The following is a 72,089-nucleotide window of genomic DNA, read 5'->3' on the forward strand; positions in this document are numbered from 1 at the left end:
TCAACGACATCCAATGTCCATGGTCAGGAAACCGTAACCATCTATTGATCAATGAGCTAGTCATCTAGAGGCTTACTAGGGACTTGGTGTTGTCTATGTACCCATACATGTATATGAGTTTCCTATCAATACAATTATAGCATGGATAATAAACGATTATCATGAACAAGGAAATATAATAATTATAACTAATTTATTATTGCCTCTAGGGCATATTTCCAATAGTCTCCCACTTGCACTAGAGTCAATAATCTAGTTCACATCGCCATGTGATTAACACTGATAGGTCACATCACCATGTGACCAACATCCAAAGAGTTTACTAGTGTCACTAAACTAGTTCACATCACCATGTGATTAAGACTCAATGAGTTCTGGGGTTTGATCATGTTTTGCTTGTGAGAGATGTTTAGTCAACGGGTCTGCAACATTCAGATCCGTATGCTTTTCACAAATCTCTAGGTCATATTGTAAATGCTGCTTCCACCCTCCACTTGGAGCTATTCCAAATGGTTGCTCCACTATACGTATCCGGTTTGCTACTCAGAGTTATTCGGATAGGTGTTAACACTTGCATCGACGTCACCCTTTACGCCGAACTCTTTATCACCTTCATAATCGAGAAACATGTCCTTATTTACTCCAAGGACAATTTTGACAGCTGTCCAATTATCCATTCCTGGATCATTCTTGTACCCCTTGACTGACTCATGGCAAGGCACACTTCCGGTGCGGTACATAGCATAGCATACTATAGAGCCTACGTCTGAAGCATAGGGGACGACCTTCGTCCTTTCTCTCTCTTCTGCCGTGGTCGAGCTTTAACTCTTAACTTCATACCTTACTACTCAGGCAAGAACTCCTTCTTTGACTGATCCATCTCAAACACCTTCAAGATCATGTCAAGGTATGTGCTCATTTGAAAGTACCATTGAGCGGTTTTTGATCTATCCTCATAGATCTTGATGCTCAATGTTCAGGCAGCTTAATCCAGGTTCTCTATTGAAAAACACCTTTCAAACAACCCTATATGCTTTACATCATTTCCGATCAACAATATGTCAACAACATATACTCATCAGAAATGCTATAGTGCTCCCACTCACTTCTTTGGAAATACAAGTTTCTCATAAACTTTGTATAAACCCAAAATCTTTGATCATCTCATCAAAGCGTACATTCCAACTCCGATGCTTAGTCCAGTCCTTAGAAGGATTGCTGGAGCTTTGCATACTTTATTAGCGTCTTTCAGGATTGACAAAACCTTCTGGTTGTATCACATACAACCTTTCCTCAAGGATATCATCGAGGAAACAAACGTTTTTGGCATCCTATCTGCAAGATTTCATAAATCATGCAGTAATTGCTAATATAATTCCAACAGACTCTTAGCATCGCTACGAATGAGAAAGTCTCATCGCAGTCAACTCCTTGAACTTGTCGGAAAACATCTTAACGACAAGTCGAGCTTTCTTAATGGTGACACTTACCATCATTGTCCGTCTTCTTCTAAAATCCATCTGTACCCAACAGCCTTTTACGACCATCAAGTAGTTCTTCCAAAGTCTACACTTTGTTTTCATACATGGATGCTCTCTCGGATTTTATGGCCTCAAGCCATTTGTCGGAATCCGGGCCCACTGAGGGAGTCCTGGATTAGGGGGTGTCTGGATGGCCGGACTATGACCTTTGGCCGGACTCCCGGACTATGAAGATACAAGATTGAAGACTTCGTCCCGTGTCCGGATAGGACTTTCCTTGGCGTGGAAGGCAAGCTTGGCGATATGATATGAAGATCTCCTCCCATTGTAACCGACTCTGTGTAACCCTAGCCCTCTCCGGTGTCTATATAAATCGGAGAGTTTTAGTCCGTAGGACGAACAACAATCATACCATAGGCTAGCTTCTAGGGTTTAGCCTCCCTGATCTCGTGGTAGATCAACTCTTGTACTACCCATATCATCAATATTAATCAAGCAGGAGTAGGGTTTTACCTCCATCGAGAGGGCCCGAACCTGGGTAAAAACATCGTGTCCCTTGTCTCCTGTTACCATCCGCCTAGACGCACAGTTCGGGACCCCCTACCCGAGATCCACCGGTTTTGACACCGACATTGGTGCTTTCATTGAGAGTTCCTCTGTGTCGTCACCCTTAGGCCCGATGGCTTCTTCGATCGTCAACCACAACACGGTCCAGGGTGAGACTTTTCTCCCCGGACAGATCTTCATATTCGGCGGCTTCGCACTGCGGGCCAATTCGCTTGGCCATCTAGAGTAGATCGAAAGCTACGCCCCTGGCCATCAGGTCAGGTTTGGAAGCCTAAACTACACGACCGACATCCGCGGGGACTTGATCTTCGACGGATTCGAGCCGCAGCCGAGCGCGCCGCACTGTCACGATGGGCATGATCTAGCTCTGCTGCCAGACAGCGCCCCGGGCGCCGCTCAGGTGTCCGCTCCGACCATTAGCTCAGAGCCGACTGTGCCAGTCGGGAACGGTCGGTTGGACGCAGCCCCAGGAGCCGCAATCTCTACGGTGATAGAGCCGAATACCAGCCTAGTCCTTTGCAAGGCCCGTGACTCCAAGGTGCCGGGCTCCGTTCCGGACTCCGAATCTTCCGCGCCCCTTCCGATCGAACCCGATTGGGCTCCGATCATGGAGTTCACCGCCGTGGACGTCTTTCAGCACTCGCCCTTTGGCGATATCCTGAATTCACTAAAGTCTCTCTCTTTGTCAGGAGAGCCCCGGCCGGACTATGGTCAGCATGGTTGGGATGCGGACAACGAAGAAATTCGAAACCCACCCACCACCCACTTTGTAGCCACCGTCGACGATCTAACCGACCTGCTCGACTTCGACTCCGAAGACATCGACAGTATGGACGCCGATGAAGGAGACGACCAAGAACCAGCACCTATAGGGCACTGGAAGGCCACCTCGTCATATGACATATACATGGTGGACACCCCCAAAGCAGGGGATGGTGATGAAAAAACGGAGGACGACCCCTCCAAGAAGCAACCCAAGCGCCGACGTCAACGGCGCCGCTCTAAATCCCGCCAAAGCAAGAATGGCGAATCCGGCACTGGAGACATCAACACCCCAGACAGTGCCGAAGACAACCCCCTCCAGCAAGATTCAGCGCAGGAGGACGAAGGAGCCAGCCCTCATGAGAGGGCGGCAGACAGAGAGGTCGAGGACGACAATTATATGCCTCCCTCCGAAGACGAGGCAAGCCTCGATGACGACGACAAATTTGTCGTGCCAGAGGATCCCGTCGAACAAGAGCATTTCAAACGCAGGCTTATGGCCACGGTGAGCAACCTCAAGAAAAAACAGCAGCAGCTTAGAGTTGACCAAGACTTGCTAGCCGACAGATGGACTGAAGTCCTGGCGGACGAAGAGTATAAACTCGAACGCCCCTCCAAGAGTTACCCAAAGCGCAGGCTGCTACCCCAACAAGAGGAGGAAGCAACTAAACCTACATCACCAGTGTACGATGCGCCCTATCGGCCATCCCATGGCCGCGACAGAGAGGCCCTTCGGCCCTCAATCCAAGCCGCACCCCGGCGCCGCTCTAAGAATACGAGCACGGGGAAACGCAACAGACCTGCGAGACATATTGGAGGATAAGGCAAGGCAAACAAGATCGATCTACGGATCGCGTGGGCGCCCCACATCACGTGACGATAACCGTCACGCCGGATATGATAAATACGGCCAGGCCGAATACAACAGACAAAGCTCATCCGAGCTACGTCGCGATATAGCCCAGTATAGGGGCGCCGCACACCCACTATGCTTCACAGACGAAGTAATGGATCATCAAATCCCCGAGGGTTTTAAACCCGTAAACATTGAATCATACAATGGCACAACAGATCCCGCGGTATGGATCGAGGATTATCTCCTTCATATCCACATGGCCCGTGGTGATGATCTACACGCCATCAAATACCTCCCGCTCAAGCTTAAAGGACCAGCTCGGCATTGGCTTAACAGCCTGCCAGCAGAGTCAATCAGTTGCTGGGAGGACCTGGAATACACATTCCTTGACAACTTCCAGGGCACTTATGTGCGACCACCAGACGCCGATGACCTAAGCCACATAATCCAGCAGCCAGAGGAATCGGCCAGACAATTCTGGACACGGTTCCTAACCAAGAAAAATCAAATAGTCGACTGTCCGGACACCGAGGCCCTTGCAGCCTTCAGGCACAACATCCGAGACGAATGGCTTGCCCGGCACCTAGGACAGGAAAAGCCGAAATCTATGGCAGCCCTCACGACACTCATGACCTGCTTTTGCATGGGAGAAGACAGCTAGCTAGCTCGTAGCAATAACATAACCAAGAGCCCTGGCAATTCGGATACCAAGGACAACAATGGCAGGTCACGTCACAACAAGCACAAGCGCCGCATTAACGGCGACAATACTAAGGATACGGCAGTCAATGCCGGATTCAGAGGCTCTAAACCCGGTCAGTGGAAGAAGCCATTCAAAAGAAACCCTCTGGGCCCATCCAGTTTAGACCGGATACTCGATCGCTCGTGTCAGATACACGGCACCCTCGAACAACCAGCCAACCACACCAACAGGGATTGTCGGATGTTCAAGCAGGCAGGCAAGTTAAGTGCCGAAACCAGAGACAAGGGGCTGCATAGCGATGACGAGGAGGAGCCCCGGCCGCCGAACAACAGAGGATAGAAGGGCTTCCCCCCGCAAGTGCGGACGGTGAACATGATATACGCAACCCACATCCCCAAAAGGGAGCGGAAGCGTGCTCTAAAGGACGTCTATGCGTTGGAGCCAGTCACCCCAAAGTTCAACCCATGGTCCTCCTGCCCGATCACTTTTGATCGAAGGGACCACCCCACTAGCATTCGTCACGGTGGATTCGCCGCATTGGTCCTAGACCCAATCATCGACGGATTTCACCTCACTAGAGTCCTAATGGACGGCGGCAACAGCCTGAACCTGCTTTATCAGGATACAGAGCGAAAAATGGGTATAGATCCCTCAAGGATTAAACCCACAAAGACAACCTTTAAAGGCGTCATACCAGGTGTAGAAGCTAGTTGTACAGGCTCGGTTACACTCGAAGTGGTCTTCGGATCCCCGGATAATTTCTGAAGCGAAGAGTTAATCTTTGACATAGTCCCATTCCACAGTGGCTATCACGCCCTGCTCGGACGAACTGCATTTGCAAAATTCAATGCGGTGCCGCACTATGCATATCTCAAGCTTAAGATGCCAGGCCCTCGCGGAGTCATCGCGGTAAATGGAAACACCAAACGCTCTCTCCGAACGGAGGAGCACACGGCGGCCCTGGCGGCGGAAGTACAGAGTAGCCTCTCAAGGCAATTCTCCAATCCAGGTGTTAAACGTCCGGACAACGTCAAGCGAGCCCGAAGTAACCTACAACAAAGCCGGCTGGCACGTTTCGAGCAAGCATAGCAGTGCGGCCCCAACCCCAGCCCTCGCCAGATGGTGATATCGGTACCACGCGTACATAATTACGCTTTGGAAATAACATGGGCATAAGGGGAGGGGCACAACTACGGCACGCCCAGAATGCGGCTCAACCGCACTTAGGGGCTCCCTATTCCGCCATTTCTCTTTTTATATACTTTCAGGACCCAATATTCGGAAGGCCTGTCCGGCAATACACTCACCAAACACACGATGCAACAGCCAGGGAGAGAACAAGCCACGTCAAATGTCCAGGTGGTCTCTATAACGAGCTAAATACTTGTTTTACTTAAAGTCCCGCAGCTTACCCCTGGAGGGCGACATGTCAAATAATACCATCTCTTGTTTATCGCACTATTTGTATCGTTCTGCTTTCATAGTAGCCCCCTTTTAATAAACAATACATAGCTCTTATCTATTATTGTATTCATCTATTTTTATACAAATATGTTCAGTCATGACATTATGCAACCGTACACTTTGGTACGGCCAATACACCAGGGGCTTAAGCACCCCATAACATGGTGTGAGAAGACCGAACACTCTCATGAGTGCGGCACCCCGAACTTATAGCACTATATGCATCGGCTCCGAATCATGTCTTGGGTCAATAGTTGGGTTTTCCCGGCTCCCATGTTTTGGTACCTTACGTTCTGCAATGTTGGCTAAGGTAGCACTGGGAGAACTACTGCGATTGTGCCCCAGTTGAGCTGGGTTAACACCTCAGTAGAGAAAGCTAAAACTGACCGTCATGATAGTGCGAAAGACCGGTCGCTGTTCGCGAGGTTTTTCGAGTCCTTAAAGACTTATGCCGCTTAGAGCGAGGAGCCGGACTTATCCGGCCTAGGCGTGGATAGCGCCACGAACTCGGTCTTCCGAATACTAGGGGCTTCGCTGAAATTTAAAATTATAGAATTCTATGGCTAAGTGAGAGTGATAAAGCATTATAAGTCTGATGGCCTGGTTCGTTGTGCTGAGCGCCTCCCTAGATGGACCCAAGAATGGGAACAAGAGCGCTCAGGTTTATCCCGAACACCCCAGCACTCGTGGCATGGGGGTAGAAGCCGACGACTTACATCTCTCAGATTTGATAAACGGCTGCACAAAAGGTAATATTTTAAATTAACAAGTGTTGCTTAACGCATATGAACAAAGTTTTCAGCGTACAGGATAACAGATGCGAGTCTACTCAAAAATTACATCTTTGGAGCATTCGCCCGCTATAAGGCGGGCACCCTTCAGGACGCCCTTATAATACATCTCGGGCGTGCGATACTCCTTGCCTAGCGGTGGCGCGTCCGTCAAAAGCTTCTCAGCGTCCAGCTTGCCCCAGTGCACTTTAGCACGGGCAAGGGCCCGACGGGCACCTTCGATACAGACGGAGCGCTTGATTCCCTCAATCCACGGACACGCGTCCACCAGCCGCCGCACCAGACCGAAGTAGCTCCCAGGCATGGCTTCTCTAGGCCACAGCCGAACTATGAGGCCCCTCATGACCTGTTCGGCCACCTTGTGGAGCTTGACCAGCTGCTTCAGCTGGTCGCTCAGGGGCACCGGATGTTCCGCCTCAGCATACTGAGACCAGAACACCTTTTTCGTCGAGCTCCCCTCCTCGGCTTGGTAGAATGTGGCAGCATCAGACACACTACGGGGCAGATCGGCGAACGCTCCTGGAGAGCTCCGGATTCGGGTAAGTAACAGATAATTTACTTTTATATTCTTGCTTTGCATAAAGAATGCCTTACCCGCTGCTATCTTCTTCATTGCCTTGATCTCCTGGAGGGCCTTCTGGGCTTCGGCCTTAGCGGTTTTGGCACTCTCAAGAGCCAAGGTGAGCTCGAACTCCCGACTCTTCGAGTCATGCTCCAAACTCTCATGTTTCTCCATGAGAGCCTGGAGCTCTTGTCGCACCTCCGCCACCCGCGCCTCCTGCTTCTCTCGCTCGGTGCGCTCCAAGGCCGCACTGTTTTCAGCCTTGGATGCCGCTTCCTTCAGGGTCGCCACCTCAGCCGTGGCCCCTGCAACATTTACGTTGGTCCTGTCATTATTTGCAACCAAGTATTTCTATATACATTTACATGCGGTATTACATACCCTCCTTGTCCTCGAGCTGCTTCTTGGCACGGCCGAGCTCGTCCTCGGACCGCTCGAGGCTCCCCTTCAATGCATTGACCTCCACAGTCAGTGCGGCAAAGGTCAGCAGCGTAGCCTGCACTCCCATATTGACATATTTATGTTAGACTCCTGCATATATCTTTTTAGATCCTCAGCTCGTCTTTTCTTTCCGAACACCAAACTGAGCATCAGGGGCTACTGTCTATGCGGTAACATTTTTATATGTTTTGAATACTTACCTCAAAGCCTGTTAGAAGGCTCGTACAAGCTTCGGTCAGCCCGCTCTTGGCGGACTGAACCTTTTGGATCACCGCACTCATAACAGTGTGGTGCCCCTCGTCGATGGAGGCGCCGTTAAGCGCCTCCAGCAAATCGTCTGGTGCCTCCAGTTGGACGGAGGCCACCGGCGTAGTAGGCGTGCCCTTCTTGCGAAGGCGCTGCCTACTGGTCTCTGGAACCGTTGATGGTTCTGGAGCAGTGTCCGGCCCAGAGCCGGACTTGGATCCCCCCGGGGCTTTACCCTCTTTGGGCCTGGAGTCTGGGAGGTCGCCTTGCAGCGCCTCCAGGACCACCTCCTCCTGGTTTAGTCCCTTTCGGAACTCCACCTCGGCGTCGTCCGTAGGGAGAGGGGAGGAGGCCATCGGAAGTGAAGCACTATTCACATCCGACGAATCCAAGGAGCCGCTTGTCGAATCGTCGAGCTGAGCCTTGGGCGGACTGCATGATCAAATTCGGCGTCAAAAAATACCAAATAATGGAGGAGCGCCATAAGTTATTCAGATATCCGGATGCTTACGATTTTGCCAGGGGCTTGACCCTGGATGGCCATTCCTCCCCGCCGTCTTCGACATCGGAGGTGTAGTCCGGCAGGAGGGTTCTCCCCTTCTTGGACCCTCCGGCCTCCCAGTTGGGGCGGCCGTCCTTTTCTTTCCTCCCCCCGTTGGAGGGGGAGAGGCTTCTTCTTCTTCCTCCTCCTCGTCCTCAGAGGCGGAGGGTGCTTCGGGGTTGTCAGGCGATGAATTCGATACCACCAGGCGCCGGGAACTCTTTCGAGTCCCCATGGCCTTCTTCTTGGCCTTCTTCTCCGGCACCACGTGAGGTGCCGGAACCAGCAGCCTCGTCAAGCGAGCGTCCACTGGGTCTTCGGGCAAGGGAGCCGGACAGTTGATCTGTTCGGCCTTCTTCTGCAAGTCCTGTTAAAGGGATGGGGGTTTAGATCCCGCATAGAATCGAATCTATGGAAAACAAATACCCCATAAAGGGAAAATTAAGCTCACCGCGCTGGCTTGGCGCTTGGCACAGAATCCGTGATCCTCGGTGATGGGAGGGGAGACCTTGGAGCTCTTGAATAGCACCTTCCAGGCATCCTCGTGCTTTGTGTCAAAGAGCCGGGACAGAGTCTGGTGCTGGGCCGGGTCGAACTCCCACAAGCTGAAAGCCCGTCGTTGACACGAGAGAATCCGGCGGAAGAGCATGACCTGGACTACGGTGACAAGTTTAACCTTCCTGCCGATCAGGTCTTTGATGCAGGTTTGAAGTCCGGTCACTTCTGCCGAATTGCCCCACAACAGGCCCGTCTCTTTCCAAGATGTGAGCCGTCTGGGGATGTCAGATCGGAATTCGGGGGCCGCTGCCCTTTCAGGGTCACGCGGCTCGGTGATATAGAACTACCCCAATTGCCACCCTTTGATGGTCTCTACGAAGGCGCCCTCGAGCCATGTAACGTTGGCTATCTTGCCCACCATGGCGCCTCCGCACTCTTCTTGGCGGCCGCCCACGACCTTCGGCTTGATGCTGAAGATCTTCAGCCATAGGCCAAAGTGAGGCTGGATGCGGAGGAAGGCCTCGCACACGACGATGAACGTCGACATGTTGACGATGAAGTTCGGGGCCAGATCATGGAAATCTAGGCCGTAGTAGAACATGAGCCCCCGGACGAACGGGTGGAGAGGAAAGCCCAGTCCGCGGAGGAAATGGGGGAGAAATACAACCCTCTCATGGGGCCTAGGGGTGGGGATGAGTTCCCCTCATCTGGAAGCCAGTGCGCGATGTCGTCAGACAAGTATCCAGCCTTCCTCAACTTTTTGATTTGTCCCTCCGTGACGGAGGAGGCCATCCATCTACCTCCCGCTCTGGACATGATTGGAGAAGGTTGAGGTAGGAAGTGTGGACTTGGGCGCTGGAGCTCGAGTGCGCAGGGATGGATAAGCAAGGGAGGAAGAAGGCGTAAATGGAAAGGGTAGATCCTTATCCCCTTATATGGGCGACCAAAACTACAAGCCCCCACCATCCTAATAAAACTCGCTTATCTCCCAAGCGCCGTGGTTAATGGCGTGGTTGGGTTACCCACGCCCGTATTGATGAGAATCCCGAAATAAGGGGACACGATCTCTGCTTTGACAAGACGTGCCAAGGAAACCGCCTCGCTAAACGCGCTGAGGTGGAACAGTAAAATGATTCAAATAAGGACTTGGCTGTGGCGTGATATCACATTGTGGGATACGTCAGCAAATTAGATTGGTATAGATATTATTCTCTCTACGGTGGTATGTGGAACTTATTTTGCAGAGCCGGACACTATCCTTGTGTTCAACATCTTCTATGAAGTATTCGGAGGAGGAACCCGCCTTGCAATGCCGAAGACAATTTGCGCGCCGGACTCGTCGTCATTGAAGCCTGGTTCAGGGGCTACTGAGGGAGTCCTGGATTAGGGGGTATCCGGATGGCCGGACTATGACCTTTGGCCGGACTCCCGGACTATGAAGATACAAGATTGAAGACTTCGTCCCGTGTCCGGATAGGACTTTCCTTGGCGTGGAAGGCAAGCTTGGCGATATGATATGAAGATCTCCTCCCATTGTAACCGACTCTGTGTAACCCTAGCCCTCTCCGGTGTCTATATAAACCAGAGAGTTTTAGTCCGTAGGACGAACGGCAATCATACCATAGGCTAGCTTCTAGGGTTTAGCTTCTCTGATCTCGTGGTAGATCAACTCTTGTACTACCCATATCATCAATATTAATCAAGCAGGAGTAGGGTTTTACCTCCATCGAGAGGGCCCGAACCTGGGTAAAAACATCGTGTCCCTTGTCTCCTGTTACCATCCGCCTAGACGCACAGTTCGGGACCCCCTACCCGAGATCCACCGGTTTTGACACTGACACCCACCATCACTTCTCCATAGCTCGTAGGTTCATTGTTGTCTAGCAACATGACCTCCAAGACAGGATTACCGTACCACTCTGAAGCAGTACCTGTCCTTGTCGTCCTACGAGGTTTGGCAGTGACTTGATCCGAAGCATTATGATCACTATCATCAGCTTCTACTTCAATTGGTGTAGGTGCCACATGAACAACTTATTGTGCCCTGCTACACACTGGTTGAAGTGATGGTTCAATAACCTCATCAAGTCTCCACCATCCTCCCACTCAATTCTTTCGAGAGAAACTTTTCCTCGAGAAAGGACCCGTTTCTAGAAACAATCCCTATTGCTTTTGGATCTGAATTAGGAGGAATACCCAACTGTTTTGGGTGTCCTATGAAGATGCATTTTATCTGCTTTGGGTTCGAGCTTATCAACCTGAAACTTTTTCACATAAGCGTCGTAGCCCCAAACTTTTAAGAAACAACAACTTAGGTTTCTCCAAACCATAGTTCAAACAGTGTCGTCTCAACGGAATTACGTGGCGCCCTATAAAGTGAGTGTGGTTGTCTCTAATGCCTAACCCATGAACGATAGTGGTAATTTGATAAGAGACATCATGGTACGCACCATATCCAATAGGGTGCAACTATGATGTTCGGACACACCATCGCACTATGATGTTCCAGGCGGTATTGATTGTGAAACAATTTCCACAATGTCTTAATTGCGTGCCAAAACTCGTAACTCAGATATTCATCTCTATGATCATATCATAGACATTTTATCCTCTTGTCACGAAGATCTTCAACTTCATTCTGAAATTACTTGAACCATTCAATAATTCAGACTTTGTGTTTCATCAAGTAAATATTCTCAGTACCTACTCAAATCATCTGTGAAGTAAGAACATAACAATATCCACTGCGTGCCTCAACACTCATTGGACTGCACACATCAAAATGTATTACTTCCAACAAGTTGCTTTCTTGTTCCATTTAACTGAAACCGAGGCTTTCAGTCATCTTGCCCATATGGTATGATTTGCATGTCTCAAGTGATTCAAAATCAAGTGAGTCTAAACGGTCCATCTGCATGGAGTTTCTTCATGCGTATATACCAATAGACATGGTTCACATGTCTCAATCTTTTCGAAAACGAGTGAGTCCAAAGATCCATCAACATGGAGCTTCTTCATGCGTTTTATACCAATATGACTTACATGGCAGTGCCACAAGTAGGTGGTACTATCATTACTATCTTATATCTTTTGGCATGAACATGTGTATCACTACGATCGAGATTCAATAAACCATTCATTTTGGGTGCAAGACCATTGAAGGTATTATTCAAATAAACAAAGTAACCATTATTCTCCTTAAATGAATAACCGTATTGCGATAGACATAATCCAATCATGTCTATGCTCAACGCAAACACCAAACTCGATGGTATAGGGAGCGTGCGATGCTTGATCACATCAAGATTGGAAAACACTTCCAACACGTATCGTCAGCTCACCTTTAGCTAGTCTCTGTTTATTCCGTAGCCTTTTATTTCGAGTTACTAACACTTAGCAACCGAACCGGTATCTAATACCCTGGTGCTACTAGGAGTACTAGTAAAGTACACATTAACATAATGTATATCCAATATACTTGTAACACCCACGATGCAGCTATATCTCCCACGTGTCGAAGCACGACTTAGAGGCATAACCGCATTGTGGTTTTGTCGCAAGAAGGGTCATTGTAACACCCCCAGTGTCATGCTACAGTAATCTCTGTTAATGGCGCCATGTCATCATTGTTACTGTTGCTAATCTCACATTGATTCAAAACCAATTCAAATTCAATTTTAAAATAAAGTCAAATAAAATATTCCTCCAAACAGTAAAACAAAAATGTTCGCTGGGTTGAAAATATCCACTGACTAAATGTCATGAATGATTCAACATCATTTGAGATAGCTAATTTCCCCTGGGAATTAAAGCAGTTCCAAATCAGCATTTTTAAATGCTTTTCCAATTGTGAAAAATCCAAGTCATTTCAAACTCCTCCCAAACTTTTTGTGGCAAGTGCCAAATATTGTAATGTATTTATTTGGCCAAGTCCCACATTTTTCAGAACTCCTTTTGGAAGCTCAAATATTGCATATCATTTTTTTCTGTAAAAAGAAAAGAGCAAAAGAAAGGAAAAGGGGAGAGAGAGAGAAAAGGCCCCTGACCCCCCCATCCTGGGCCTAACCCTCCGGGCTAAGCCCAACAGGCCATGTGGCCCACTACCCCTCCCCTGTCGTCTCCCACCTCCCACTGTTTGACCGACCGGGCGCCTCGGCGCCACCCGACCACCTCGCCGACCTCGCCGGGAGAGGATAAGGGCGACGCCTCAGGCTCCCCTTCCACTTGCTCTGCCACCCCACTCGCGCCAGTCCTTTCCCCTCGCCCGCTTCGTCTCTCCCTCGCACCCCAGATCCCCTCCCCATCGCATCCGAACGCCACGGCCGCCATGGCTGCCGTCGCCCTCGTGGCCACCGGCCACCACGCGCGTCTTCGCCATGACGTAGCTCCTCGCCATCATCCGCTACGCCCCCTGGTGCCATCCGCAAGAGCTCGGAGGCGCTAGAGCGCCGTCACACCGCCTTCTTCAACCTCCGTCCGCCTCGGGCCGCCGCACGCCGACGCCGTCTCCGGCCACCTCGACTCTTCCTCGGGCCTTCCCAGCAACGGAAGTGAGCGCCGGACCTCCCCCCTTTCCTTCTCTTCCCTGCTTCTGCCGTTACCCGTAGCTGGTTCCCCCGTCATGCCCGAGCTTGTCGCCATCGTGTGGTTCGCCGCCGTAGCCACGGCTCGCGGAGCTCGTAGCCGGCCACCCCGCCATGCTCAGCACGCTCCCAGAGGCGGGGCAAGCCTTCTGGCTCGCCTCGCCGTGCCCCTAGCAATGTCCCCGCTGTGCACCCGAGCGCCGTCGCTGCTCGTACTCGCCGCTGTCGCTGCAGGCGCGCTCCGGCCAAGCCACCACCGCAGTCGGATGCGCGCTAGCCCTGCGGTGTCGTAGGTTCAAACCGCGGCCGAAACGGGCCCCTGAGGTCGTTTTCCGGCGAACTCCGGCGAGGAGCCGCCGTGAGAGGGTCGCCGGAGCGACTCCGGCGTCGCCTGCTGACCTGTCCGCCACGCGGCCCTCCTTGTGTCGCTGCCAATGGGCCCCGCGAGCCCCGTTGACTGGGTTGACCCAGTCAACATGCTGACTGGGCAGCCCAGTGTCATTGACATGCGGGCCCCACAGTTATTCGGTTAATTAAAATGTTTATATAACTAAAGTTAATTAGTTAATCTAATTAGCCACTGACATGTGGGGCCAAACTGCTAATTACCCCCCTGTTCTTTTAAAATAACCCACTGTTAGCACTCTCTCTATGACATATGGGACCCCCCTGGTCAACTTTGACCAGTCAACCGGACTGTTGACTGCTGACGTCACACCTATGTCATGCTGATGTCATATTTCCTTTTCTGCTAATTTAAATAATTCCAGAAATGGCTTTAATCTTTGAAAATTCATAGAAAATAAACCGTAACTCGGATGAAAATGTTTTCTATATGAAAGTTGCTCAGAAAAATCCAATGAATCCGAATACGCTGTCCGTTCATCTGTCACATGCCCCTAGCATGCTGGACATGGAACTTTCCCCCTCCGGTCATCTGTCTGACACAGGTCCGGAACCGGGAACACCTTCCCGGTTGATTTCCCCCTTCACCTATAACGTCTAGGACCGCGTTAGAGCACGCTTAGCGCTACTTATCGTCATGTCATGCTTAGTGTTACCTCTGTTTGCTATGTATTTACTGTTTCTTCCCCCTCTTCTCTCCGGTAGACCCCGAGGCCGCTGATGCCCCGGTGATCGACTACGTCGTCGACAACGACCCCTTCTTGCCAGATCAACCAGGCAAGCCCCCCCCTTTTTGATCATCCCGATATCGCCCATTCCATTCTCTCATGCTTGCATTAGATTTTGCTATTTGTTTGCTCCTATTCTGATGCATAGCCTCCTTTTGTAACCTGCTTATTGTTACCTTACCGGCTTATCCTAGACTGCTTAGTATAGGTTGGTTAGTGATCCATCAGTGACCCCCACCTTGTCCTTGTTGCCCCTGCTTCATCATTGAAGACCCGATCAACGGGATCGAAGACCAGGCCCCGGCACCGCACCTCACTTTCCCCTTAGTTGCTCGACACTACTGGGATACTATCGAGTGCCGAGGGTGAGACCTCTACAACACTTCTGATGTTAACCCTGTAGTGTAGCTATTCGGTCGTGGTCATCGAGGGTGATTTCCTCTTTAACCACTTCCGATACGACTCTGTCGTGCAACCCCTCAAGTGTGAACCTCGAGGGTGATTCCTCTACGTTCACCTTGATGATTACATTGAGTGGAACCCACCGAGGGTGATTCCTTGGGTTTTCCTCTTGATGTTTGGACACACGGATACTTGGACTTTACAACTGTTACTTGGAAAGTGATGTGGAGTCGGGTTGACCTGGAAGGTGCCCGTGAGATAATTAAGAGGCGTGGCCGGGCATTCTTAGCCCTTGCCGCAAGTCCTCGAGACGGGGCAACGGGGTCACATCTTTCGTGAGTCTCTGCTTGTTACCGCGCGTTCCTAATCCACTACGATTTGGATATTTGATCCGAGGGGCCTCTGGCCTGATAGCACTAACCATCACGTGGGCATAGTATGGGCGTTCTGCGTCGTGTACATCAGCCGAAGCTTAATAGACGTCAGCGACGGAGCGGCGCGCGCCGGGTTGGACTGGTAAGCTCCTGCCTTTTTAGGGAGGTAGCTAGGTCTGCTCACCGGCCGCCCACGCAACGTGCAGGAGTTCCCGGGGAGATGGCCCATGACCCCTGGGGGCATAGGTTTAGTCCGGCGTGCTGGCCTCTCTATTAAGCCTAGGTCGGGTTGCGGCGTATTGTTTAGCCGAGGCCGGGCATGACCCTGGAAAGTGTGTCCGGCCGAAGTTAAGCGAGCGTGGTGGGTAAGTTGGTGCACCCCTGCAGGGAAGAAAACATCTATCGATAGCCTGTCCTACGGTAACGGACACTTGGAGTTGTATCCCGATCGATACAACTAGAACTGGATACTTGTGATGAGAACTGGATGGTGATGAGGATTTGACTGTGATGATAACTGGATAGTATGGCTCTGGGATTGCTTTCTCGCAGGGAGTCGAGAAAGGATCTCTGGCCGAGGTTGATAACACTACTACCGCTTTACTTTATGCTACTCTACTCCCTCCTGTTTGCTGCAAGATGGTGGTTTCCAGAAGATGCTAGTCTTCGATAGGACTAGACCTTCTCTCTATTCTGGCATTTCTGCAGCCCAGTCCACATATACAGCCTTTCTTTGATAATGTTGCATATGTAGTGTAGATCCTTGCTTGCGAGTACTTTGGATGAGTACTCACGGTTGCTTTGCTCCCCCCTTTTCCCCTTCTTTCTTCTTTCTGGTTGTTGCAACCAGATGGTGGAGTCCAGGAGCCAGATGCCACCTTCGATGACTACTGCTACCCCGAGGGTGCCTACTTCCACGTGACGGACGCCGACGACCAAGAGTAGTTAGGAGGCTCCCAGGCAGGAGGCCTTGCCTTTTCGATCGTAGATGCTTTTGTGCTAGCCTTCTTAAGGCAAACTTGTCTAACTTATGTCTTTTCTCAGATATTGTTGCTTCCGCTGACTCTTTTGTTTTCGAGCTTATGTATTCGAGCCCTCGAGGCCCCTGGCTTGTAATATAAAGCTTGTATTATTTTAATTTGTGTCTAGAGTTGTGTTGTGATATCTTCCCGTGAGTCCTTGATCTTGATCGTACACATTTGCGTGTATGATTAGTGTACGATTGAATCGAGGGCGTCACAAGTTGGTATCAGAGCCGACTGCCTGTAGGTAGCCCCCTTTCCAACTCCTTGGCCGAAGTTGAGTCTAGTCACTGAAAAACTTTTACTAACTCTGACTCTAGGATCTCGTAACCACTTCCTCCCGGAGAGCCCCTTCACTGCAGATGATCGCTTGCTTCGCCAGAAGATTCTGCAGATACTCCTCGATGTTTTCCCGAAACCCTTGTGCCCTTTGCCATTGCATTTCTCTACCACCGATAAATCCCCATGGATAGCTACGTACACTTGCCGTCCATACAATCATTCCTTGATGCTCTTGTTATTACAAGATGCCCCGAAATTCTCTATTGCTTCAAGAATCCGTTGAGCTTACTGCCTTGCAGTTCTTTGCCCCATGAATACACCCCCCCTTCGGATAATTCCTCGCACTCACCGAGGATCCGTTCATCCTCAGTTGTTCGTGTGATTCACAAAATTCTTCGAAATACTATGTGATCTTCCGAAAATCCTCTGCAGCCTATTGCTCTTGATTCTCCTTGCCTGCTTGCACTACGATTAGTTCCGTATGTCGAGCAATATTCTTTAAAATTCTTTGTGGTTGTACTTCTGTTCCTATGGATTCAACGTGTGAGCGAATACTGGCAATCACCAATTAATCCTTGGAAATTTTCTTTCCGTCTCCGACATCGCTCCGGTTATGAGCTGGTTCTTGCCTAATCAAGTTTTGATCAGGTGCACCTCTAAGTCTATTCAACTTATCATCTTTTGATCAGAGCCTCTGCTTCCGATCCTTCGTCTTGAAATCATAATTCCTTTGTACCCAAGCATCGAATCATTCAGACGTTTCTATAAGCCAATGCCTTTGCATCCCCTTCTTCATCTGATTGATTACCGATAATCACATCAACTCTGTCGTGAATCGCCAGATCCATTGCTGGGTTGTTATCCGACTGTGTCCTTCACATCCAAAGTCTTGTGAGTTTTTCCCTGATACATAACACCTTCGGTAAATTGTATCATCTGCTTTGACTCCGATACTCTTCTTTTGAACTCGTATCTTTGCTTGGTTGATGGTTCTATAGATTCGTAAAAATGCCTCGATGGGTTGAACTTATGCCTTCCATAATCCCAGTGAACCCGAGAGTTCTCACAAGTCTTACTCTTCTGGTACTTCGCTAGATAAATCCCCTGCACTACAATTTCTTCGAAAAACGAGGAGTGAATGAAAGGTTATGCATTGAAGAAGTGGGAGTCGACATTGAACCCTTGTGTTCATGCCCATGGACCGATGTAGAACTTATCGTGGAAGCTGCTCGTAAAAATGATTACCCCTTGTTATAAGTTCATCGTGTATCGGTGGTTTGATCATTCATAACCGTGGTTCCGACCATAGTTTCTCCTTAACTCCATTTCCCGGACAAGTTAAAATACTTGTCTTCTGCAATCATTTCATCTATCTAACCTCTATTTTTGATCTACCTCAAGTATAGCCCCTTGTTATCTCGAGGATATTGTGTCATTGCACTACCACTTGTGAATTCTCATTGGAATGATACTCCATCACATCATTCCTAGCTTGATCGGTTATGTCATTATCATGCTAAATTTTAACTGTGCTACCAGGTCCTTTCCGGAGCACAATTTTTGACGACGAGCTAAGCTTATGTCGATCTTCCTCGTCATACCATTTTGCCATGAGCAACAAGCTTGCTTTCGAGTTTGTGTCGTACTCGTGGTTCCAATAACCTTTCGCTTCATCATTCCATTGACTTGATATCATCGCCGATCAATTACATCTTCCTGAAATCTCTCGAGGAATGTGTCGTTATCATCATCAACTTTTTGAGCTCTCCCAGGATATCAATCGAATTCATGATGAGAAATACAATCCTTGCCCCTTGATGATTTGTGTTATCATGGGCAACATTCTTGCCTTCCCCAACACAAACTTGTTCATATAATTTTGAAAATACATTCTTTTTGACATGTCGATGGGTTGTTGCTAAGCCCGTCGGCCACATCCTCATCTTTCCTTGCTGAAATTGTATGACTTATTTTCTAAGTTGTTTCCGATGGATCCTTTGTGTATCCGAAGTCCGACCTTTCCCTGATGACCATGTCAACACTATCCCGAAGCATGTGTGTGGTACTCCGATCATCAACAAAAACATTGGGAGCGCAACGCTAACTGTTCTTGATCAATTATCCAAACAGCGTTGTATGGGTAAACCTCATAAGTTCCTTGCCCCTTTATCTAAACGGTTTAATACTTGGAGTCCAATCATGCTCTGCCTTTCCTTGGGAAAGTTATACTCTAATACTTGGGTATAAACATCTTTCCTTTCCATTGGTCTGATTATCATAATAATCACATTTTCCTTTCCATTGTTTTGTTTAACCTTTCTGGTAATCAAACTTGTCTGAGGAGCAGAGATAATTCCCTGCTTATGTAAACACCACGGTGTACAAGCTCTGTCAGTAAGACCTTGTCACTAGTGTTGGTGGCATTCCGGTAACCACCGATGGACGAGAACTTTGCCTATTGGTCCGCCTCGTTTCAACGAGCAGGAAAATGGTTCTCTTCGTCCCACGCCCTTGGTACCAAACGTTGTTGCCAACATAACTGACAGGCTATCCTCTGACCTGCCTTGCTATCATGACCGTTCAAGATGTTAGCGCCTTCCTGCTTTTAACCCACATGGTGGGCCCATAACCCACAGGTCCCAGGATCGGAACCTGACTCTCCTATATATCTTTGATTCTGAAATATTCTTGCATTTGGCTTCGTATCATGTCACGAGCCACCTTTCGAGAGATGATCTATTCCCGATGCTCTGAACCCTTTTCTCACACTCTGTTCAGGTATCAATCGTTTATCCTTTCGCTTGAAACTTCCTATTGTACCTTCATATTTGCTCTCGATGTTCTCTTAAGTTTCAACTTGGGAGATATTTCTACCTCATTCCCTAAATTGTTCACCAGACAATCACCCCTATAAGTGTCAGCTCTTCTGAAGTTGCTCTTTACTTCCCCACCTAAATCTCGGGACGAGATTTCTTGTAGTGGAGGAGATTTGTAACACCCCCAGTGTCATGCTACAGTAATCTCTATTAAAGGCGCCATGTCATCATTGTTACTGTTGCTAATCTCACGTTGATTCAAAACCAATTCAAATTCAATTTTAAAATAAAGTCAAATAAAATATTCCTCCAAACAGTAAAACAAAAATGTTCGCTGGGTTGAAAGTATCCACTGACTAAATGTCATGAATGATTCAACATCATTTGAGATAGCTAATTTCCCCTGGGAATTAAAGCAGTTCCAAATCAGCATTTTTAAATGCTTTTCCAATTGTGAAAAATCCAAGTCATTTCAAACTCCTCCCAAACTTTTTGTGGCAAGTGCCAAATATTGTAATGTATTTATTTGGCCAAGTCCCACATTTTTCAGAACTCCTTTTGGAAGCTCAAATATTGCATATCATTTTTTTCTGTAAAAAGAAAAGAGCAAAAGAAAGGAAAAGGGGAGAGAGAGAGAAAAGGCCCCTGACCCCCCCCATCCTGGGCCTAACCCTCCGGGCTAAGCCCAACAGGCCATGTGGCCCACTACCCCTCCCCTGTCGTCTCCCACCTCCCACTGTTTGACCGACCGGGCGCCTCGGCGCCACCCGACCACCTCGCCGACCTCGCCGGGAGAGGATAAGGGCGACGCCTCAGGCTCCCCTTCCACTTGCTCTGCCACCCCACTCGCGCCAGTCCTTTCCCCTCGCCCGCTTCGTCTCTCCCTCGCACCCCAGATCCCCTCCCCATCGCATCCGAACACCACGGCCGCCATGGCCACCGTCGCCCTCGTGGCCACCGGCCACCACGCGCGTCTTCGCCATGACGTAGCTCCTCGCCATCATCCGCTACGCCCCCTGGTGCCATCCGCAAGAGCTCAGAGGCGCTAGAGCGCCGTCACACCGCCTTCTTCAACCTCCGTCCGCCTCGGGCCGCCGCACGCCGACGCCGTCTCCGGCCACCTCGACTCTTCCTCGGGCCTTCCCAGCAACGGAAGTGAGCGCCGGACCTCCCCCCCTTTCCTTCTCTTCCCTGCTTCTGCCGTTACCCGTAGCTGGTTCCCCCGTCATGCCCGAGCTTGTCGCCATCGTGTGGTTCGCCGCCGTAGCCACGGCTCGCGGAGCTCGTAGCCGGCCACCCCGCCATGCTCAGCACGCTCCCAGAGGCGGGGCAAGCCTTCTGGCTCGCCTCGCCGTGCCCCTAGCAATGTCCCCGCTGTGCACCCGAGCACCGTCGCTGCTCGTACTCGCCGCCGTCGCTGCAGGCGCGCTCCGGCCAAGCCACCACCGCAGTCGGATGCGCGCGAGCCCTGCGGTGTCGTAGGTTCAAACCGTGGCCGAAACGGGCCCCTGAGGTCGTTTTCCGACGAACTCCGGCGAGGAGCCGCCGTGAGAGGGTCGCCGGAGCGACTCCGGCGTCGCCTGCTGACCTGTCCGCCACGCGGCCCTCCTTGTGTCGCTGCCAATGGGCCCCGCGAGCCCCGTTGACTGGGTTGACCCAGTCAACGTGCTGACTGGGCAGCCCAGTGTCATTGACATGCGGGCCCCACAGTTATTCGGTTAATTAAAATGTTTATATAACTAAAGTTAATTAGTTAATCTAATTAGCCACTGACATGTGGGGCCAAACTGCTAATTACCCCCCTGTTCTTTTAAAATAACCCACTGTTAGCACTCTCTCTATGACATATGGGACCCCCCTGGTCAACTTTGACCAGTCAACCGGACTGTTGACTGCTGACGTCACACCTATGTCATGCTGATGTCATATTTCCTTTTCTGCTAATTTAAATAATTCCAGAAATGGCTTTAATCTTTGAAAATTCATAGAAAATAAACCATAACTCGGATGAAAATGTTTTCTATATGAAAGTTGCTCAGAAAAATCCAAGGAATCCGAATACGCGGTCCGTTCATCTGTCACATGCCCCTAGCATGCTGGACATGGAACTTTCCCCCTCCGGTCATCTGTCTGACACAGGTCCGGAACCGGGAACACCTTCCCGGTTGATTTCCCCCTTCACCTATAACGTCTAGGACCGCGTTAGAGCACGCTTAGCGCTACGTATCGTCATGTCATGCTTAGTGTTACCTCTGTTTGCTATGTATTTACTGTTTCTTCCCCCTCTTCTCTCCGGTAGACCCCGAGGCCGCTGATGCCCCGGTGATCGACTACGTCGTCGACAACCAGGCAAGCCCCCCCCCCTTTTTGATCATCCCGATATCGCCCATTCCATTCTCTCATGCTTGCATTAGATTTTGCTATTGTTATTGTTTGCTCCTATTCTGATGCATAGCCTCCTTTTGTAACCTGCTTATTGTTACCTTACCGGCTTGTCCTAAACTGCTTAGTATAGGTTGGTTAGTGATCCATCAGTGACCCCCACCTTGTCCTTGTTGCCCCTGCTTCATCATTGAAGACCCGATCAACAGGATCGAAGACCAGGCCCCGGCACCGCACCTCACTTTCCCCTTAGTTGCTCGACACTACTGGGATACTATCGAGTGCCGAGGGTGAGACCTCTACAACACTTCTGATGTTAACCCTGTAGTGTAGCTATTCGGTCGTGGTCATCGAGGGTGATTTCCTCTTTAACCACTTCCGATACGACTCTGTCGTGCAACCCCTCAAGTGTGAACCTCAAGGGTGATTCCTCTATGTTCACCTTGATGATTACATTGAGTGGAACCCACCGAGGGTGATTCCTTGGGTTTTCCTCTTGATGTTTGGACACACGGATACTTGGACTTTACAACTGTTACTTGGAAAGTGATGTGGAGACGGGTTGACCTGGAAGGTGCCCGTGAGATAATTACGAGGCGTGGCCGGGCATTCTTAGCCCTTGCCGCAAGTCCTCGAGACGGGGCAACGGGGTCACATCTTTCGTGAGTCTCTGCTTGTTACCGCGCGTTCCTAATCCACTACGATTTGGATATTTGATCCGAGGGGCCTCTGGCCTGATAGCACTAACCATCACGTGGGCATAGTATGGGCGTTCTGCGTCGTGTACATCAGCCGAAGCTTAATAGACGTCAGCGACGGAGCGGCGCGCGCCGGGTTGGACTGGTAAGCTCCTGCCTTTTTAGGGAGGTAGCTAGGTCTGCTCACCGGCCGCCCACGCAACGTGCAGGAGTTCCCGGGGAGATGGCCCATGACCCCTGGGGGCATAGGTTTAGTCCAGCATGCTGGCCTCTCTATTAAGCCTAGGTCGGGTTGCGGCGTATTGTTTAGCCGAGGCCGGGCATGACCCTGGAAAGTGTGTCCGGCCGGAGTTAAGCGAGCATGGTGGGTAAGTTGGTGCACCCCTGCAGGGAAGAAAACATCTATCGATAGCCTGTCCTACGGTAACGGACACTTGGAGTTGTATCCCGATCGATACAACTAGAACTGGATACTTGTGATGAGAACTGGATGGTGATGAGGATTTGACTGTGATGATAACTGGATAGTATGGCTCTGGGATTGCTTTCTCGCAGGGAGTCGAGAAAGGATCTCTGGCCGAGGTTGATAACACTACTACCGCTTTACTTTATGCTACTCTACTCCCTCCTGTTTGCTGCAAGATGGTGGTTTCCAGAAGATGCTAGTCTTCGATAGGACTAGACCTTCTCTCTATTCTGGCATTTCTGCAGCCCAGTCCACATATACAGCCATTCTTTGATAATGTTGCATATGTAGTGTAGATCCTTGCTTGCGAGTACTTTGGATGAGTACTCACGGTTGCTTTGCTCCCCCCTTTTCCCCTTCTTTCTTCTTTCTGGTTGTTGCAACCAGATGGTGGAGTCCAGGAGCCAGATGCCACCTTCGATGACTACTGCTACCCCGAGGGTGCCTACTTCCACGTGACGGACGCCGACGACCAAGAGTAGTTAGGAGGCTCCCAGGCAGGAGGCCTTGCCTTTTCGATCGTAGATGCTTTTGTGCTAGCCTTCTTAAGGCAAACTTGTCTAACTTATGTCTTTTCTCAGATATTGTTGCTTCCGCTGACTCTTTTGTTTTCGAGCTTATGTATTCGAGCCCTCGAGGCCCCTGGCTTGTAATATAAAGCTTGTATTATTTTAATTTGTGTCTAGAGTTGTGTTGTGATATCTTCCCGTGAGTCCTTGATCTTGATCGTACACATTTGCGTGTATGATTAGTGTACGATTGAATCGAGGGCGTCACAGTCATCTTCACACAATCCCATGTAATGAACAAGAATGGGATAAAGAGTTGGCTTACAATCGCCACTTCACACAATGAACATATAATAAATCATACATCATTTAGACTACACACATATAGTCCGATTACGGACAAAGCCAAAAGAAAAGAAGATAACCCAACTGCTAGGTCCCCGATCGTCCCAACTGGGCTCCACTACTGATCAACATGAAACAAAACATAGCAACGACCAAGATCTTTGTTGAGCTCCCATCTGAGCTCGGTTGCATCACCTGCATTGGTATCATCGCCACCTGCAACTGTTGTGATAGTATCTGGTGAGTCACGAGGACTCAGCAATCTCAAAACCCGCGAGATCAAGACTATTTAAGCTTATGGATAGGAAATGGTAATGAGGTGGAGTTGCAGCAAGCACTAAGCAAATATGGTGGCTAACATATGCAAATAAGAGTGAGAAGAGAGCAAACGGAACGGTCGTGAACTAGCAATGATCAAGAAGTGATCCTGAACTCCTACTTACTTCAAACATAACCCAAAACCGTGTTCACTTCCCGGACTCCGCCGAAAAGAGACCATCACGGCTACACACGCGGTTGATGCGTTTTACTTAATTCAAGTGTCAAGTTATCTACAACCGGACATTAACAAATTCCCATCTGCCACATAACCGCGGGCATGGCTTTCGAAAGTTTAAACCCTACAGGGGTGTCCCAACTTAGCCCATCACAAGCTCTCACGGTCAACGAAGGATATTCCTTCTCCCAGGAAGACCCGATCAGACTCGGAATCCCGGTTTACAAGACATTTCGACAATGGTAAAACAAGACCAGCAAGACCACCCACTATGCCGACAAATCCCGATAGGAGCTGCACATATCTCGTTCTCAGGGCACACCAGATAAGCTAAGCGTACAGGTACCGACGTAATCCAAGTTGCCAAGGAATGGTCCCGCACGGTGCTCTAGTTTGGACCAACACTCGGAGGAGCACTGGCCCCGGGGGGGGGGGGTAAAATAAAGATGACCCTTGAGTCTGCAGAACCCAAGGGAAAAAGGCTTAGGTAGGCAAATGGTAACACCAAGGTTGGGCCTTGCTGGAGGAGTTTTATTCAAAGCGAACTGTCAAGGGGGTCCCATAAATCACCCAACCGCGTAAAGAACGCAAAATCCGGGAACATAACACCGGTATGACGGAAACTAGGGAGGCAAGAGTGGAACAAAACACCAGGCAAAAGGCCGAGTCTTCCACCCTTTACCAAATATATAGATGCATTAATATTAAATAAGAGATATTGTGATATCCCAACATAATCCTGTCCATCATGGAGCAATCTTCAACTTCACCTGCAACTAACAATGCTATAAGAGGGGCTGAGCAAAGCGGTAACATAGCCAAGCAATGGTTTGCTAGGAAGGATGAAAAGGTTAGAGGTTGACATGGCAATATGGGAGGCATGGTAAACAAGTGATAGGTAGTGCAGCATAGCGAAAGAACGAAGCAACTAACAAGCAAAGATAGAAGTGATATCGAGGGTAATGGTCATCTTGCCTGAGATCCCGATAGGAAGAAGAACGAGTCCATGAAGAAGACAAACAGACGTAGTCGAACGAATCCTCTCAACTCCGGAACGAAACCGAAGCTAATGAAAGAAGCAATCCGGAAAGAAGCAAGCAACATGGTAAACACACAAACATAATCATGGCATGATGCACAATCAAGTATGATGCATGTCCGGTTTAAAAGGCATGGCATGGCAAAGTGCAACAAACAATACTACAAGTTAAGTGGAGCTCAATATGCAACGAGTTGCATATTGATGAAACACCACATTCAAGTTATTTAGTTCGCTCTCGTTTAGGCTAATCCACAATATTAAATGTTGTCAAACATGGCAAGAGGTGAAACATAATTGAACTAACTATTTAGGCAAGTTTAAATGAGGCCGGAAACAACAAACAACAATTCCGGAAAATCCCCATATGTCATTTAGCAATTTAATGCAAACACAATTTTAACCATTTAAATGTTGTTAACATGATGCGGATGACATATGCAAGTTTATGCAATTTTATGAAAACGTTAACATGAGCATGATACGAGGCATTTGTCGCCATGGTGGAAGGAAAAAGGTGCCACGGCGATGAAACGGAAATGGTGCCACGGCAACATTCCGGTCCCGATAACTCATGGAGGTACCGGTGCAAAAGGAAGTGAGCGTGAGCGAGTCATGCAAGGATGGTGGGGGGGCTCCCGGATTCTGGGTTCCCACGGGACGGCGGCATGGCAAACGAGGAACGTGCAAAGACCTCTCTCGGACACGGTGCAAACACGGGCATCTCATACAACACACATGCATTCTGTCCACGGTTGATCGTCTCGTCATTATACCTTTGAAGCGTGCATTTCGGGGCGGATCGAGTTCAAAGCGGTGTAGAGGAAGTAGTTGTTCACGGGCCGTAGTGGAGGTAGTCGTTCTCGCGACGGTAGTGGAAGTAGACGTTCACTGGTCGTCGTGGGAAGTAGTCGTACACGGGTCGGTAGTGGTACACCATTGGAGACGTACACGTTCCGTAGATGAACTTGGCGTAACCGTGCGGTAGTCGAACTTGGCGCTCATGGTACACGGGTCTTCGGGCGATGGTAGATGTACACGGCAACCGTAGTCGAACTTGAAGGGCCAGTGATGTCGTGGTACTTGGCATCCATGTGGTCTTCGAGAAACTTGACGGACCAGTTGGTCCGAGTTCTCGGTCCTCATGCTACTTGCCAAAATCCAAGAGGGTAGAAGTGGTAGACGCACGGGGCAAGGGCAGCAAGAGCTTGTTGGCTGGTGCGGGGCTCACGAGAGCATCCAATGCTCGCGGTGGCTGATGCGTGGTGCAGGGGCATGCAGGAGGAGGTTGCAGTAGACAGAGATGGAGAGGAGGTCAGGGTGCAGTTGCTGCTACTATCAACCCTGACGTAGGCGAGATCCGGTGGCGGAGCTGATGGGAGGCGGCCGAGGAGCCTGGCAGGAGAGGAGGAGGGCGCGACGGGGATGGCTGCGGGGTGGCGCTCGGCAAAAGGAGCAGCTCCAGCGATGGCGCTCGCTAGCGCGGCACCGAAGACAGCAGGGACGAGGAGGGAGCGACGTCCTGGGGCAGCGTGGGAGGCGAAGGCCGGCGAAGGCGTTTGGGAGAGGAGCTCCTGGTTCATGGCGGCAGAGGAGCTCCAGCAGGGCCGAGGCGGCGGCAGGGGAGGACCCCGGCGAAGCGCAGCCTGATCCAGCGACGGCGGCGGGCTCTGGTGGCTGGCTGGTGGCGCGGAGGCGACGAGAAGGGGGCCGCGGGTGAGGGAGGAGGTAGCGAGCAAGAGGAGGGAGGAGCGTGGGGATCTCCTCTCCCTGGTGCGATGCGTGCGAGCGTGTGAGTGGCGGCGCGAGGGAACGAGAGGAGGAGATGGGATCGAGCGATGCTCTCCCCTACGGCTAGGGTTAGAGGGGGTAGCTGGGCCTTAGAGGTTAGATGGGCTGGCCTGGGCTGCGGATGGCCTAGATGGCATGTTGGGTCGCACTCTCTCCCTTCTCTTATTTTCCTTAGCAGAAAATTATTAGAGAAGAAAAAGGAGAGAGGGTTCGGGAAAGAATTTGCGCATGGGGATAATTTTCCCAGACTCACAAAAAATGAGTTTGATCCAAGAAAATAGGAACGGCCAAGATTGCAAGATTTAAATTCAAATTCATTTGATTTAAATTCAAATTATTTGAATAGGAAGTGAGGTTTGGGAAGGTCAAAAAATGTTGAGAATTTAGGAGGAGCCTCGATAAAAGAGGTAAGAATTGTTGGCAAAGTTTTGGGACCAAACTTGAAGTAGAAAGGGCATGGGAATTTTGCAAGTGTGTTACGGTTAATTCCAAGCTAATTGAATATTTTATTATAGCTCCCTAATATTGGAAGATATGTTATAAAGAGAAGTCACCCTTCCCTCGATTTAAATGGATCGAAGATCCATACAATTTATTTAGATGAGTTTTAAAATTAATGATATGATGGCATGATGACATGGTGCAATGCAAAAATAAAAGAGCAAGCCCAAAAGAAACACACGGCGAAACTCGGAAAACATGGAAGGCATCTGGAGCGTCGATCTTGGGGCGTCACAACACTCCACCACTACAAGAGGATCTTGTCCCGAGATCTAGAATGGCACCGGAGAGAAAACGGAAGAGGAAGAGAAGAGGTAAAGCTAAGTTGCTTCTTCGACAAATAAGTGAAACCAAAGAACCTCGAGAGGTTGAAAACTTGAAAGAATAACACAATAGATTTGAACGAAATTGAGAGCATTGCGGTAGAGAATAGAAAGAAGGAACACCATGTGAACCTTGGAGGCTGCAAAGCTAAGAATGACGAGTACAATGGACAAGAAGGAATTGAAATCACTCTGGTTGAAACGAGATAAACAAGGAACAAGGAAGATCAAAATCGGACATCACTCCGGTTGAAAAGAAATGCAAGACTTGATAAGATGAAAAGAACTTGAAGAGATGACACAACACTCCGGTTAAATGGATAAGCACGAAAAGAACACGATCCTCACAATTCGAGATGATGAGTGAAGAGAGCAACATCACAATGCCTCCGGAACGAAAGAATAGAAGCTAGATTGTTGGGAAGAAAAGAACGGAGAAGAAAAATGCCAACTTCTACCACAAATGAGCTTGGAAAACACCCTTCCTAGAAGGTTACAACTGAGTTGTTGGAAAACCAACAACAAAATGAATAAGCTTGTAGTCGGCTTATGGAAAACTTCTCAAAATTGAGGTGAAATTCTGCCACTACCAAAAACAAATGCTTGCTTGAGATCAACGAAGAGATGAAAAACCTCTTTCACCGAGAAGGATATGGAGAAAGCTTGGATCATTGATAAGCACCACAAATAGCAACATCCCCAATGGAAGGCTTTAGGTGAAATATAACCCAAGATACTCCAACAAAGAAATTAATTGATTTAAAATACCTCATTCTTGACAACATGTGAATCACGAAACATGAATGGAAATTGTCAAGAATGATATAACACCACCTCAAAAGATAAGGTAGAAAGAATTGCACTTTGGAATGCAAGAAGAAGAATACTTGAACTCCTCAGGAAAAACATGTGTTGGGCACCATGTTTATTTTTGAGTATAGCTTGGCGGATCTTAGCTTCGAGAGAAATCTTGAAGTACAATTGAAGAATGAAAAGAATCCTTGATGAACCACCATGTATAGCCTCCATGAAGAACTCTGTAATAAAAGGATGATAGAAAGAAAGAGAAGTTGAAAACACAAGGTGAAGCCTTGCGATGATTTAGATGGAGCTTCGCAACGAGATAATGCGGAAAACTTGGAACTCCAGAAAAGAAAAGATGAAGCATCTCGAACCGAGAAAAATGACATGATGAACAACTCTGGAAAGAAGAAACTAGATCACTTGGATGAAACAATAATAAGAATTATGTTATGCGCATCCTTCACCAATTTAAATTGATGACAAGCAACGGATTTGGCATACTACTTATTCTCGTAGAAAGGATTAAGAGAGATATAGCGCAAACTTGGGAAAACTTGAACAAACCACCAGTACGATTCGGAAAGAACGAATTAATTGATATGATAACAACGGAAGAGAAATATTAAAAGAACCACCGTAAGAATTGAAAATGAAAGTAGCAAAGGCACAATTCACTGGGAAGAATTGGAAAAATGAATGAAGATGCTTGAGAGAATTTTGATACAAGAGAACGAAGAGATCATGAACTGATTAGAGGATATTTGAATGATGCACTGGTAAGATTTGGAGAACAAGAGCTGAAAGCTGAGAATGAAGAATTATGACTTGATGGCTCTGGAGAATCAAACTGAAAAGACTCCTGAAATGCCCCGGATGGGTGAAAAGAATTCTCATAATCGAAACAATTATGAGGATGGCATGAAGCTAGAACCACAAATCTTTGGAAGAACGGGTAAGGATTTAGAGGAACTCTTCTTCGGTCTTCACATGCTGAGAATGATGACGAGAACCACCAAAATTGTTGAGGCACTTCGGAACAAAGAAGAATAGAAATGATGAACCAACGATGAAAATATTTTGAAAGCGATCTTGGAGAAAGAATATGACTGATGAAAATTCATTCTTACATCAAACTTTGAAATGAATTTGAGAATCGCTCCTGATAATTAGAAGAGTCAGGTAAGATCCTGGGAAAAGACCTGTGGGTTAGGGCCCACTCAAGAGAAACACCGTTGAACGATTGTTTGAAAGGGGGGATTGCGCCTGTTGAATTAAATGGCTTGAATGAGATAATAATCTCCAAATAGCTTGAACGGGTCTTGATAATGGAGACACAAATCTTCTGAGATATCCTCGGCACTTTGGATATGAAGAGAGAGAGGTGAATGATTATGAGATGCACCGGCATGGGATAGCATTTGAACGAGGAAAAAGGATATGATCAACACCGAAAGCTTGAGTTAAATCCACCGGAGAAGAAAAGAGACGAAGAATAATAAACTTGAAGCTCCGTTAGTATCTTCCTGAGAATCACCGGATAAGAACATTGACGGAAAAGAATGGAGAGACTTACCATCAATAAAATGAATACCCGATTAAGAAATCTGAGTCCTTGAAGAAAAAGGGTGGGAGGGCGGGAAAAACAAAGGCAACTTGGGGCAGATGGAATGGATACCGTTGAGAAAACTTAGAATTGATCTTGCGGATGTTGAGATGATCGGATCCACTTGAAGAGAAGCACGCCGGTTGGAAAAGAATTAACATGACAACCTTGATGATCAAGAAGGATTAGTATTCACATAGCAATATGAGTACACCATTTAGGAAAGGTATGGATTCGACATTTGACTTCGAAGCAACTCGATTACCACAACTCAAAACAAAACAAAAGATTTGGCTTGCAGAATAAGCCGGAACAAACATATGATAGATCCCATATCGTATCATGTGTCTGTGGGAAAGATAAAACTAGAGCTAATTGAATTCCCACCTATAAAACTCCCGAAACTTTCTGGTTATGCAATCTGGTGTTGCGGATACAGGGGAAGCAATATATATCTCACCCAAAACTAACAATCCCTACATCCAAGCTGTATCCATTCTTCAACACATAACCGAGAAAACTCCAGAAATCGTGTACCTCAACCTTCAAAAAGCATCCGTTATACGAGTTATGGCAATACTCCCGAACTCCTGCCCCAGTACTGGGTGGCGTCGATGTTATCTCACCAACAACTGCATAAAAGAGATTTTTGATGTCGGCAAAACTCAGGTATTCCAGAACTGCAACGATAAAATTATGACGACAACACCTTGGAGCTCAACTCCCCGGGTCAAAGCCACATAATAGACAGGAGGCACCAAGAACAATGTTCTCGTCACAAAACCATCAGAACGATTCCAAGATAAACGCGTGATCCTAAAAAAATTAGTGAAATTTGAGGAGAGGAAAGTCAAAACATCTACGTCAGGAGACCTCACCAGAGCGACGAAGGGACTGAGGAGTAAAAAGAATCCTACTCTCCGATATATATAATCCTAAGACTCAAAACATTTTTGTTCTAGACTCAACAACGCCAGCAAACAATCAAGTAGGGGGCTCCTAAGTCGGGGATGGCTCTGATTACCAACTTGTAACACCCACGATGCGGCTATATCTCCCACGTGTCGAAGCACGACTTAGAGGCATAACCGCATTGTGGTTTTGTCGCAAGAAGGGTCATCTTCACACAATCCCATGTAATGAACAAGAATGGGATAAAGAGTTGTCTTACAATCGCCACTTCACACAATGAACATATAATAAATCATACATCATTCAGAGTACACACATATAGTCCAACTAGGGACGAAGCCAAAAGAAAAGAAGATAACCCAACTTCTAGATCCCCGATCGTCCCAACTGGGCTCCACTACTGATCAACATGAAACGAAACATAGCAACGACCAAGATCTTCGTTGAGCTCCCATCTGAGCTCGGTTGCATCACCTGCATTGGTATAATCACCATCTGCAACTGTTGTGATAGTATCTGGTGAGTCACGAGGACTCAGCAATCTCAAAACCCGCGAGATCAAGACTATTTAAGCTTATGGATAGGAAATGGTAATGAGGTGGAGTTGCAGCAAGCACTAAGCAAATATGGTGGCTAACATACGCAAATAAGAGCAAGAAGAGAGCAAACGGAACGGTCGTGAACTAGCAATGATCAAGAAGTGATCCTGAACTCCTACTTACGTCAAACATAACCCAAAACCGTGTTCACTTCCCAGACTCCGCCGAAAAGAGACCATCACGGCTACACACGCGGTTGATGCGTTTTACTTAATTCAAGTGTCAAGTTATCTACAACCGGACATTAACAAATTCCCATCTGCCACATAACCGCGGGCACGACTTTCAAAAGTTTAAACCCTGCAGGGGTGTCCCAACTTAGCCCATCACAAGCTCTCACAGTCAATGAAGGATATTCCTTCTCCCAGGAAGACCCGATCAGACTCAGAATCCCGGTTTACAAGACATTTCGACAATGGTAAAACAAGACCAGCAAGACCACCCGTTGTGCCGACAAATCCCAATAGGAGCTGCACATATCTCGTTCTCAGGGCACACTGGATAAGCTAAGCGTACAGGTACCGACGTAATCCAAGTTGCCAAGGAATGGTCCCGCACGGTGCTCTAGTTTGGACCAACACTCGGAGGAGCACTGGCCCGGGGGGGGGGGGTAAAATAAAGATGACCCTTGAGTCTGCAGAACCCAAGGGAAAAAGGCTTAGGTAGGCAAATGGTAAAACCAAGGTTGGGCCTTGCTGGAGGAGTTTTATTCAAAGCGAACTATCAAGGGGGTCCCATAAATCACCCAACCGCGTAAGGAACGCAAAATCCGGGAACATAACACCGGTATGACGGAAACTATGGCGGCAAGAGTGGAACAAAACACCAGGCAAAAGGCCGAGTCTTCCACCCTTTACCAAATATATAGATGCATTAATATTAAATAAGAGATATTGTGATATCCCAACATAATCATGTCCATCATGGAGCAATCTTCAACTTCACCTGAAACTAACAATGCTATAAGAGGGGCTGAGCAAAGCGGTAACATAGCCAAGCAATGGTTTGCTAGGAAGGATGAAAAGGTTAGAGGCTGACATGGCAATATGGGAGGCATGGTAAACAAGTGATAGGTAGCGCAGCATAGCGAAAGAACGAAGCAACTAGCAAGCAAAGATAGAAGCGATATCGAGGGTAATGGTCATCTTGCCTGAGATCCCAATAGGAAGAAGAACGAGTCCATGAAGAAGACAAATAGACTTAGTCGAACGAATCCTCTCAACTCCGGAACGAAACCGAAGCTAACGAAAGAAGCAAACCAGAAAGAAGCAAGCAACATGGCAAACACACAAACATAATCATGGCATGATGCACAATCAAGTATGATGCATGTTCGGTTCAAAAGGCATGGCATGGCAAAGTGCAACAAACAATACTACAAGTTAAGTGGAGCTCAATATGCAACGAGTTGCATATTGACGAAACACCACATTCAAGTTATTTAGTTCGCTCTCGTTTAGGCTAACCCACAATATTAAATGTTGTCAAACATGGCAAGAGGTGAAACATAATTGAACTAACTATTTAGGCAAGTTTAAATGAGGCCGGAAACATCAAAACACCAATTCCGAAAAATCCCCATATGTCATTTAGCAATTTAATGCAAACACAATTTTAACCATTTAAATGTTGTTAACATGATGCGGATGACATATGCAAGTTTATGCAATTTTATGAAAACATTAACATGAGCATGATACGAGGCATTTGTCGCCATGGCGGAAGGAAAAAGGTGCCACGGCGATGAAACGGAAATGGTGCCACGGCAACATTCCGGTCCCGATAACTCATGGAGGTACCTGTGCAAAAGGAAGTGAGCGTGAGCGAGTCTTGCAAGGATGGTGGGGGGGCTCCCGGATTCCGGGTTCCCACGGGACGGCGGCATGGCAAACAAGGAACGTGCAAAGACCTCTCTCGGACACGGTGCAAACACGGGCATCTCATACAACACACATGCATTCGGTCCACGGTTGATCGTCTTGTCATTATACCTTTGAATCGTGCATTTCGGGGCGGATCGAGTTCAAAGCGGTGTAGAGGAAGTAGTTGTTCACGGGCCGTAGTGGAGGTAGTCATTCTCGCGACGGTAGTGGAAGTAGACGTTCACGGGTCGTCATGGGAAGTAGTCGTACATGGCGTTGGTAGTGGTACACCATTGGAGACGTACACGTTCCGTAGATGAACTTGGCGTAACCGTGCGGTAGTCGAACTTGGCGCTCGTGGTACACGGGTCTTCAGGCGACGTTAGATGTACACGGCAACCGTAGTCGAACTTGAAGGGCCAGTGATGTCGTGGTACTTGGCATCCATGTGGTCTTCGAGAAACTTGACGAACCAGTTGCTCCGAGTTCTCGGTCCTCATGCTAATTGCCAAAATCCAAGAGGGTAGAAGTGGTAGACGCACGGGGCAAGGGCAGCAAGAGCTTGTTGGCTGGCGCGGGGCTCACGAGAGCATCCAATGCTCGCGGTGGCTGATGCGTGGTGCAGGGGCGTGCAGGAGGCGCTTGCAGTAGACAGAGATGGAGAGGAGGTCAGGGTGCAGTTGCTGCTGCTGTCAACCCTGACGTAGGCGAGATCCGGTGGCGGAGCTGATGGGAGGCGGCCGAGTAGCCTGGCAGGAGAGGAGGAGGGCGTGACGGGGATGGCTACGGGGTGGCGCTCGGCAAAAGGAGCAGCTCCGGCGATGGCACTCGCCAGCGCGGCACCAAAGACGACAGGGACGAGGAGGGAGCGACGTCCTGGGGCAGCGTGGGAGGTGAAGGCCGGTGAAGGCGTTTGGGAGAGGAGCTCCTGGTTCATGGCGGCAGAGGAGCTCCAGCAGGGCCGAGGCGGCGGCAGGGGAGGACCCCGGCGAAGCGCAGCCTGATCCGGCGGCGGCGGGCTCCGGTGGCTGGCTGGTGGCGCGGAGGCGACGAGGAGGGGGCCGCGGGTGAGGGAGGAGGTAGCGAGCAAGAGGAGGGAGGAGCGTGGGGATCTCCTCTCCCTGGTGCGATGCGTGCGAGTGTGTGAGTGGCGGCGCGAGGGAACGAGAGGAGGAGATGGGATCGAGCGATGCTCTCCCCTGCAGCTAGGGTTAGAGGGGGTAGCTGGGCCTTAGAGGTTAGATGGGCTGGCCTGGGCTGCGGATGGCCTAGATGGCATGTTGGGTCGCACTCTCTCCCTTCTCTTATTTTCCTTAGCAGAAAATTATTAGAGAAGAAAAAGGAGAGAGGGTTCGGGAAAGAATTTGTGCATGGGGATAATTTTCCCAGACTCACAAAAAATGAGTTTGATCCAAGAAAATAGGAATGGCCAAGATTGCAAGATTTAAATTCAAATTCATTTGATTTAAATTCAAATGATTTGAATAGGAAGTGAGGTTTGGGAAGGTCCAAAAATGTTGAGAATTTAGGAGGAGCCTCGATAAAAGAGGTAAGAATTGTTGGCAAAGTTTGGGGACCAAACTTGAAGTAGAAAGGGCATGGGAATTTTGCAAGTGTGTTACGGTTAATTCCAAGCTAATGGAATATTTTATTATAGCTCCCTAATATTGGAAGATATGTTATAAAGAGAAGTCACCCTTCCCTTGATTTAAACGGATCGAAGATCCATACAATTTATTTAGATGAGTTTTAAAATTAATGATATGATGGCATGATGACATGATGCAATGCAAAAATAAAAGAGCAAGCCCAAAAGAAACACACGACGAAACTCGGAAAACATGGAGGCATCTGGAGCGTCGATCTTGGGGCGTCACAATACTTCTATCGACCTTGCCAGCCTTCTCATCTACCAAGTATCTAGGGTAATTCTGCTCCAGTGGCTGTTCCCCTTAGTACAGAAGCACTTAGTCTCGGGTTTGGGTTCAACCTTGGGTTTCTTCACTAGAGCAGCAGCTGATTTGCCGTTTCATGAAGTATACCTTCTTGCCCTTGCCCTTCTTGAAACTAGTGGTTTCACCAACCATCAACAATTGATGCTCCTTCTTGATTTCTACTTTCGCGGTGTCAAACATCGCGAATACCTCAAGGATCATCATATCTATCCCTGATATGTTATAGTTCATCACGAAGCTCTAGCAGCTTGGTGGCAATGACTTTGGAGAAACATCACCATCTCATCTGGAAGATCAACTCCCACTCGATTCAAGTGATTGTTGCACTCAGGCAATCTGAGCACAAGCTCAACGATTTAGCTTTTCTCCCTTAGTTTGCAGGCTAAGAAAATCGTAGGAGGTCTTTATACCTCTTGACGTGGGCATGAGCCTGAAATCCCAATTTCAGCCCTCGAAACAACTCATATGTTCCGCGACGTTTCGAAAACGTCTTTGGTGCCTCAACTCTAAACTGTTCAACTGAACTATCACGTAGTTATCAAAACGTGTATGTCCGATGTTCGCAACATTCACAGACGATGTTTGGGGTTCAGCACACTGAGCGGTGCATTAAGGACGTAAGCTTTCTACTGTCCGCATAATCGCTACTGTCAACTTTCAACTATATTTTCTCTAGGAACATATCTAAACAGTGGAACTAAAGTGCGAGCTTACGACATAATTTGCAAAGATCTTTTGACTATGTTCAGGATAATTAAGTTCATCTCATGAACTCCCACTCAGATAGACATCCCTCTAGTCATCTAAGTGATTACATGATCCGAGTCAACTAGGCCGTGTCCGATCATCACGTGAGACGGACTAGTCATCATCGGTGAACATCTTCATGTTGATCGTATCCTCCATACGACTCATGCTCGACCTTTCGGTCTCTTGTGTTCCGAGGCCATGTCTGTACATGCTAGGCTCATCAAGTTAACCTAACTATTTCACGTGTGTAAATCTGGCTTACACCCGTTGTATGTGAACGTAAGAATCTATCACACCCGATCATCACGTGGTGCTTCGAAACGACGAACTTTTGCAACGGTGCACAGTTAGGGGGAACACTTTCTTGAAATTTTAATGAGGGATCATCTTATTTACTACCATCGTTCTAAGCAAATAAGATGCATAAACATGATAAACATCACATGCAATCAAAAAGTGACATGATATGGCCAATATCATTTTGCTCCTTTTGATCTCCATCTTCGGGGCTCCACGATCATCATCCTCACCAACATGACACCATGATCTCCATCATCATGATCTCCTTCATCGTGTCTTCATGAAGTTGTCTCGCCAACTATTACTTCTACTACTATGGCTACCGGTTAGCAATAAAGTAAAGTAATTACATGGCGTTGTTCAATGACACACAGGTCATACAATAAATTAAGATAACTCCTATGGCTCCTGCCGGTTGTCATACTCATCGACATGAAAGTCGTGATTCCTATTACAAGAACATGATCAATCTCATACATCACATATCATTCATCACATTCTTTTTGGCCATATCACATCACATAGCATACCTTGCAAAAACAAGTTAGACGTCCTCTAATTGTTGTTTGCATGTTTTATGTGGCTGCTATGGGTTTGTAGCAAGAACGTTTCTTACCTACGCAAAAACCACAACGTGATATGTCAATTGCTATTTACCCTTCATAAGGACCCTTTTCATCGAATCCGATCCGACTAAAGTGGGAGAGACTGGCACCCGCTAGCCACCTTATGCAACAAGTGCATGTCAGTCGGTGGAACCTGTCTCACGTAAGTGTACGTGTAAGGTCGGTCCGGGCCGCTTCATCCCACAATACCGTCGAAACAAGATAATAATAGTAGCGGTAAGCATATTGAACAAAATCAACGCCCACAACTACTTTGTGTTCTACTCGTGCAAAGAATCTACGCAATAGACCTAGCTCATGATGCCACTGTTGGGTAACGTAGCAGAAATTCAAAATTTTCCTACGTGTCACCAAGAGCTATCTATGGAGAAACCAGCAACGAGGGGAAGGAGAGTGCATCTACATACCCTTGTAGATCGCTAAGCGGAAGCGTTCAAGAGAACGGGGTTGAAGGAGTCGTACTCGTCGTGATCCAAATCACCGGAGATCCTAGTGCCGAACGGACGGCACCTCCGCATTCAACACACGTACAGCCCGGTGACGTCTCCCATGCCTTGATCCAGCAAGGAGAGAGGGAGAGGTTGAGGAAGACTCCATCCAGCAGCAGCACAATGGCGTGGTGGTGATGGAGGAGTGTGGCAATCCTACAGGGCTTCGCCAAGCACCGCGGGAGAGGAGGAGGGAGAGAGGTAGGGCTGCGCCAGGGAGAGGTCAAACTCATGTGTTGGCAGCCCCAAAGTCCTCAAGTATATATAGGGGGAGAGGGAGGGCTGCGCCCCACCTAGGGTTCCACCCCTAGGGGCGGCGGCCAGCCCAAAACCCATCTAGGGTGCGGCCAAGGGGGGGAGAGGGAAAACTTGCCCCCCAAGTTAGGTGGGTGTGCCCTCTCCCCAAACGCTAGGTGCCTTGGGCCCTTGTGGGGGGGGGGCACACCAGCCCACCTGGGGCTGGCCCCCTCCCACACTTGGCCCATGCTGCCCTCCGGGGATGGTGGTACCACTTGGTGGACCCCCGGGACCCTCCTGGTGGTCCTGGTACGTTACCGATAAAACCCGAAACTTTTCCGGTGACCAAAACAGGACCTCCCATATATAAATCTTTACCTCCGGACCATTCCGGAACTCCTTGTGACGTCCGGGATCTCATCCGGGAGTCCGAACAACATTCGGTAACCACATACAAACTTCCTTTATAACCCTAGCGTCATCGAACCTTAAGTGTGTAGACCCTACGGGTTCGGGAACCATGCAGACATGACGGAGACGTTCTCTGGTCAGTAACCAATAGCGGGATCTGGATACCCATGTTGGCTCCCACATGTTCCACGATGATCTCATCGGATGAACCACGATGTCAAGGACTCAATCAATCCCGTATAGAATTCCCTTTGTCCAGTGGTATTGTACTTGCCCGAGATTCAATCGTCGGTATGCCGATACCTTGTTCAATCTCGTTACTGGCAAGTCTCTTTACTCGTTCTGTAACACATCATCCCGTGATCAACCCCTTGGTCACATTGTGCACATTATGATGATGTCCTACCGAGTGGGCCCAGAGATACCTCTCCGTTTACACGGAGTGACAAATCCCAGTCTCGATTCGTGCCAACCCAACAGACACTTTCGGAGATACCTGTAGTGCACCTTTATAGCCACCCAGTCACGTTGTGATGTTTGGTACACCCAAAGCATTCCTACGGTATCCGGGAGTTGCAAAATCTCATGGTCTAAGGAAATGATACTTGACATTAGAAAAGCTTTAGCATACGAACTACGATCTTTGTGCTAGGCTTAGGATTGGGTCTTGTCCATCACATCATTCTCCTAATGATGTGATCTCGTTATCAACAACATCCAATGTCCATGGTCAGGAAACCGTAACCATCTATTGATCAACGAGCTAGTCATCTAGAGGTTTACTAGGGACTTGCTGTTGTCTATGTACCCACACATGTATCTGAGTTTCCTATCAATACAATTATAGCATGGATAATAAACGATTATCATGAACAAGGAAATATAATAATAATAACTAATTTATTATTGCCTCTAGGGCATATTTCCAACAGTACTATATTTGACAAGCAAAATGTGAATGCATGTCACCAAAAATTGTATCGTTTGGTTCATATCTGAATGTACTTCCAAATTATATTAGTTTTGCAACGTATAACATATATTTTATTTGTGAAAATCATGGTCAATTATGACCCAGAATAAAAGGGAGACTAGTTAATGTGGGGTCGCTTTCTTAATTGAAAGGTAAATTGATTTTGATTTTGATCCAGTCACAACGCGCCGGCCCTCTCGTGCAATCCTAAATCATTGCCGCACACTCCTCTCCTTCTTCTCCATTGCAAAACCACCTCCTCTCCTCTCCATCATCTCCATTCCAAAAACACCGCCTCGCCTCTCCCTCTTCTCCATTGCAAAACCACCTCCTCTCCTCTCCATCATCTCCATTCCAAAAACACCGTATCGCCTCTCCCTCTTCTCCATTGCAAAACCACCTCCTCTCCTCTCCATCATCTCCATTCCAAAACCACCGTCTTGCCTCTCCCTCTTCTCTATTGCAAGACCACCATCTCTCCTCCCATCTTCCAAAGCTAGCACTGGACCACTTAGAAGGACATCTATGGAGAGGATGCAGCAGCGAATTAGGCAGATCGCCGGCGGCGACCAGGCAAAGTTAGCTAGGTTGAAGGAGATCCTTACTTGGTTTTACAATGAGTGTGCGATTTAGAGGACAGTGAGGGCCATGTGGCAATGTATGCGAAAGAGCGAGATGGCGGCTATGAGGGCGGCGATGTACTCCTCGGCGACAGTCACGCCACAGTCCTTCGAGTTCATCGAGTATCTCCTCTAGGCGACGGAGCAGATAGATTCGCCCGAGGCAAAAGTCAGGCAGAGGTGGTGGGCGTACAGGTCAAAGGTCGAGCACCCAGAGGATAACGAATCGATCGAGTATGGTGTGCCGTTCGTGAGGGTGCAGAGCCAGCCGGATCCACAGGAGTATTCGTTCTCCCACTGCAAGAGGAGGTCAGATGGCGCGACGTTGCTTCCCCGCCGTTCTCCATGGTTCCCTCGATGCTCTCCTCATTTCGACAACGGCGGTAGGGTTTAAGGTAAGCTTCACACTAACCTAATCTTCCATCTGCTCATGCTTACAATCAGTGTGATAACTAATGAAAATCATGCTTACAATCAGTCTTCGAGTACTATGCCAATCACCCTAAAATAGCTATGGACCTTTGGGTCAAATTTGTGACACTGTGTGCAAATAAAGAAAAATAGATTGGTGCTTCTTTCAGAAGAGTACTCCCTAGAAAACTGCCAATATAAGCTACTAGTATTTGGTTAGAGGATTTGCTGTTGAGAAAGATCCGTCCACAGAGAGCGCCACACATCCCACTGGTGGTGGTGGATGCCAATGTGTGCATGGAGCATGGTTGGTGTCGGTAATTTTTACTTGGCACACCTCGCACTCTGCATATATGCCGGTTCCATCCGTACATTTGTGCAGTTCCACCAAAGTGCGGCTGAATAACCCTGTTTGCACAGATAATGAAAAAGCATGATTACATTATAGTGGCACTAGTTGGCGAAACATACACTAATAAATAGAAGAAAATATTGCGATAGTATCATAGTATGCCATGTTGCGAGGGCGAGATGGGCCCTGCGACGCCTCATACGGTATGCCTCATACTGGAAATTGACCCAAGTCTCCCTGATACACCTTTTGCCAGTGATGAACATCAGTGTACAGCGGTAGTACAAGGAGGGGCCTTGAGACATTCCAATCTCTATTTTTGTGCAGATCAACTAAAATTAAGCACCCCAGTTTGCAGAAGCGCTTAAACATTAACAATAGGACTAGTTAATGAAACATACACTAACAAAGAGAAGCACTTTCTTTATCTACATTGGAAATGAAATGATAGAGAGGACACTCGCTCTATTTTTACTGTATTATTACTTCATTTTGTCAGTGACACTAGGGTCGAGCAGGTGGCAAATGAGGTGTACCGTGCGTCGCAAGGATGGAGGCCGGGGGTGCTTAGACTGGGATGCTAAAGCTGGCTCTTTTAGTCCCTATCTTTCCCCTTGATGTTTCTGTGGTAGCATTTTGGTTGTAATCCAAACTTGGTCAAGCTGGTGCCGTGTCCCCCTACCTACCTAGCTTATGTGGCGAACTTGTCTCCTGCTAGTACTCAGTCCGTTCTAGTAGTAGTTGCATAACTGCCCGTTTACCCTGAGATGTTGTCGGATAATGGTTCTCTATGGTTGGGTTTCTTTAATGAAATCAGAGGAAACCCCCTCTTTCGATATATTAAAAAAACTCAGAGGCACTAGCGGTGCCAAAACATTGCCTCAAATTAATAGTGCCACGAGATTAAGGTGCAAAATAATAACATTACTGCTTTATCATGGCAGTGCCAAAACAGTAGCACAAGAGCAGACTCAACATGCAAGATCTTTGGCAAACGGTCAGACCAAAAAGGAACATACCTCGTGATGGGAACCATATTTGTAGTCAACGCCATCATAGAAGGGATGACACTAGTCACCAACATGGATGACTCAATTCATGGGACCTTTTGGTGCAATTCACCTAAAATGAAGCAATGTCCCGTGAGCTAGCAGCTTCTTCTTCTTTTTTTAAGAAAAGGGCTCCAGCCCCGGTTCCATTTCCATCAGAAAACGAAACCCACAGAGCTTCTTCTTCATTAGTTGCAATAAAATTGAGCAACATCAAGGTTGGTTGTGAAGCTCCTGGAATGTTCAACTATAATTTGGATATCATTTGTGCAGTTCAACTAAGATCAAGCGTGAAATGTATATCTCTGTTTGCACAAAAAAGGTGGAAAGGAGGGTGACTAAGAAGTGATGAAACACGCATCAAATGAAAAGAAGCATGTTCCTTATCTGAATGGCAATCCTACAAGGACAGTAGCAATTTCTAAAGCAGCAGCATTGCTAGATATTAGTGTGGGCATTAGGATTAACTATGACGACCGTTAAATATGACATTACTTTAATGGTGCCATTGCTTCATTTTACTAGCAACATTACATTAACAACTGCTATAGAGTCGGTATTTGGGCACGGGAGAGTAGGCGGACCAGGACAGTTGCATTTCTAACGAAAAGAAGCAACTTATCTTAATATGAAATTTAGCAGGACATGAAAAAAAGTGCCATTGATTCATATTACTGGAGGCATTATATTGAAAACAACATTGGTTTAACGTGTCCTTACTTTAACAGTCCGACTGCTACATTTTACCAGTGGCATTACATAAGAGTGGCTCGGCGCAACAAACATCAGAACAGGATATCTGGGTTGGTCCCATTTTTGTTTGGTATAGCCACCTTATACTATGTGAGGCTAGCAAATCTAGTGCTGGACTTATTTGACTTGTCCCCTAGTCCCCACTTTATTTCCTTTTTCAACCAATAGATCGGGCTTATATTGAGTTTGTACTGCGTTTCCCTTTATTTCCAAGGGACCTAGAGACCAGTTGGATAGCTAGTCTCTGCTACTTTTTGCCCCCACTATTTCCTCTTTCGACCAAGTCCTAGATTCAGGTAAGAAATCTTCCCCCACCCCACCCCCTTTCTTCCTTGTTTGAACCAAGTAGTACTAGATTCGAGTGCATGAACTAGTTTTACCTCTTAACCGTAAAAATTTAGGTGTCTTTCAAACATTCGATAGATCCTATCTACGAGGGGGCCTGAGAAATAGTAAAAGATACAAATGCAGCGATGTCAGGAGCTCGGGAAGTAGAGCAAGGCCGGTTTCGAAGGAATTTATACCTGAGGGTCGCCGGGATGTCGCTAGGCGGGCGGCGGGAGGCCGAATCTGCCCACACTACGACATAAAGGAAGAAGGGGTCAGAGGCCCTCCCTAGCCAGCGGTGCTTGGGAGAGAACGGCAAGGCACGCTGATCAGGACGCGCCGGCAGTGGGTAAGAGCCATCACCGAGGATGACTGTCGGCGTTCTGGGAACGGGGGTCCCCAGACTTGCCTGCCTGCGGCCTGTGGCGTGGCTCAAAGGGGGGCCCAGCACGGCCCATCTTCATCAGCACAAGCTCAAGACCCTCACGAGGGGCCAAGCCTCGCGGGGCGGACGACAAGGAACTTCCTCAGGCATGGCCTCGTCAGGCTGGCTCACGAGGAGGCGGAGAGTTCAAGGCGGGGTACCTCGCGAGGTGCCCATGACGCAAGCCATGACGACCAAGGGCGCCTGCCGGGCGCCAGCCAGCGCAATGTCCTTCTTTCCTCTTTGGTGCAAGGGGAGCAAGCGTGGGCGAGAGCATCAAGCAAAGGCGTCCATTTCGGTGCAACAAGACCAAGACTAGTCCAACGGCACGATGGAGGTCACCGTGGAGCCCAAGTCGGTGTCACCACCAGAGCCTTTGACAGGCGAGGACCTACTTTAGTCAGGATAAGTGTACTAGATGTTCCCCTTCAAATTGGCCAATTGTTGGCGCCCTTCCCGCTCAATATTTGGGAAGAGGCCCAGGGCCTTCGCCTATAAATAGGACTAGCCACCCACAGGGTAGGGGGGGATCGATCAATCCATCCGGCTGGCAAAGAGAGAGATCCATCCGGCCAAAGAGAGAGACCACAAGAACAGACCCTCAGGAGGCTGTTCTCCCTTGTATTGTTCATCATCAGCCCGAGAGGCAATCCACCATACCACACACTGGAGTAGGGTATTACACCGCAATGGTGGCCTGAACCAGTATAAATCCTGTGTCTCTTGTGTTGTTCTTCTCATAGTTTAGATCCTAGCGATTCGACGAGGAACAGGTAGGTAGAAGGCGAAACCTCCACACGCACCCCAGTGTTCGAACCTCAAGGGTCTGCCGGAACCTGAAATCCGGCATTTGGCGCGCCAGGTAGGGGTGCACCGGAATCCACCTTCTGCCACTTTGTGTCCTGCCACATCGTCATCACCATGTCCGGCGACCAAGCGGGCAACCCTACCCCCTGGGCAGCTTGGCCCGCCGGCATAGAGCCACTCGCCCAGGGCAACCCAGCGCCCTAGGCAGCTCGTGGTCCGCATGGCACTGCGGGCCGTGGGCGACGCAGACAGACCCCGAGAGCTTGCACACCGTGATAGACGCGGTCGGCAGCGAGAGCTTCTAACCATGCCGCGGCCACGGCGCCGTACACTCGTCGGGAGCAGGCGAACTCAAGGGCCGCGCTCACGGTGGCCCGAGAGCTGCTGCAGTGCAGGCTGATGGAAGGCGGTCGCGACGTACTGCTAGAGCGGGTGGCAGAGCTCCTGGGCTTCGCTGTCTCGGGGGCTCACCCCTTCTGCACTCAACTCCCGCCTCAGGCCCAGAGCAGCCCGCGTGGGGGCCCCACGCGCGCCCGCGGGCTCCAAGGCTACCCCGGCACCAATGAAGCCGTCGGCACCGGGCCAGCGGCTGCGCTGACTCCGCTCCCCGCTGGCGAAGAAGGACTCGCCACAACCCACGGCCCCAGTAGGCCGCCGCATTACCACCCCCAGGCTGGCGCATCAAGCAGAGCTGCATGGCACGCGGAGCACTATGACGTGGCCTTCGGGGTGGCGGCCCCCGAAGAGTACGTGCCCCGCATGTTGGACCAAGGGCACCCGCGCGAGGGCGAACAAGGCTCGCTCCTCAGCCCAAGCTGGGGGGACGAGGCACCAGAAGCTGAGCTCTTCTAGGAGTCCCGGGGCGGCCCCACCGGCCACACTGGAAGCAACGATTATCGGGTACCGCTAATTCCTCAGGAGCAGGCATACGCTAATCATGGGTCGCAGGAGATGCAGGTCGCCGCAGCGAGCAGCTGCCCCGCTTCCTCAACCTCCTACCCCTCAGGAGGAGGGCATCGGGGGCTGCAGGGGAGGGGCCGAGATTCGACATCACCACCGTGGCGTTCGGAGCAAGGCGTTCCCAGGAGGTAGGCCTCCACTGGGGAGGCGCCTCAGGGCCTGCCCCTGGCAGAGGACCCGTGGTCGTCGGGGGAACCGCTGGCGACCGCTCTACCCCATCGGCGGTGTCCTGGTTTCCCATCGTCGTCGATGGCACTAGAGTGTGGCGCAAGGCGGGGCCCTCGTCTGGCGATATGAAGCAAGGCTGGTACCTGTGAAGAAGGCCCAGCGCCTGTGAAGCTCGCCGCCCCGTGACACTCTCATGTAATAATGAGTGGGGCTGTACACGCCCCGGAGTCTCAGGGGTGCCGGCCTCAGGCCCTGGGGATCCCTCCCATGCCCAGTGGCAGCACTTAGCTCCGCGCTGGTGAGAAGACGTCCAAGACTAGACTAGGTGCCGGACGCGGCCTTTTTCCGCCTTCATTGCTTTTCCCTTGGTTGTTGCTTTCCCCTGCTGGATTTAAATTGGATTCGGATTTGAGATTTGCGTGTGTTCGGGGAAGGGGTGCTTAGTCTCATTCGAGCAATCTCTCGCATTTCGGTTACGACCTCGCCTCAGCTGCCTCCCCTCGTGAGCCCCTCGCGAGCCGGGTCTGGCCTAGCTTGCGTGCAGCCTAGACTGCCGCCGCTGTATCCCCCGCAGGAGGCTTTTTCACTGCAGATCCTACAGATTCGATCAAGAGGCATTCGAGACACCACAGCCTCCCGCGTATTATCTTAGGGCCCACACGGGACAAAGGTAAACCAGCCATCCGGTTCTTCACCTAGCCAACCACTTGGCATGGGCACGTGGGCCATACAACACCCACTAGTACGCTGAACATAAGCTTTATATGAGGGGCACCCCCTCCCAAAATGCTCTTACAATCGGCAGGTCGAAAAGCCTGAGTTCTATTCATGCAGGGTAAGGAAACAGGAGCAATGCGCGGTCAATCGGATAAATCCCCCAATGCATCCTCGGGAGCACCACCCGAACCGTCGCTGGCGTCGCTGGCCTCGCCATCACCTTCTGCGTTGTCGCCGGCGGCGTCAGGGCCGTTCACCATGCCGCCCTCGTCGGTGGCCACGATCGCGTCGTCATCGTCTGAGGCGAAGGCCCTGACAAGAGCGTCCACATTGTCCTCCACCCAGTCCGCCAGGTCACCCCGGACGGCCTGGGGAACTGGGGCGATGGCGGCGTCAAAGTAGAAGTGAGGGTCCATGTTCTGGAGGTGGCTGAAGACACGGGAGAAGGCGCGCCCGAGCAGGGCGCGGCTCTTTCCTCCACCAACCTGTTGGCCCTGATCGACCGCGCTTCCAGCTGCGTCACGATGTCGGTGAAGAATTGGAGGTTGCCGGCGTAGTTGGTTGCATGCGGCGCGCCAACGGCCGCCTCGCAGATGTTGCCCAAGGCCGCGTTGGCTCTCTCCCGAAGCGTGGCGAGTATGGGGGCGTGCTCATGTTCCAGGAGCCGCCGCTGGCGTATCTCGTCCGCATTCTAGCGCACAACAACCTCAGCCTCGTCCAGCCGTTGGCGAACAAGAAGCACCTCGGCACGAGAAGTAGTCGACCCCCCCTGCGCCGCTTCAAGTGCGGCTCGCAAGGCATCACCCCGCCGCGTCGCTTTCTCCAGCTTGGTCCTCAAGGCGGTGGTCCTGCCTTCAGCCTCGGTCTGGATCAACGCCAGCCTCTCCTCGAACTTGCGCTCGAGGTTTGAGCGCGCCGTTGCCACCCAACGTCTGACCTCCTCCAAGACACGGGTTTCCCGCGTGGCGACATCATTATCCTCTCGTGTCACCAGGCGCTCCCTTGTCTCCAGGCGCTCGTACTCACGAGCGTGTTCGACAGCCTCCAACGTCAATGCTTCCTCACGCTTCTAAAGCTCCGCTGGGTCACCGGAGGTCACCTTCATCGACGCGAGGGCTGCCTTGTGCAGCTCGACTTGCTCCTCCAGTGAGCGGCACCGGGCCAGGAGTCCCCGTGCCCGCTCTTCCGTCACCTCTCGCCGCCGGTCAGCTTCCCGGGCCTCCTCGACGGCCTAGGAACGGGCCACCCGAGAGGCCGCCAGTGACGCCTTGGCCTCCCCATCGTCAAGATCGCGTTGACGGCGCGCAAGGGCGACTGCCGCCTCTAGCTCACGCCTTTCCACAACCAAACGCAGGCCCTCGGCCTCAAGGCGCGCGTCTTCATCAGCAAGATCTTCACCAAGCAGGCTCACCGCGTCAGCCGCCCTTCAAAGGAACCCTTGGCGGAGAGCGCGACGCTCCCGAGCGCGCTCAAGTACGTCTTCCACACCGTCATCCGCCCCGAGCAAGCGCCCGGGGGCACTAATCAGCGCTCCCCCTCCGGGTAGGGGGCTGGGGGCTAGCACCATTGAAGCAACCGGGCGCGCCTCGCCAGAAACCCGGCCTGGGGCCGGTCCATCCCCAAGTGAAGAGCGCTGGGCGTACCCCAGCCAATCGCGATCCACGACCAGACGAGAAGCCCACGGCAGGCTAGCTAGGCCCCGAGGGGGCTCGCGAAGGAAGGCCACGAGGCGCGCGGGGCCGCGTTGCGCCTCGGGGTGATTCGTCTCTTCGATCGACCTCACCACAAGGGCTCCACCGCTCGGAGCGACCAAAGGCGGTGGCAAAGGCGGAAGCAGGGAGGATGGCTCCTCAGTCATCTTCGTGAGCTCGGGCGGAAGGGCCCTGCGGAGCAAGGTTCAGGAAGGGCAGCAGAAGAATCTGGAGCTGGGGAGGGAGAAGGCTTACTCATCGATGGCGAAGTACTTTCTGCGCTTCAGCAAGCGACAAGGGTAATCGTCGCCCAGGGCCTCCCTTCTCTTCCGGAGGGCCTCAAAGTCCACACAAAAGCGTCCCAAGAGTTCAGCGCAGGGGTCAGCTTCCGGCGAAGAGGAAGCATCAGGGCGGCCCGCGTCAGGGGTGTCTGCCTGATGCGCGTCGCCGGTCGCCCCATCAAGGAAAGCAGCCGGGGCCTTGGAGGCCTCGGCCCCATGCACGGCAGGCGGCTGCTCGCCGCCTTCAGCCCCGGCAGCGTGGGCCTCAGGGGCCGCTCCCTCCTGAGCGCTGCCCAGTACTATCGCCTCGGCAGGGGCACCCTCGGCCTCCGGAGGTTCATGCCTCCCTGCTCCGCCACTTGAGGAAGAACCGCCTCGACCAATTGAAAGAGCGGCCACTGTCACTGGATTCTCGCGAGGCCCATGGAGGCCGACGGGGCGCGGTCCCCATTCGTCAAAAACAGGCATCTGATTCACGAAGTCTCTCCTGCCCGAACAGAGGTACAGCAAGGCCCCCCCTTGCTGGATGCTGCCAAGGTTGGGGTCCCCAGTCAGAACCAAGAGTACCTTCCTCAACGCTTCAGGCATCAGGTCCTCTTCCTGGAGCCTCATGCGATCCCCGCGCCCATTGAAGGCCCACATTCGGCAAGAGTGGCGCTGGAGGGGGGTGACCCGGCGTAGCAGGAACTCCTTCACCACCTTGGGCGCCCTCACCTCAAGCGATCTCAAGCACTCGAAGCGATGCCAGACGAAGAAGAGCTGGGGGCTTGTGAGCGTCTCCTGGCCCCAGCCCGAATTGGGAACAGCAGGCGAGGTCGGCTTCAACAGCAGGGGGCTGGGCACCCCCACATCCACATACAGCCACCGCTCACGGAACCCATGCGCGGGTGGAGGAAGACCGAAGTCAATCCCTGAGGCCGCCGTCTCGGGTGCAGCGACGAAGCTCGCGCATCCAGAGCATTGGGCAGGGTCGACGAGGTGCAGAGCAAAGAAGTGGCGCAGCAGGGCGACCGAAGGGATGATGCCAACCATAGCCTCGCAAACGAAGGCGAAGACCGCCATAAGAGCAATGGAGTCAGGACCCAGATGCATCATGTGGATCTGATAATGGAAGAGCACGGCGTTGAAGAAATCCGAGAAGGGGGGAATCAGCCCCGCCCACAAGGCGTCGACGAAATAAGGGACCTCGGTGATTATCCTATCGATGGAGAACCGAGATGTGGGCCAGGCCGTCGTCCTCCCGCATTCATTGAAGATGGTGGCTAGGGCCGAACTGACCTTGTCCAAAGCCTCTCGATTGACTATGATCGACCGGTCCACGGCGGGTGCCGCCGACGGCGGCGAGCAAGGCAAAGGCATGGGTCCCTTCCCTCTACCTTTCTTCGTCGGAGCCATGGCAACAGAAGGGGGGGGGGAAAGGTTCGAGATTGGCTTCGAAGCGGAAGCTGGAGTTCGAAAGGAGGAAGGACAGAAGGCGCACGAGCAAAGGGGAGTGGCTGTGTACAACTGCAAGTCCACCTAGCCTGGCACCAAATGAGGAGGCGTGGGGGAACAGTGCCGCCCATGTCCAATCAACCGCCACGTGGCGCCCAAGGCCACAGGCTGTTAGGGCTCGCGACGCTTCGCACTTGCCCTTTCGCCTCTTTGCTCGGCCAAGGCCGGGCGCGCCTTGGGCCCGGGGGCTACTATCAGTGTTCTGGGAACGGGGGTCCCCAGACTTGCCTGCCTGCGGCCTGCGGCGTGGCTCAAACAGGGGGCCCAGCACGGCCCATCTTCATCAGCACAAGCTCAAGACCCTCGCGAGGGGCCAAGCCTCGCGGGGCGGACGACAAGGAACTTCCTCAGGCACGGCCTCGTCAGGATGGCTCACAAGGAGGCGGAGAGTTCAAGGCGGGGTACCTCGCGAGGTGCCCATGATGCAAGCCATGACGACCAAGGGCTCCTGCCGGGCGCCAGCCAGCGCAGTGTCCTTCTTTCCTCTTTGGTGCAAGGGGAGCAAGCGCAGGCGAGAGAATCAAGCAAATGCGTCCATTTCGGTGCAACAAGACCAAGACCAGTCCAACGGCAGGATGGAGTTCACCATGGAGCCCAAGTCGGCGTCACCACCAGAGCCTTTGACAGGCGAGGACCAACTTTAGTCAGGATAAGTGTACTAGATGTTCCCCTTCAAATTGGCCAATTGTTGGCGCCCTTCCCGCTCAATATTTGGGAAGAGGCCCAGGGCCTTTGCCTATAAATAGGACTAGCCACCCACAGGGTAGGGGGGGATCAATCAATCCATCCGGCTGGCAAAGAGAGAGATCCATCCGGCCAAAGAGAGAGACCACAAGAACAGACCCTCGGGAGGCTATTCTCCCTTGTATTGTTCATCATCAGCCCGAGAGGCAATCCACCATACCACACACTGGAGAAGGGTATTACACCACAATGGTGGCCTGAACCAGTATAAATCCTGTGTCTCTTGTGTTCTTCTTCTCGTAGTTTAGATCCTAGCGATTCGATGAGGAACAGGTAGGTAGAAGGCGAAACCTCCACGCGCACCCCAGTGTTCGAACCTCAAGGGTTTGCTGGAAGCCGAAATCCGACAATGACCGCGTGAACGTTGCACCTTCTGACCTTCCCCAACAAAGAGGATCCGTCTGGATCTGTGACCAGCGGTGAGCAGAGAGAGAGAGAGTGTGTGGCCACCGCTATTGTGTTTAGATCTGGAGAGGATGAGACAGTGTGAAGAGAGCAACACTAGCAAGTAAGTGCGGAGGCTCCTGCCTATATAGTGGAGTACTAGTTTTCTTTTGTCTATCGGAGCCGGCTTGACCTCGTCAATGACTGTTGAGAAGTCTTCATGCACGTGCCCCAGAGGCGTAGTTGTCATCTTTTTGATCTGAAGCACCGTATTATAACATATAACACGAAAAATGCCACATGGCAAGAAATCATAACCTCACTTCCCAAAGGAGACAACATGAATCCCGACGGACAAACTAGACGAGGATCAAAGCTCAAATTCAAGATAAAATCGTAGAAAAGGGGTCCATCGATAGATGTCCTAATTAACATAGCCGGCTTGACCTAGATGGCAGCCGAGTAGTCTTCGTGCATGTGCCCAATGACTAGCCCCTTGGAGGAACTCAGTTGTCGCTGTTTAACCCTCGTAGTGATCCGAAGCACATGACACCTAATTTTGCGAGATGACAAGAAACCTTTTTTTAGATTTCTCACCATAACTACAGCCCTGTACAACACAGCCTGCACGATATGTAGACGATAGCCAATCCAGGGGTGTCTGCTGGAGTCTGGTCACATGCATGGACGAACTGATCTTCCGTGTCTTGCAGGGATCATCCAGGCATCAACGTATGTACAACACTTCTCTAGTACTATCGCTCGTCTCTCTCTTCTATTAACTTACCCAACTTGCGGGGCCAGAGAGTGTGCCTACGGTCGGTTCTCAATTGCGGTCCCACATGTGTGTGCAAATGCAACATGACACGCATTCCATTCGGAGAGCGGCGTGCCAGACCGACAGACCGTCTGGGGTGCGACGCGAACGCGACAGGCGTGCTATATACTCTGTACATGTGTACCACCGTTTTCTTGAGGCTTTGTTCCATGGCGCAATCCATGGATACAAAATTAGTATACTGTACTATTTAAAAGTCGAGGGCGGGGCTTTTCCTGTGCGGTAGGCGGGGCAGTTCGGCCTAGTCGGTTCGACAGAGACGCGAGAAGATGAGGGAGTAGGCTGCTGCAAACATAGGGTTGTGTGATTTGACAGCGAGTTACTGCTGGACAGGTGGGGCCCTGTGATTTGACTTGCCATTATCATTTTAACTGCGGCGCTATGACCGGCGTGAGTCTCCCGATTCCTAACCACCTCCAAACAAGTGCCTCTCCCAATGCTCCACCATGTAGATGCTGGCTCTTGCATGAGAGTCCACTCCTCCACTTTTTCCTTGCCTCTTTCCTCCACATATGCAAAAATGCCATGTAAAGCGGGCTTATAGCCCACTGTTGTACTTACTTGCTCCTACAGGTGCTAAGCCTGCCACATAGGCATAAAGTCTGATGTGGCAAGTTAACTAAGAAGAGAGAGACTAGTTTGGTGACCCAAGGAAGAAACGGTGCTAAGCGCGTGTACTTAGGTGAAAAGACAAATTTGAGTCTATAGCTAATTAAATGAAGCAAACTTAGCAACAAAAAACTAAGCACCTATGCATTGGGGACTTGATTGCTAAGCCATTTAATGCCCTTAGCACCTCATCTAGGCACCATTTCATTGTAAGAGGTCACTCCTTGGCAAATGCAATAAATACTACGAAGAAAGAGATAGAGAGAAGTAAAAAAAACTCTTATAGCCAACCTTATAGCTAACCTTGTTGTAGTATGAGTGACTAAGTGATGACTATGTATGACATGCCAACATCAGATAGCCTAATGCACTGTGTTAAGTCTCCAAGGGTGTGACCGCGCGAGCGAGGCGACGGTCATGGTAGGTGCCACCATGATACGGGCTGCTGGCAGCCCTTGGATCTGAGATCAAATGGTCGCATGCTCAGTTGCTGAAAATTTACAGAATAACCCTCCAGGATAGGATATTCACCCATAGGTCTAGAATCATACCATGCAACCGTTCTATCTCAGATCCAAGGGCTCTCGGAAGCCCGTATCATGGGAGAATAGAAATCTTCATATCACCTGTAATTTTCCCAACGCTTGACATGACATCAAAAGCCATTTAATTGGGCGTTGAGTAGACATGACATCTAATTGGGCCCCCATAGTACTGTGCATGAATCTATTTATCTACCAGGCAAGCCACTACCCTGCCGTTCGCATGCCCCACTCAGCATTTTTACAATCGAAAAACCGCTGGCAGTTCCCTCCTACTCGTCCCCGGACGTCCTTTAACATTACAGCAGTTCGCTCCTAGTCATCCCATCCTTTCACATTACAGTAGTTCCACTAATCCTAAGCCTCCTCCCAAATCCATGGCGTCCCAAATCTCCTTGATCGGCGGTGAGTACAAGGTTAGGACCATCACCGGCGATGAGTTCGACGTCATCTACACCCGTTCTTCTGTGACGGTGAAAGGATGCCTTGCTCGCTTCAGACGCATGTTCAAAAACTCAAATGATGAGTGGGTCACTGGGCTAGATGTTGAGTACACCACAACCCTGGACAAAGAGAAGAATCTAAAGGAGGAAGAGAAGATGATGCCCACCGTGATCCAGGTTTTCGTGCATGACTTATGCTTGGTCTACCACATATTCCATGCCGACGTTGAGTGCAAGGAATTTAAGAACTTCCTCAAGGGCGGCCTAGTCAAATTTGTTACTGTAGACTTTACGAACGACAGAACAGTCTCGGGTCAGATAGGCCTTGTTGTAGGCAACCCCTTCGACCTCCAGAAGAATGGGCTGCTGCTCTCCCGTGATCAGCCTTCAATGCTGACCCTGGCAGGAGCCATGGTTCATCCTTCATACGGTAAACTGAAGAAACCTCCGCACACGTTTCATCGTCATGCATGGGAGTGGAATGTACTAGATATAGACCACATCCACTATGCTACAATGGATGGCTACCTTTGTTTCAATATCTACAAGGGTTGGATGAAGAGCAAGAGCCAAGTGTGCGGTTCAAGCAAAGAAGTATCAATCAAGAGGAAGAGGGACAAGGACGAAGTCGAGGACGTGGACGAGGACATCGAGTAAGGTGGCAGTGTCATTGCTCATGGTGGTTCTAATGCAGCGTCTACCGGATTAGTTGCTTAGTTTAATTTCAGGTGTGCTTAGTTTTATTTGAGGGTTGTGTTGTGCTGAGCCCCCAGCAGAACTATGTTATGTTTCTTCTCATTACTTTAACTCTTTAGTACGTACATACTGGTATTTCTTACATTTCATATTTTAGTTGGTATAGTACTACCACTTGTTTCTTCACATTATATACATACAATATATATGGCCAACATCATATAGCCAGCAGCTTAGTTGTCAAAGAATTTCAGTGTGCTTAGTTTTGTCAAAGAATTTCAGGGTGCTTAGTTTTATTTGAGGGGTGTGTTGTGCTGGACACCATTATTGTGACTCAAATCTCTTTTGCCATGTTATAATGACATAAATACCGATGGAGCAACATGCCAGCTCTCCCTCTATCTCACTACAGTAAAATAAAGTGTGGGCCCTACTTGATCCCAACAGCGTTCTTATTTTCCTATAAAATTATTTGCTTAGTTACTCCTGACAAGTGGGGCCACACTTATCATTGTGAGAATAGGCTTATTTTTGTCATGTAACATGGTCAACGGGTTTGACGTGAAAATAAGAATGTCTAATGGCATTTTTGAGCAAACATCTAACTTAACGATGGCATTTTTTAGATATCTAATTGCATTTTGAGCAGGCATCTCACAGATCGATGGCATTTTTGAGTAGTTGCAACTTCTAATGGCAAAACTGAGTAGTGATACACAACTAGTGGCATAAATAATAAGAATCCAAGAATTAAATAGGTATGCTAATTTCTTTAATAGAATTTAGCACCCCATTTAAGCATGTACTAGCTTTTTTAATAGTACTATATGCATAATTTGGCGATGAGCGCTCTCTATATGTACCACCTTTTTTCTTTAATTTCATCTTGTTAGTTTTGCTCCATGGCGCAATCCATCGATACTACTACTGTACAAAAGTATACATTTTTTAAAAGGCTAGAGGGCGGGGCAGTCTAGCTTGCTCGGTTTCACGAGAGGCGAGGGCCTTTGTGATTTGATGACTCATTACTGATCGAAGGCGGAGCCTTGTGATTTGACTGCTCATATAAATGTGCCGATGACCTGAGGAGGAGCAAAGAACAATGCGGTATACTCAAGTTTTCCGCTGGAGTAGTACTATGACGGAGGAGCATGAAACACGGCAGCCCAGTGCCATATAGCGATAAAAATGATCTAATTTGCTAGTCATCTCGTTGTTAGCATTGTTCTATTCATGCCTCGCAGAGAACGTGACGCGTGCGGTGAAACACCCAAAGCAAAAGAAGAAACACAGGAGCAAAAGAAGAAGGAAGATTATCACCCCCCAAAAACAAGGAAGACGCACACACAAGTCTGGGGCGTTGTTCTCACTACATGAAGGGTTGCTGGCCACGGAGTCGTAACTGCTTCTTCGTCGCCTCCACGACCTCCATCTCCTTGCGCGTCTCCTCTGCCATCTTCTTCATTCTGTCCATGATGCGGGATTTCTCGATGCGAGCCTTCATCATCTGTTCCACGGCCGCATTACGTACCTTTACAACGGCCGGGTGCTCGATGCGAAGCTTTGCCAACTCCTCCTGTTCCATGACGAGGGCCTGCAACATCTTCATCGAGGTACTACTATTCTCATGCAGCTTCTTCCAGCCGGCGTTCTTCTCCTTCAGCAGGTCGAGCTCGTGGTAGATCTTTGCCTTGTCCTCCTGAACTTGTAGGATTTTGCCGGTCACCTTCTTCTCTGAGGCAATGCTCTTCTTCAGCAGCATCACCAAGCCGGCGGTCAACTCCCTCTCTCATTGAGCTCAATGGGCATGTTGTCGAGGCTCTACTTTAGCAGCTCCACCAAGCCGTGGATGAACTCCTTCTGCTTATTGAGTTGCTTATTGAGATGATCAGGCATGCCATCGAGGGATAACGACTCCAGTGCCGCCAGCTCGACATGTTCGCCTCCATGTCTAGGGCGCTCCTGGGAGCCATCGCCTGCCCATGAGAGATCTTTCGAGGTCTCTGCATGGCGGCGAGCCCTCTGTTTTTTTTCGCAGCCTTGGTTGCCGCTCCCTTTTTACGAGTAGTTCTCGACCTAGAGCTCTGCCCACCGGCCATGGCAAGGACGAACGAAGAAGAAGGACTTATGAGGAGGAAGGTAGAGTAATTTTCGGTTAGGTAGTTCCCCTTTTTATAACCTAAGTACTAGCACTAGTACTAAAACCTGCATAGTGGGAACACGTTCAGGTTTGGTACGTACTAGTAGGCGTGAGCAGGCTTGCACTTAATTATAGCACTAGTACTTTCGAATGTGATGGAAACAAGGTAAATATTAATTGATGGTTTTGGTTTCGAGGCCCGAAATGGCCCCCAATGAGTTTAGTGGAACATAAATTTCAAGCACTCTCTCCATCTCAGTTTACAAGGCTTGCACGTGTATCTAGGTCATCAATGTAACTTATATAAAATAAATTGTTTAACATAAAAAATATACCATTAAAAAATAGAATATTTGAAGTTTGTAATGATATATTTTCCATAATCTATGCCTCTTATTAAGTTGGTCAAATTAACGACCTAGGTACACGTGTAAGACTTGTAAACTGAGATAGAGGGAGTACTACACTGCTCAAATGTGTCACACAAGTCAGTAATGTAACTGGTCGTACATGTCATACCAAGCCGATGCGTGTCCCTTCGCTGAGACGCGGGTCCGACCGACCGTGTGTTGGTGCGACCGACCGTAAAGTATTACGCGATGGAGACTTCTGGTTATGGCTTCGGTTGATTGTCAAGACCAAGCATTCTAAAACTACTGATAAATCAATTACCATATTTTTCCAAACGACCAAGTATTTTCACAGGAATACAATACATATAGATGGAGTGATTGTCAAGGTTGCAAACCGACATGGCGTTGCAAGGTCACTGCATCGCTGGCGGGGAAGTAGGGCGTCTCACCTCGCCTATGATGCATGCCCAGCGGCGCCACCGCATCTAGTCCCGGGATTTGGCTTCTCCTACATGCATAAATATTATGCTACTTACAAATATGGTCAAAAAATTGGCACAAAATACGAAGGAGACCAATGGAAGTACTAGCAACCCATGATTTAACTACTCGCATGCGTGCAGTGGAGTAGTAATGTCTTTCTTCCGCCCTCAGGCTGGCCATAGTGGGAGTAACATAACCGGTAACATGCACTTGGGACTAGCAAACATGCTTATGTGGCACACAATTAAAGAAGAGAGAGAGGGTTAGAGTAACATAGGTAGATACCATATCATGTTAAATGCTATGCTACTTTGTGTCATGCATGGCAATAAATATGATCATTTGTGATACTACTTTATGATACTATACACTATGGAGGTAGTATCATACACTAGTATCATATGCATGATAGTACTATATGATACTCCCCACTATGAGTAGCCTCACGTCCCCTCAATTTGCATGCGCTGTATTAGTTGACCATCAATGAAGTGAAGGACTTTACACGCGTCAAATTATCACATGGGGTGGATCTTGGTACAAAAATGTGCCCGCCTGTGTACCTGTGTGTGCGTGCGAGGGAATGAGTGCATGCATGGCGTTCGTGCACATCTTCGCTTCGTGCATGTACCGCCAGTGTGACTCAAAGAGGACGAGTACATTCTTTTAGAACAGCGGCACGTCACTGTGATCAATCCACATAAGGAGGTCGCGACAACGCCTCCACATGTGCTACATGGCTTCATGAACTGTAAGAGAGACACTGTGTAGCGTGCCATTGGAATTCTGATTTACGTGTTTTGCACATACTCGAAGTACTAGTAAGGTACACGTGCATTGCACGCATCAGATTTGTCAACCAAATTATGAATAAATACCACACTATAGCATGTAAGCTCTGAGTCATATATGCCCGATGTAGACCTTCATTTAATTGTTATAGTTCATCTCATTCAAAATCAATTAGTTTTTATAAAAAAGCTAGGGCCTCTTTGATTCGTAGGATTTCCAAAACGCAGGAATAGGAAAAACATGGGATTAGAGTGGAATGTCGTCTTGAATCCTACAAGATTGTACAAGTGTTTGATTGTGCATAGAAAAATGCAGGATTCTTCCAAAGAGGTTTGAGTGGATGGGATGTTTCCTATGAAATCTAGTGCAAATGAATCCTATGGAAAAGTTCCTATGGTTTACAATTCTACGAATCAAACAACCAAGACAGGAAAAATTCCTAAGGATTAGAATCCTCCAAAATTCCTTTGAGAATCCTTTGTGCCAGTGGGAAACGACACCTATGGGATCACTGGAATCCCTACTACGGTTGCGGGGCGCGGGGATCGTGAGAAGAGCGGGACTAGTAGATAGCACAAAGGGGATTTACCCAGGTTCGGGCCGCAAAGATGCGTAAAACCCTACGATCCTACTTCGGTGGATGTATTTAGTGTTCTTGAGCTCTTGAACTAGCTCTGGGCGCTGCCCGGTTCGAAAGAGCTGAATCCTTCTCCAGTGCGCTATGGGACTCCTTTTATAGGCGAAAGGGGCTGCCACAGTGGCACACAGGAGGTGGAAAGTGCTACAGCGCTGTGAGCTTATCGCTGGTATTACAAGACAAAGTGTATTTAATGCGAGGCTTAGGTGTCCCTTCACTTTATCGGGGACAGGAGCGAGGCCCGTCCCATCCGTCGCCGCCCCTCCTTGCTTTGACACGCGCCCTGGCCAGCGATGCATGCGGTGCCATGTAGGCAGGTAGGCAGCTGAGGTGGCGCGGTGGTGGAGCCTCCACGAAGGGCTGCATGTTGCCAAGCAGGTGCCTACCCAGTTGGTTGGGTTGACAGCTGCATGTGAATGGCGGCGGAGACTTGGCTGGCATGGGCCTGGCAGTGGCCCTGCTGGCGCGCTTGGCAAGGGCCTTGCCGGGTGGTCTGGCAAGGGTCTTGCTGCGGCATGCCGTCATCCCCGGCAAGGACCTTGCAGGGGGTCTCGTGGGCTTCCTCGGCAAGAACCCTGCTGAGGATTGTTGCCTTCCTATCCTCATTCGATCTTGACTATTCTTTGTCTTCACAAAGATCTGCATGCCACCACGGAGGTGCCTCCCGAGCCCTGTCCCAATGCGTTTTTCTAGCGTTGGTGGGCTCAAAGGTGGCTCGCTCAGCTGGTGTGGGCGAGCTGCCCCGGCAAGGGTCTTGCCGGGGCCGCTGAGGCTGCCTCGGCAAGAGTCCTTGCCCGGGAAACTTTCTTTGTCCATCCGATCTTTGTGGCCTTGGTCCTTGTCGTTGCTTTGTTTGTCTTGTGCCTTCGGCTTCTCTCCGGCTTCCCTTTCCTGCCCTGTTATGCGTGGTCATGGCGGGTGGCTCTGACTGCCCATGCACAAGTAAAGGGGTCAAAAGAAGAGCCCCTACTTTTGTACATCGACAGGAGCCCCCGGGCCTGGGCCATACATAAGAACAGCACATTGTTGGGCCAGGCCCAGAATGGTGCGCGGGCAGTTGGGGCGGATTTTACTGTGGTAACTGCTCCGTCCGCTGCGCTTCCCCATGACCCGTGTGCGACGTGGCGGTCGTATGCGCGCACATGACGTGGGAGGCATGCGTGGGATAGCGTCCGCACACATGCGTCGTATCGCAATTAATGGGAAAGGAGGCGGCCCCCGCATTCCCCATAAAAAGGAATAACCACGGGCGCGCTGCTCACTTTACCCCCCTTGTGCCTTTCTCTAATCTTAGAACCGCCGCCCCCTTTCTTCCTTCTTCTCGAGCCTCTCTGCCTTCGTCCATCACCGCCGTTCTTCCGCCATCCTCTGCTTTTTTGCTTCTCGCAACCGCCATGGCGCCAAAGTCCACCAAAAGCAAAGGAGTGGCGAAGGACGCCAGGGTGATGGAGCAGCCGGAGAGAGAGCTGGTGGCGCGACGAGTGCAGTTTGCTTACTTCCCCTTGACGGTCGGCGTGTCCGAGCTTCGGGAGAGGTTCAAGGATCTGTGGGGAGTGAAGACGGGGGGAGAGGAGACGGGGCATCCAGCCACGCACGTCGTCCCTGCCAGCGCCAGGGCCTCCCCAAATCGGTACCCCTTCTTCGTCGACTATTTCTCCTGCGGGATCTGTCCCCCTTTTCTGATTTCTTCAAGGATATCATGCACACCTACAGCTTCCGCCTCCTGGATTTCACCCCGAATGTTGTGGCGTGCATGGCTCTCTTCGCACATCCCTGCGAGGGCTTTGTTGGGGTGTACCCCAGCATGGCGCTCTTCCGCCATTACTTCTCCCCTCGGATCCAAAAAGGGGGCGCCATCTCTGGCTGCGTCGCCTGGATCCCGAGGGCCAAGGGGGCATACCCGGACGGCGCCATGAAGGAGAGGTGGGAAGAATGGCGGGGCCAGTGGTGTTGGATTGAGGAGAAGGATCCGCCAGCATTCTGTGAGGTTTGCCAGGAGCCGCCGGTCCGTGGGAGCGATTGGGGTGATGTCGACACCGATGACGCGAAGCTTACGGTCGCTACCACCAGGATTCTTCGGCTCACCCAGGCTGGGCTCACCCTCAAAATGATCGGGGCGGACATCATCCGCCGCCGATTTGCCCCTCTGCACAACAAGGGGAGGCCGACCTGGCTCTTTGTGAATGCCGCCGACATCATGAGGCTCCGCCCCGGTCTCGACAACAACCTGACGGTGCTGAGGCATGCCCATCTCAGCCAACGGATCTTCCAGCTCGAGGTTAACGATGAGGGCAAGGTCGAGCGGTCTGGCAAGGTTGCCAGGGCTGCCGCGAAGGCCGGCAAGGTCGTCAAGGAGCCCGTTTTCAGGCTGCCGGCGGGAGTGGTCCCGCTGGGCAACAACTCTCGTTGGTCTGAGATCATTACCATGATGCCGCTTTTCAACGCGCATGGCCTTGACCCGAGCTGGGTTGAGCTGGATGGGCTCAAGGTGCAGGAGTTCTTCGATACCTTGCATGAGGTGTACGTCACCGCCGAGCCGCGGCTTATCCAGGCCACCTCTCCGGCGGAGCTGGACTACATCGCCGCTAGGGTGGAGGAGGCGAGGCTTGCCGAGGAGGAGGGAAAGCTCATCGAGGAGGCTGGCAGCACCGGCGGCGTGGCGGACAAAGCCGCGGCGGAGGCGGAGGAGGGGGAGCTCGCCCGGTGGGCAACAGCCGCTGGGGAGGCCAGCGACGCCGGCACCGGGGCTCCCCTCGTCGAAGACGCAGCCGACGGGTCATCGTCGGAGGAGGGCGAGGGGGAGAAGACTGCGACTGTAGATCCCCCAATTGCCGGAAAAGGGCGGGTCCTATGGCGGGCCACCTCCGGCGAGCCGGTCCGCCTTGATCGGGCCGCGCAGCTGCGGCAAGCCCAAGAAGGGCCTGTGCGCTAGACGAGGGCGGTGGCGATGAAGAAAACGGCGAAGGCCGTGGCATCGAAGAAGAAGGCATCTGCTTCTTCGTCGTCCAAGCGCGCCTGGACGCCATCGCCTCCCCCTTCGCCGGCAAACATTGGCACGGGGATTGCGTTTGACTTCGGGCCTCTCAGCCCGGAGAGAGACTTTGGGCCTCTTAGCTCAGAGAGAAAAAAGAAAGCAACAAAGGGGAAGGAGGAAGAAAATGAAGATTAAGCTTCTGCTTTCCTCCCTCATTCCTTACACTTCCCCTGATGGTGTTGCTCACTTGTGTTCATCTTGCAGGGATGTGGAGACGCTAGCCCAGAGGATAAAGATGGCCAGGATTTCGGCGAGTGGCCAGCCCCCGGCAGGCACCTCCAGTACGCCACTGGTAGTGTTGAGCAGCTCGGACAGCAGTCCCCAACCCAGCCCCCAACGTGAGTCCATCACCCATCCTTTGTCAACGTGCGTAATGCACGACGCTTTGGTACTGACCCTGCCGTGGATGTAGGAGGGGAGCAACACCAAGGGGACCCGCAGAGGGCTTCTCCCATCGTGCCGCCCCCATCGACCACGCCGCCCCGAGGGGCGTCCCCGGCAAGGGCACCAAGCACCGAGGCCATGCACACGGAGGAGGACAGGGAGAACACAGGCGCCGGTGGCTTCGCCTCGACACCAGACCTCGGCGGAGAAGGGACTTCCGCCTCTCAGCCCGGCACGGGTAAGCCACTCGCTCTTCACTTCTGCTTGTGTTCTTTCTTTCCTCTTTTCCTTACTGACTTTCAATCTTAGCTCTGCCCTATCTCCTTCTTGCCATCCAGACCCCTCCTCGGTAGACTCAGAGGATGTCGACACCGTCATCAAGGACGTCGCCGCGGATGCCGTGGCGGAGGCGAAGAAGATTGCTGCCGAGGAGAGCGCCAGGGGCGCCGTTGAGGACGCCGCCAAATGGGCCCGTCGAAGAGCCCGACAAGGGGCCTGCCGGGGAAGCCGGCAAGGCCACTACCGAGGAGGTGGCATTTGATGACTTGCCCTCCTCCTCCGCTGCCTCTGGCTTCGGCAGGTACCTGAGGGTAAGCAAAGACCTCTTCGTCCATCTCCTTGGCGCGTCGAGCACCAGGGCTCCCTTTGAGGGAGAGGTGTTCGACAAGGAGGCGCTTGCCGCCGCCGGGCTCGAGGTCGTCGATGAGCCGGGCGTCAGTGGCGCCGGCTCCCAGGGGGAGTGGATGCTCTAGGCCATGGGTGCCAGCTTCCGGAAGCTTCAGGCGCTCCATCGTGCCCGTCTGGACAAGGCCAAGTCCAGGACGGCGGTGGTGGAGAAGGCGGAGGCGGACTTTGGAGGGCGCGTCGCTGAGGCGCAACACTGGTTCCGCCAGGCCCAGGACGAGCTGAAGGCCACCCAGGGCAAGCTGGCCAACCGTGAGGTGGAGCTCACCCTGAAGCTGGCCGACGTCGAGAAGGCCCAGGAGACGGCGAAGAAATTGGCCGACGAAGCCAAAGCCGCTCGGACCCAGCACGAGGTCGCACTGAAAACCCAGGAAGAGGACCTTGCCGCGCGCGAGGAGAAGCTTGCTGCCACACTCCGCAGCAAGGACGAAGAGGTGGGCAAGCTCGTCATGCAGCCGACCCAAGAGCTGGAGCAGAGGCATCAGGAAGCACTCAATGCCCAGTCTCAGGTCTACGCCGGGAGGGTGAAGGAGCTGGAGGGGCAAGCTTTGAAGCTGGCCCAGGAGAGGGACATGCTCAATGGCGCCCTGACGGAGGCACAGGGCGCGGTAGTCAGCAAGGCCGGAGAACTCTCTGAAGCCAAAAACTCCATCAGAGACCTCAAGCTGAAGCTGGGAGATCTCGAGAAGATGCTGTCGGAGGCCAGAACCCGGGAGGGGATCCTGACCAAGGAGCTGGAGACAGAGAAGCAGCTGCGGGTGAACGAGACTGCCGACCTCGAGGACCACGTGGCGGGCGAGAAACGTTGGCTCGAACGCCTTGCCGTCGTTGCAGACTCGGCCGCAATCAGCTGGCCATTATGGGGATGCCGGAGATGAGGTACACCCCAGAGGCAAACCTGAGCCCCAATGCCAACCTTACCATATACTTTGAGAAGGTCGTCGACGCCCTGAGGCGGCTTCATTCCAACCGGGCGGCCTCCCTAGCCGAAGAATCCCGGATACTCTGCCGGGGGACCATGACCAGGGTGCTCACCAAGATTGGGCACTGGCACCCAGACCTCGACTTCGAAGCTGTGCTGAAGAGCTTGCCGGAGGATGCCGACATCGCGGCGCTCAATGAGCATACCCAGCCCATCCTCAGCCGCATCGAAAAAATCAAGAGGTTGGAGGGCCAGTGTCGGGACTAGGCACCCCGTTCTTCGTTGCCGCTGCGGGTTCATGACCAAGATAATGCTATCTTTAGTTAGAACTGCGGCGGCAATTTGTGTAATATAACTCTGTAGTGCCCCTGAAATTATGCATGTTATTTTCCTGTTCGATTTTCCTTTGTATGTCCACCCCACGTCGACCGGGTAGGCTTGCCGACATGTAAACCTAGGGCGGCGCTTTGAGGACGGATCCTCATTAGCCTGCCGGGTGTGCTTGTTGCCGGGCGAAGCACCTTACCGCCCTTGGCGCGGCTGCTCGATCTGTCGAGCTTGAGTCGAGTCAGAACCGAGAGCGTTGCCGATGGCGAAAGGCTACCATGCCACTCTCGACGCGGCCGCTCGAACTGTTGAGCGGACTCGAAACAGAACAAGGGCGTTGCCGATCGCAGGAGGGCCCCTTTGCATATAGGCTCTCCATACATAGGACGAACCGTCGAAGATAATAACCTTATATCTAAGGAGAAAAACTTAAAATTCAGCATGACTTAGCTCTCTCGTCGCCGCCTCGGCGTCCTTCGCGCCAACGGGTAGCGCCGCCTTCTTAGCCGCCTTCTCCGTAGGAGCTGTGGCGATGATGAACTGCTAGGCCTACCACTGGACCCGATTCTCACAATCTAGGCGCCCCCTACCTGGCGCGCCAAAGATGTCAGTGGGAAATGACACCTATGGGATCACTGGAATCCCTACTACGGTTGCGGGGCACAGGGATCGTCAGAAGAGCGGGACTAGTAGACAGCACAAAGGGGATTTACCCAGGTTCGGGCCGCAAAGATGCGTAAAACCCTATGATCCTACTTTGGTAGATGTATTTAGTGTTCTTGAGCTCTTGAACTAGCTCTGGGTGCTGCTCGGTTCGAAAGAGCCGAATCCTTCTCCAGTGCGCTATGGGCCTCCTTTTATAGGCAAAAGGGGCTGCCACAGTGGCACACAGGAGGTGGAAAGTGCTACAGTGCTATGAGCTTATCGCTGGTATTACAAGACAAAGTGCATTTAATGCAAGGCTTAGGTGTCCCTTCACTTTATCGGGGACGGGAGCGAGGCCCGTCCCGTCCGTCGCCGCTCCTCCTTGCTTTGACATGCGCCCTGGCCAGCGATGCATGTGGTGCCATGTAGGCAGGCAGGTAGCTGAGGTGGCGCGGTGGTGGAGCCTTCACGAAGGGATGCATGTTGCCACACAGGTGCCTGCCCAGCTGGTTGGGTCGGTAGCTGCATGCGAACAACGGCGAAGACTTGGCTGGCGTGAACCTGGCAGTGGCCCTGCTGGCGCGCTTGGCGAGGGCCTTACCGGGTGGCCCGGCAAGGGTCTTGCTGCGGCACGCCGTCATCCCCAGCAAGGACCTTGCCGGGGGTTTCGTGGGCTTCCTCGGCAAGAACCCTGCCGAGGATTGTTTCCTTCCTATCCTCATTCGATCTTGACTATTCTTTGTCTTCACAAAGATCTGCATGCCACCACGGAAGTGCCTCCCGAGCCCTGTCCCAATGCGTTTGTCTAGCGTTGGTGGGCTCAAAGGTGGCTCGCTCAGCTGGTGTGGGCGAGCTGCCCTGGCAAGGGTCTTGCCGGGGCTGCTGAGGCTGCCCCGGCAAGAGTCCTTGTTGGGGAAACCTGCTTTGTCCATCCGATCTTTCTGGCCTTGGTCCTTGTCATTGCTTTGTTTGTCTTGTGCCTTCGGCTTCTCTCCGGCTTCCCTTTCCTGCCCTGTTATGCGTGGCCGTGGCGGGTGGCTCTGACTGCCCATGCACAAGTAAAGGGGTCAAAAGCAGAGCCCCTACTTTTGTACACCGACACTTTGAATCAAAGAAGCCCTTAATCTATTTTATGATTCATGGAATTGTGCGCTCTAAACCACAAAGTAAAAACAAATAATGGAAATTCAACTAGAAAAAAAGTTTGGGCAGTTATGATACGAAAGATTCTAGAACAAAGGAGAAGCACTTGTGTTTTAAGGTTTGTGCATTATGCTTAAGTTCAACCAAGGAGTCTTCTAGAATGTACATGTGGAAAAATCTGGTGGGGGGCTAGAAGATGGTGCGAGGGGCCAAGTGGAGGGAGACTATGAAGGAGTGCACAAGTGCGAGATCGATATTAAAAGAGAGGGGGCGAGAATGTGGGTTACTGCATGCAGTGGCGGAGCCATGAAAAATGAATGAGCTAGGGGGCCAAGCATTGCTAATCCTTTACGAGGAGGGCCAATTCATCAACTTAAACCATTTTACCAGCAATTGTCTAATGATCACATTCATATTAGCCTCGATATATAGTGATGTTAGGGGGGGGGGCAGGGCCCTTGTTGCCCTGTCTTCGCCACTGTGCGCGCATCTGAGAGATGAAGCGGAAGGCATGGATGATGAGAGGGGGCGTTGGATATATAATTAATGCAGGTGTTTTAGCTATGTAATTCTATATAGAGAGGTATAGATTGATCGATGTGAACGTGGGAAAGAGGGTGAGACCTCACTAGATATATAGATTGATCGGTTTGTGTGGAAAACTATGAAAGACCTACCTATACACACACACACATAGAGGAACATCGATCATTGCGCATGCACGTGAGAGATAAAGAATGCCCGATATGATGGAGAGGGGGAGGTGTGTGTGTGTGTTCCTTCATGGGAGACCGACCTGAAGAAAAGATTGCATGTGTGCGATGGATAATGTCGACTAGTAGTGTGTGTGCATGCATGCACGAGAGAAAGTTAGTGGTACAATTATAAAGAGAAGACGACTGTGTGGGTGTAAAAGACTAGGTGAGGTCATAATCAATATAAAGTTGAATTCAAATATTTGAATAAGAGATCATGATGGGTGGCTTTCGCATCACATATCTATATCTATACCCCTATATATATTATATTATATATTTTTATATAGTGTGCGGTAACTTTGAAAGATGGTCGTTGGATGAGGCCAATCCGATGGTGTAGAGATGGCAAATTTGAGCACTACTAGCCGTTGGATATCGTCTAGATTCCACAAGATTTTGCCACATGTACAATCTAGAAGACTCCATGGTTGAACTTAAGAATAATGCACAAACCTCAAAACACAAGCACTTCTTCTTTGTTCCAGAATCTTCCGTATCAGAATTGCCCAAATGTTTTTCTACATGATTTGTCATTATTTGTTTTTACTTTATGCCTTACAACGCACAATTCCATGAATCTTAAAATAGATTAGCTTTCTTATTAAAACTAGATGATTTTGAATGAAATGAACTATAAGAATTAAATGAACATCTACATCATGCATATATGACTCAAAGCTTACATGCTATAATGTGGTATTTATTCATAATTTGGTTGCCAAATCTCATGCGTGCAATGCACATGTACCTTTGTAGGACCTTGAGAAGAGGTGTCTAGAGGGGGGGGGGGGTGATTAGACACTAAGTACCAAAGTTGCAGTTTTTAACCCTTTTTAAGTTTAAGTGGAGTTTAGGCACAAATTTAACATTCACAACATATAGCAAGCAAGAATGCAAAGAGTATATGAGCAGCGGAAAATAAAGCATGCAACTTGCAAGAATGTAAAGGGAAGGGTTCTGGAGGATTCAAACGCAATTGGAGACACAAATGTTTTTGGCGTGGTTCCGATAGGTGGTGCTATCGTACATCCACGTTGATGGATACTTCAACCTACGAAGGGTAACGGTTGCACGAGTCCACGGAGGGCTCCACCCAAGAAGGGTCCACGAAGAAGCAACCTTGTCTATCCCACCAAGGCCGTCGCCCACGAAGGACTTGCCTCACTAGCGGTAGATCTTCACAAAGTACGCGATCTCCTTGCCCTTACAAACTCCTTGGTTCAACTCCACAATCTTTGTCGGAGGCTCCCAAGTGACACCTAGCCAATCTAGGAGACACCACTCTCCAAGAAGTAACAAATGGTGCGTTGATGATGAACTCCTTGCTCTTATGCTTGAAATGATAGTCTCCCCAACACTCAACTCTCTCTCATAGGATTTGGATCTGGTGGAAAGAAGATTTGAGTGGAAAGCAACTTGGGGAAGGCTAGAGATCAAGATTCATATGGTAGGAACGGAATTTCTTGGCCTCAACACATGAGTAGGTGGTTATTTCTCAGAACTGGTAAGTTGGAAGTGTAGGTTTAGTCTGATGGCTCTCTCCACGAATGAAGAGGAGGTGGAGGGGTATATATAGCCTCCACACAAAATCTAACCGTTACCCACAATTTACCAAACTCGGTGGGACCGAATCAACAAACTCGGTTAGAGCGATTTAGTAAACCTAGTGACTGTTAGGATTTTCGGTGGGACCGAAATGCAACTTGGTGGGACCGATATGGTTATGGTTAGGGCATAACATAATCTCGGTGAGACCGATTACACAAACTCGATAAGACCGATTTTGGTAATTAGCTTACCAGAGAGTTGGTCAGGCAAACTCGGTGGGACCGATTACCCAAACTCGGTGGGACCGATTTTGGTAATAAGTTAACCAAAGAGTTTGCATTGTAATCTTGGTAGTACTGATTGCTCAAACTCGGTGAGACCGATTTTGATAATGGACATACACAGAGAGATTACAATCCCATCTTGGTGAGACCGAGATCCCTATCGGTAAGACCGATTTACCTAGGGTTTGTGGCAGTGGCTAAGACATCCAAACTCGGTGGTGCCGGATAGAAAGAATCGGTGTGACCGATTTGGGCTTTAGGTTTAGGTCATATGTGGATGCGAGAAAGTAGTTGAGGGTTTTGGAGCATATCACTAAGCACATGAAGCAAGAGGCTCATTAGGCAACACCTCATCCCTCCTTGATAGTATTGGCTTTTCCTATAGACTCAATGTGATCTTGGATCACTAAAATGTAAAATGAGGAGTCTTGAGCTTGAAGCTTGAGCCAATCCTTTTTCCTTAGCATCTTGAAGGAGTTCCCACATCCTTTAGTCCATGCCACTTCATTGTTGAACTTGTCTGAAATATACTAGATAAAAGTGTTAGTCCAACAAGAGATATGTTGACATTAATTACCAAAACCACCTAGGGAGCACTTGTGCTTTCAATCTCCCCCTTTATGGTAATTGATGACAACATACATTAAAACTTTAGATAAGGATATAAAGAATAGCAAGTAAAGCTTTGGAAAGACATGCAACAAGCATAGGCTCCCCCTAAATGTATGCAATCATGTGAATATGAAATATAGAAGCATGTGAGAGCATAACCATGATAGAGCAGGCAATGTGTTACATGTATCTTGGCCATATGCATCAGAGCAAAAAGTATTAAAGGAAATACCTTCATGCCCATCAGTCCTTCTTGCAAACAGTATGTACATCAGCAAGAATTCCTCATACACATGATTGTGATGCATATACTTACCTTGTAGTCTTGAGTAGGCTTAGGATGGAAAGAACCTGTGTAAACAAGGTTACATAAGACAGATACATCTACTAGCCAGAGCAAATAGAAGAAACCACAAGAATACCAAGAATGGGATTACATGTAGAGAGTGAGTACTAAGTACCACATTTGATTAGACATGTCCCCAAGAGTAAAGATATGCAATGAATTTAAATGATTTCTTCCCTTAGATGTCTTGCTCCCCCTGAATCTAACATGGGATACTGGGAGAAGATAGGGAACAAAAAATCAGAGCTGAAAGAATCTGAATGAACAGAGCTAGTGCAAACTAATGCAAATAAGCACATATGAACATGTCTTCCCCCTCAAGAGGACATGTGGCATCTCTCCTCTTGAACACCAAGCATCTGGGATCCTTGAGAAAACTTTCTACTAGTATTCTCTCCCCCTGGAGATCTCTCTCCCTCCCCCTGAGAGGATGATACTCTCTCTAAAATGATAAGCTTTGATGTGATCTCTCTCTCCCCCTTTAACATCAATTTCCAAGAAGGGCTTGATAAAAATGTGATCTCTCTCTCTCCCTCTGGAATTTGTCGTGAATGGGTTTGATCCTTGAGTCACAACATAAAGCACTTGATAAGAATGTGATGCTTGTTAGAGGACAAGATTCATTGAGCTGGATCAGAAGAAACATAGAATAAGTGGCAACCTATTTTTCCTGTTGTGAAATCGGTGGCACCAAGTGGTATGCTTCGGTGGTACCGAAAGAATTCGGTTGGACCGAAAATAACTAATTGGTGGAACCGAGTTCATCGCAGAGAAAACACTTGTCACCTCAGCTCACTAAACTAGTAAGATCTCACAAAGATTTGCAAGGAATTTACTGAATGATATGCAATGAATTGATGCATAAAATGCAGAGCAAACAAAAAGAAAAGAAAGAAATCTAGATGAAGTTTTCTTTTGAAAGGGGAAACAAATATGCATGAGACAAATGCAAAAACACAAAGACGAACACAAGAGAACTTCATCTAGAGGTGGTTGGCGACAAAGTCACCTATGTTAGAGTATATTGACTTAGGAGTCAAGTGAGATCACTTGATCATAGGTCATACTCATCGTTTAAGCTCAAAATGGGGTTACCATTTTCGTTTAAGCATCTTGATGTATTCACATCTTGTCGAGTTGCTTTAGCTCATGACTCGGAGTAAAGCTTCTCTAAGATGGAATAACATACCTTGGTTGATGGTGTTGATCATGTAGTTGAACTTGTGTGGGTTGCTCAAGGTTGATGTAGAAGAGTTGGGAGCACCACTTGGAATTTGAGTCCATCTACCTACATGGGTTAGTTCTTGCAAGGAAGAGCACTTGTGTATCCAAAAATGACAATCATGAAATTTGTCAAAGGATATGTTTGAATGGTTTCGTGCTTCCTTGTCTTCAACCACCTTTGTATAGAGACTTGGTGATGTAGAGATTGCTCAAGATGTGAGTAGGTTACAATCTCATGGAATTTGCTTCAACCAAGTACCTACATGGGTTAGATAACATGCAAGAAGCAAATATATCCAAGACATAAGATTTTCATCATAAGAGAAATATCAAGGATTAGTCATAAGTTCATGTCTTGCATGTATCCAATGGAGTTTCTACTCCAAGTTTGAAGCATCTATGATGTTCAATTCTCCTCTCAACCTGCAAAACACTTTCTCATCAAGAGGTTTAGTGAATATATCCGCTAATTGCTTTTCGGTGCGAACATGCTTAAGATCAATGTCACCCTTAGCAACATTATCTCGAATGAAATGATGACGAACTTCAATATGCTTAGTTCGAGAATGTTGCACAGGATTATGTCCAATTTTGATAGCACTTTCATTGTCACAAAGCAATGGAACATGTTTCACATATATCCCATAATCTTTAAGAGTTTGGGTCATCCAAAGTAATTGAGCACAACATGAACCAGCGGCAATGTACTCCGCTTCGGCGGTAGATAAGGATACCGAGTTTTGTTTCTTGGAGGACCAAGACACAAGAGATCTACCAAGAAATTGACAAGTACCTGAAGTGGACTTTCTATCAACCTTGTCTCCGGCATAGTCTGAGTCAGAGTAGCCAACAAGATCGAAAGAGGCCCTCTTAGGATACCAAATGCCAAAATTTGGTGTATGTATTAAGTATCTCACTATCCTTTTCACAGCCTTAAGATGACATTCTTTAGGAGCAGCTTGATATCTTGCGCACATGCACACACTTAGCATCATATCGGGACATGATGCACTTAGGTATAACAATGAACCAATCATAGAGCGATAAACCTTTTGATCAACTGGTTCACCATCTTTGGTCAAATCAAGATGTCCACTAGTAGGCATGGGTGTAGACATACCTTTGCATTCTTGCATATTGAACTTCTTGAATAAGTCCTTAGTGTACTTCGTTTGAGAGACAAAAGTACCTTCCTTAGTTTGCTTGATTTGCAACCCAAGAAAGAATTTGAGTTCACTCATCATTGACATCTCAAACTTCTCCGACATTAGCTTTCCAAACTTCTCACTAAAATGAGGGTTAGTTGAACCAAATATAATATCATCAACATAGATTTGGCACACAAATAGTTCTCCATTAACCCTTTTTAGTAAAAAGAGTAGAATCAATTTTCCCAATTTCAAAGCCTTTTTCAATAAGGAGCTTGGTCAAGCATTTATACCATTCTCTAGCAGCTTGTTTAAGACCATAAAGAGCTTTGTAAAGTTTGTAAACATGATTTGGTTTCTTAGGATTGACAAAGCCGGGAGGTTGTTTAACATAAACTTCCTCCTCTATTTCACCATTTAGAAAAGCACTTTTAATGTCCATTTGGTACAAGGTGATATCATGGTGATTAGCATAGGCAAGTAAGATGTGAATAGACTCAAGTCTAGCAACGGGAGCATAAGTCTCACCATAGTCCATACCTTCGACTTGTGTGTAGCCTTGGGCGATGAGACGTGCTTTGTTGCGAACTACTTGTTCATCTTCATCTTGCTTGTTGCGAAACACCCATTTGGTACCGATGATGTTGTGGTTGTTGTCGGGCTTCTCAACCAATGTCCAAACTTGGTTTCTCTCAAAGTTGTGTAGCTCTTCATGCATAGC

This window comes from Triticum dicoccoides, chromosome 4B (genome assembly GCF_002162155.2).
Source record: "Triticum dicoccoides isolate Atlit2015 ecotype Zavitan chromosome 4B, WEW_v2.0, whole genome shotgun sequence".
Classification (NCBI taxonomy): domain Eukaryota; kingdom Viridiplantae; phylum Streptophyta; class Magnoliopsida; order Poales; family Poaceae; genus Triticum; species Triticum dicoccoides.